The 72,089-nt window shown below is 46.9% G+C and overlaps 1 long non-coding RNA gene across 1 annotated transcript; it reads right to left on the bottom strand.

Annotated features, from left to right (window-relative positions):
- Positions 1–41,404: 41,404 nt before the first annotated feature.
- LOC142764940 (uncharacterized) lies at positions 41,405–62,800 on the bottom strand. Its single transcript, XR_012883974.1, has 3 exons — positions 62,546–62,800; positions 44,754–44,792; positions 41,405–41,555 (listed from the first exon to the last, which is right to left on the bottom strand). It is a non-coding gene; the product is annotated as an uncharacterized LOC142764940 (long non-coding RNA).
- Positions 62,801–72,089: the final 9,289 nt, after the last annotated feature.

The raw sequence follows: 72,089 nt of genomic DNA, 5'->3' as shown, positions 1-72,089 counted from the left end.
GCCTGGTCACCTCCGTGACTTTATGTGGCGTCTTGGATGGAGAGTACTCCTAACACGGGACCGACTGGAGAGGTGGGGCATGGTCCCATCTTCCACTTGTCCTAACTGCTCGTTACAGGAGTCTAACCAGCATATGCTGCAGCAATGTGTCATTGCAAAGGTGTTTTGGAAGTCAGTTAACACTAGTTTTCGCGGCCTAGGTGTTAATCGCTTTGTATCATCTGGCACGCCTTCTAAGAGCTGCGGGAGCTTTTTGTTTATGGCGTAATAGGTGCGAAGCTGTTGCGGCAGATCATCGTCGTCGTGCTCTTTTTCCAATACTGGAACGCCTCTACTCTGAACTCATATCGTTTCTGTCGGAGGAATTGTTCTTCCTTGGGGAGGAGAGAGAGAGAGAAAAAACTTTATTAAAAGGTCAGTCAATTGCTCAGGCATGGCCCGTTGCCCCTAGCTGTCGGCTGGAATCCCTTGGGACGCGGCAGCAGCAAGGGCTTGACTGATGATGTCGCGCTGGACGTTGGGATCTGGGCTGCAGAGCAGGGCCTCCCAGGATTCTACAGTGCGAGAACCATCGTTTTGACTTGGACATGTCCACACCATTTTGGGGAGGAAGAATTTCTGCGACAATGGTCGTGCCGCTTTCTGTCCGTAGTTGACAGACGTGTTCAATTAGTTTTCCACCTGGCCTGGTTCCTATAGCCAGGTCACCTGTCAATGTCTGATTGGTGCATGTAATTACTATGTGCTTACTAGTTTTGTGTTTGTGTGTGTTCAATATAAGTGTGAGCTCTCCTATATATGCACTTCATTCTAACGCTGTAAGTTATGTAACCTTTATGAATATTGATACCTGTTGTACATATTTTCTAACATCTTCACCAAGTCTTGTAAATTCTGTACATATATCATCATGTACATTGTCCATATTGTGATTAGTCCATTTACGTAGTATATGTACAGTTATTAGTACAACGGACTATGGACATCCTACGGACTTGGACACTTTAGTTTAAATGTGTAGTGTATGTTGTGCTTTGTCTTTTGTTTGTTATTGTGCCTGTTATACAGACGCTTGTCTCTTAGGTTTGTTGCGTCCCATGAAAGAATAAACTTTCTCTAAACAGGAGCTTCACCCCTAAAATGTCTCTTGGACGCCTCGCCGACCTAAAGGACACGAACCTTATATCAGGGCTCATCAACGGCCTCCCTGCGCATAAGGAGATGGCGCTTGCTGGGATTACCTCATCTACACCAGCGGCATGGCTTACAGCTGCACTTCGTGTAGATTCAACCATGCAGAGAGTGAAGTTACATCGCTTTCCACCAGCTCGGAATACACAGATTAACGTAACAAGCGACAGAACCAGTCAGCGTCTACGTAATACCCCGGTACGAACACCCGTGCGCGAGTGCAAACAATGCGCGATGGATGGCTTACCCCGACAGATGCACTGGCATAATGAATGCCCACGACGCGCAAGCATTTCTGCCCTCTCCACCAACCAGGGAAACGAGGAGGGCGACCCAGAGTTCTTGTAATTCAGTTTGATGCCCTGATTAACGGGTACCCTTTTAGCGCTACTCTTGATACCGGAGCTACTATTACCTGTATCAGCGAAGCAGTGCTGAAGGCACTTCACCTGCAAATAATGAGGAATTCGTGCATCTCAGTTCAACAAGTCATATCATGTACCAAAACTTTGGGTCGCGTTAATCTAAAGGTATAGATAGGAAAAGTGACAAGAGAAATTCAGGCTCATGTTCTACAAGGCATGAAGAGCAACTTACTTCTTGGCTTGGATAGTGCTTGTTTATTAAACTTGTCGCTGGACCTTTACACCAGGACTCTACGCCAAGGAAAAGACACCTTCATTCTCGTACACAAAACCACACAACGGCTAACATGGGCGCCTCTTTGCAAGGTGTTGAAGTTTGCGATGTACTACATCTAAATAAAACTCAACAGTTGGCATTGAAGCAGCTTATCCAAGTGTAGGATGACATTTTTTCCAAGTCACAGACAGACATTGGGTGACACAGGGGCGAAATGCATCGCATTCATCTCACCAACAATGTTCCCATTCGTAGAGCTCCCTATCGATGTTCATAAACCGACAGCGTTGAAATGGACAGACAGATCAACGAGCTTCTCAAGCAAGGTGTCATACAACTGTCTACCTCCCCATACGCTGCGCCAGCACTTCTGGCAGAGAAAAAAGGAGAAGTACGCACGCGCTTCTGCATCGACTACCGCAAGCTGAACGAATTAACGGTGCCTGATTATCAGCCCATCCCTCGCATCGATGACGTTCTCGATTCTCTGGGGAAATCTACGTACTTCTCGACGTTAGACATAACGTAAGGTTACTGGCACGTCAAGATCACCCTGATGACATCCCGAAAACGGCATTTGTCACAAGTACCGGTCACTACGAGCATTCCAAAGACCAAAAAACACTCGACGCTTTATATAAATAAATAAATATATATATATATATATATATATATATATATATATATATATATATATATATATATATATATATATATATTTCTTGAAAGTCTTCCTGGATTCCGGTCGAGGCCCCGCCGCGGTGGTCTAGTGGCTAAGGTACCCGGCTGCTGACCCGCAGGGCGCGGGTTCGAATCCCGGCTGCGGCGGCTGCATTTCCGATGGAGGCGGAAATGCTGTAGGCCCGTGTACTCAGATTTGGGTGCACGTTAAAGAACCCCAGGTGGTCTAAATTTCCGGAGCCCTCCACTACGGCGTATCTCATAATCATATAGTGGTTTTCGGACGTTAAACCCCACATATCAATCAATCATTCCAGTCGAGTTATAAGTCACCAGAAGAAGCGAACGAGCAAACGAAAAACGATGCTTTATTGCCAACGTTACGGCCGGGGACCGGCCTTCGTCAGGGCATACGTGCATATTACACTAACACGCACTTCTTAAAGACATAGCATGGGGGCCCCCAATTGTGAATCATCACTCTTAGCAATATTGACATACATGTTAACAAAAAGATATTCAGACATGTGCAGCATTTTGTTGATAGCGGAGAAGCAGCACGCTATACAGAATATGGTAGAGCAAGGTGACTTGAAAGCATAGATACAAATAATATGATGGACACTTGTGATATCGCAACATTTGTGAATGAACAAAAAAGGCAATGCCATGGTAAGTTACGTTCGTTGTCAATGAAATATACATGAGCATAATACCACCATTGATGTCACAAATGTGGTAACAGAGTGTGCATGCATTCTGGTCAACTAACTAATGTGTCAACAACGACACCGCAACGTAATCACGGCAGTGGACAAACGTGTATGTGGGCTACGGCGGTTGGTTCATCTGATTTGCTGGTAAAAACGTAAGGCTCCCTGGGTTTTCGTTTATTCCAGACGCTATGGCGTTAAATTTATGAATGAGAAAAGATTCACGAACTTCCCTTTCGTAGTGCGATTTGAAACCAGATTCGAGTATTGTGGCAGTAATGTTGTCGAAAGAGTGGCCCGGGGTAGCGAGGTGTTTCGACAGGGGAAGGCTAGGCAGGCACCTGACGTGTGACCTGTGATTATTAAAGCGCAACCGGAAAGCTGTCTCTGTTTGACCAATATATTGGAGGTCACACAATGAGCATTGGAGCAAGTAGATTGCATTGCTCGTGTCACAGTCGAAATTGCCTTTTATCCAGAGTGAAGTTCGACGCAGAGCTCTTAACAATACGCGACGTGGTCATGTGGGGGCACACTTTGCAGCGTGCCTTGTTGCATGGGTGACACCCCACTGGGGCTGGCGTTGATAGTTTGGATGACGTAAGTATGTCTCGTAGGTTTCTCGATCGGCAGTAAACTGCTCGTGGAGGCTCCGGGAAGACGTCTTTGAGACGATTGCTCTGCATTAGTTTTTTTGTTCATTCAGAAATGTTGCGATATCACAAGTGTCCATCATATTATTTGTATCTATGCTTTCAAGTCACCTTGCCCTACCATATTCTGTATAGCGCGCTGCTTCTCCGTTATCAACAAAATGCTGCGCATGTCTGAATACCTTTTTGTTAACATGTATGTCAATATTGCTAAGAGTGATGAGTCACAATTGGGGGCCCCCATGCTATGTCTTTAAGAAGTGCGTGTTAGTGTAATATGCACGTATGCCCTGACGAAGGCCGGTCCCCGGCCGTAACGTTGGCAATAAAGCATCGTTTTTCGTTTGCTCGTTCGCTTCTTCTGGTGACATATATATTGTAACGCACTCTTCAATAGACTCTTTTAATACGCTAACGTACACTGGGCGAACTTGTGCCCGAGAATAATAGCACAGCTAGATTGTCTCGAGGATTCCCTTCTGCCTCTTCTTCTACGTTCGTCTTTTTCCCCAACACGGTTCGCGCGCAGCTGGGTCCCACAGGCTCGTGCGTCGCAAATCATCTAGAAGGCACAAGTATTTGCTAGCGTGCGTAATTTGAAGTCACCTTGTGTCATTGCCCCCCTTTCCAGAGTGCATCGTCCCGATGCTTGTGTCAAACTGGTCCCATGGCAGTCATTCACAAACCCTCGTTGGGGATGTCGTTAACGTCAAAGAACGTTGTATCTTCAGCGTTTCATTGCCTGTCGTGATATGGTTTCATCCTGACGACATGCACAGTTTCCGTGCGATGCCGCCGTCGGGATTGAATATCCTGTCCCTCTGGTATAACTTCGTAGTTGAGCGAGCCGACGCGACGGAGCACTCTGTACGGACTGAAAAAGCGGCGAAGGAGTTTTTCTGACAGGCCACGTACTCGTACAGGAATCCACACCCATACTCTGTCTCCTGGTGCGTACTGGACGTCTCTTCTTCGCAGATTGTATCGATGCGTGTCGGTTTTCTGCTGTTGGAGAATGCGATATCGTGCCAGCTGTCTGGCTTCTTCTGCTCTTTGTATGTAGTCGTGAACGTCATAGTAATTCTCGGGCGTCTCTTCAATAGGTAACATTGCATCTAAAGGTGTCGTTACCGTCCGGTCAAAAACAAGTTGGAATGGCGTCATCTGTGTTGTCTCTTGCATCACAGTGTTATAGGCGAATGTTGCATAGGGTAATATTTTATCCCAAGTACGGTGTTCTATATCAACGTACATTGACAACAGATCAGCCAGCGTTCTGTTCAGTCGTTCCGTAAGACCATTTGCTTGAGGATGATATGCCGTCGTTTTTCTATGACTGGTGTGCGTCAATTTCATGATACATTTCATCAGGTCGGCCGTAAATGCAGTCCCTCGGTCCGTGATCAACGCTTTTGGAGCTCCGTGCCGCAGTACTATGTTGGAGACGAAGAATTCGGCTACTTCAACGGCTGATCCTTTAACAAGAGTAGCTGTCTCGGCATATCTGGTTAAATAGTCGGTGGCAACTATTATCCACCGTTTTCCCGATGACGACGTAGGAAATGGGCCCAGTAAGTCCATTCCCACTTGAGTGAATGGGGCTTCTGGTGGTTCTATCGGATGAAGGAGACCTGCTGGTTTTAGCGGTGGCGTCTTACGTCTTTGGCAGTCCCGGCAGGTTCTGACATAGTGTCGTACAGAGCTAAGCAACTTCGGCCAGTAGTATTTAGTGCGGATGCGTGCTAACGTTCTGCTTACTCCTAAGTGTCCAGCTGATGGATCGTCGTGGCAAGCCTCCAAAATCTCTGGTCGCAGAGGTGAAGGGACGACAAGCAGGAATGTCGCTGTATTGTTGTCAAAGTTCCTTTCATACAGGATGTTGTTTCGTAGGACAAACGCTGACAAGCCGCGGACAAAAGGTCGTGGGACATCGACAGACTGTCCTTGTAGGTACTTGATCAAGAGGAGTATCTCAGGGTCGGATCGCTGCTGAAGTGCCATCTCTGATGGTGTCACAGCTCCCAAGAAAATAAAATCTTCACCATCCTCGGTGGAAGCAGAAGCAGCAGGTTGAATCGGAGCACGTGACAAGCAGTCCGCATCACTGTGCTTGCGACCTGACTTGTACACAAGCGTGATATCATACTCCTGTAATCGCAAGCTCCATCGTGCAAGCCGTCCACATGGGTCCTTGAGATTAGCCAGCCAGCATAGCGAATGATGGTCGCTTATAGCCCGAAAAGGCCTACCATATAAATATGGTCGAAACTTGCTGATAGCCCATACCACGGCAAGGCATTCTTTCTTGGTCGCTGAGTAGTTCACCTCAGCTTTCGAAAGAGTGCGACTGGCATACGCAATGACTCGTTCTTGTCTGTTTTGCCATTGGATGAGCACGGCCCCAAGACCTAAATTGCTTGCATCTGTGTGGATATCCGTTTCCGCTTCCTCGTCAAAATGCGCCAGAACAGGATGGCTTTGAAGGCACTTTCGTAGTTCATTGAAGGCATCCTCTTGTTCGGCAAGCCATTCGAAAGGCATTTCCTCTTTTGTCAGCCGTGTCAGTGGTTCAGCAATTCGTGAAAAATTTTTAACGAACCGTCGATAATAGGCGCAGAGACCTAAAAATCGCCTAACAGCCTTTTTGTCTGTTGGCTTCGGTTGGCTTCGGAAATCTTGCTACGGCCTCAGTTTTTGCAGGGTCTGGGCGGACGCCTTCTGCACTGATGACATGGCCGAGAAAAAGGAGCTCACGGAAGCCGAAATGACATTTCTGCGGTTTTATCGTCAAGTCCGCTGATTTGATCGCAGTGAGCACGGCCCGGAGCCTTTCCAAATGTTGCTCAAAGGTAGCAGAGAAAACTACAACATCGTCGAGATAAACCAGACATGACTGCCATTTAAGACCACAGAGCACTGAGTCCATCATCCGTTGGAATGTGGCGGGTGCTGAACAAAGGCCAAAAGGGAGTACCTTGAACTCGTATAAACCGTCAGGTGTCACAAACGCGGTCTTTTCGCGATCTCTTTCGTCAACTTCTATCTGCCAATTCCCACTTTCAAGATCCAATGAGGAAAAATACCTGGCATTTCGCAGCCTATCCAGAGTGTCATCAATTCTTGGCAGAGGATAAACATCCCGTTTGGTGACGGCATTCAGCTTCCGATAACCAACACAGAAACGTAAGGTTTGGTCTTTTTTCTTCACAAGAACAACAGGTGACGCCCATGGACTTGATGAAGGCTGGACTACATCGTCTTTGAGCATTTCTTTAACCTGATTACCAATAGCTTCTCTTTCTCTTGGTGACACACGGTAGGGATGCTGGTGTATTGGCCTCACTGACTCGTCGACAATGATGCGATGTTTGGCGACAGGAGTGCGTCGAACCTTAGATGACAACGAGAAACATTCGGCGAAGGCCCTTAAAAGACCCTCTATTTGCTCTTTTTCGCTCGGTAGCAGGCCTGGCTCGATGTCGATGGCTGCAAGGACAGACTCCACGTCTTCGAAATCAGAATCATTGGTTTCAAAAGTTCGCAGCTTCGTAACCTGGACGAAATCATTCAGACTGGCGATAACGGTTCCTTTTGCAACATGCTGCACCTCATTTCCAAAGTTTGTGAGTAGAACGTTTGCACATCCGTCACGTAACTTAATAAGGCCTCGTGCCATGCAGATCCCTGTTTGGAGTAGTAAGGCAGTGTTGTTGTCAGCAGATCCTTCGAATTCACTGACTGCTTTGTTGTTTACTGCGACAGATATGCTCGATCTTGGCGGCACCATGACGCCATCATCTGCAATACAAAGGTCATAAACGTTTTCTTCCGTTTCAAAGGTAGCAATCGCGTGCCTAGTCGAGAATGAGACGGAATATTCTCGCAAGTTAAAATTGCAGCGCCATTAGCTCGTAAGAAATCCATGCCGATAATCAAGTCTCTTGAGCATTCCGGCAGCACAATAAAACTGGCGACGTACGTGAAACCCCGTATTCCCATTCTTGCTGTGCATATTCCAGTAGGGTCGATGACGTGCCCTCCTGCTGTGCGAACTTGTGGTCCCTTCCAAGGAGTCAGTACTTTCTTTAGTATTTTAGAAAGCCCGCTACTCATCACTGAATAATCTGCGCCGGTATCTACCAGTCCGATGACTTCATAGCCATCAACGAACACACGTAAATTGGAAGTAACGTCACTATCGAAGCACCGGTTTCTGAATCGGTCGTCGTTGATAGTCAGCACTGGAGGTTTTTCTGCATTAGCGTCAACAGCGGCCTTGCCTCCACAGGTCGCTGACTCTAGTTTTCCCGACGTGGGCTTGAGGAACGAGATCTTGGGGAGCTTGCTGAAGGTCGGGGGCTAGGCGATCTGTACCTTCCCGTTGTCGTTGCCCGAGGTCGGTGTCGTTGGAAGCCACTTGAGGTTTGACGACCTGACAGGTATTCTTCAATTTCGAAGGGGCGTTCACCATTTCGTGGTCGAGGTGCATTAACAGGAAAACCACGTAGTCCTGCCTGGCGGTAGTGGCACGTTCGGTAGAGATGACCAGGCTCCCCACAGTGGTAACACAGCGGTATCCTGTCGGGGGTGCGCCAGACATCGCTCTTCCTTAGTCTCCTCTCTGGCGTTGGCTGCAGGGTGCTCGGCGGCATCGGGTACTGCATAGGTGTAGCCGCCGCGACGTCCGCACGTCCTGGAGGTCCTCGTAGTAGCACATCAGCATACGTCATTCTCGTGTTCTGTTGTAGTGGCAGCCCTGGCTGTGCGTTGCTCGAAGGTTCGCGTACCACCTGCCTGACCTCCTCACGGATAACATCGGCCAGAGACGAAAGCATTGGAGTGTTCTGGTCCAGACGCTGCCTCTGCAGCTCTTCTCGCACAACAGACCGCACCAGCTCGCGTAGTGCTTCCATGCCGTTACCGAAGGCTGGTGGCAGCATGTCCAAGGAAGTGACGATCGCATCCCGGTTGTATAACCTTGCTCGCTGTTGTAGCATCCTTTCCATTGTAGTAGCCTCGGAACAAAACTCGGCGACGGTGCGCGGCGGGCTTCGAATTAGTCCGGCAAAGAGTTCTTGCTTCACGCCTCGCATCAGATGGCGCAGCTTCCTGTCTTCGCTCATATTTGGATCCGCTCGGTGGAATAAGCGAGACATGTCTTCCACATACATGGCGACAGTTTCGTTATTGCGCTGATTTCTTGTCTGGAGCGCAGCTTCAGCTCTCTCTTTGCGGTCTGTGTTCGGGAAAGCAGCGAGCAGCTCCCGTCGAAAATCATTCCATGACCGGAAGGTGGCTTCGTGGTTTTCATACCACGTTCGTGCGCTATCTTCCAGTGCGAAGTAAACACTTCCAAGTTTGCGCTCTTCCCCATATCCGTTAGCCTTTGCGACGCGTTCAAAGTGCTCAAGCCAGTCCTTTGCGTCCTCGTAGCTTTCGCCGTGGAAAGGCTTTGGTAGCATTGGCTGGTTTACTACAATGTTGGATGGAGTGACCTGAGCTGTCATGTCAGTTGCGTACCCGTTCACAGCCGTTGATGTTCCAAGTGAAGTCGATAAAGCTGAAAATTCAGGACCCTCACCACGTAGGCGTCGACTGCAGCGCTGATGAACAGGCGTCAGCTCGTTGGGTCGAAATCGCTGTGGTTCTGGACTGTGCTCCGTCACTCGAGAGGGGCTTGGCATCACACCCAGCACTTCCACCAGATTTGTAACGCACTCTTCAATAAACTCTTTTAATACGCTAACGTACACTGCGCGAACTTGTGCCCGAGAAAAATAGCACAGCTAGATTGTCTCGAGGATTCCCTTCTGCCTCTTCTTCTACGTTCGTCTTTTTCCCCAACACGGTTCGCGCGCAGCTGGGTCCCACAGACTCGTGCGTCGCAAATCACCTAGAAGGCACAAGTATTTGCTAGCGTGCGTAATTTGAAGTCACCTTGTGTCAATATATATATATATATATATACACAATTTCACAAGCAGTCTTCAAGCTTATGAACGCACAGCGTGAATCGACCACTGCCACAACACAAAGTGGAACATGAGTACACTCACAGGCGATCAAGCGTATTTCGGGAAAACTACAACCATTGCGCGGGCCTCCGTTTTACACGCAAGACGGCACTTGTATATATATATATATATAGGTATGTGTATATATATATGTAGTCTGGTGGATGCGATGGGCATTGATAACGGTAATAAGGGTGTAGCGAAGCCACCGAACTCGGAAATGGGTCGAGCTCTTAAGTACCTTCTAGTGGGGCTACCCAACAAGGACGCCGCTCGCGCTGAGAGCCCGTGCTTGGCTGTGACTGTCGCCATTGTATATTCTCGCTCGTTGCCGGCTAATAAACGCCTTAACAATTCGGTGGAGAGTGCTGCGATCCCTGTCTATGCCTTTGGAGCTACGATCACGTACCCTTCCATCTACTATGTACAACGACGCTTCTCAGCAAACGCCTCCTCCAATGCCACCCCCTTGTCCCGGTGTCCCGAGAATCCGCGATCCACCCATCTTCACTGGCGCTGATGGCACTGACGTGGAGGACTGGCTGGCCATTTACGAGCGCGTGAGCGTCCCCAACAAATAGGACGAGGACGGCAAGCTGACCAACTTGGTATTCTACCTTACGGGTGTTGCCAGTTTGTGGTACAACAACCACGCGTCCGATTTTACCACCTGGTCCGATTTTAAGACCGCAATCATCAACGTCTTCGGCCGCCCTGCTGTTCGCAAGCTGCAAGCCGAGCAGCGCTTACGTGAACGTGCTCAGGAGGCTGGTGAGTCATTCACCAGCTATATTGAAGACGTCCTGGACCTATGCAACAAATCTAATCCCACCATGTCTGAGTATGACAAGATCCGAAACATCATGAAAGGCATTGACGATGATGCCTTCACGATGCTGCTCGCCAAAAACCCCGGCACAGTGGCTGAGGTCATCACACTGTGCCAGAGCTACGAGGAGCTCCGCCGGCAGCGTTCGATGACCCGACGCTTCCCACCACGACCTGCAACGCTTACTGGCTTGGAGGCCAGTTGTGACCAAGTGGCGTTAATGGCAGACCTAAAGTCCTTCATCCGCGAGGAAATCGCGCGTCAGTTCTTGCTCCTGCCCTTTGCCCACCAACCGACTGTTCAACAATCGCCTACTGCCCTTCTTCCTCCCATCCATCGAGCGATTGAACAGGAAATAGTGGAGGTAATGGAGTGGAGGTAATGGAGTGGAGGTAGTGGAGGTAGTGGAGGTAATGCCTGCGTACCACCCTCCACAGCCTCCGGCTCCTGCGCCCCTGAGTTACGCGCAAGTGGTCGCCAGGCCGATCAAGTCGTTCGAGCAACCGTCCCTTTGACTTACGCCGAAGCTGCCGCTTGACCTCCGTCCTTTGCAGTGGGTATGCTCGCTACGTATGTTGACGTAACCCCTCAGCCTCAGCTTCAGTCCACCATGCAGCCACCGTTCCGTCCATCAGCCCTTGCGACATGGGTGAGACCTACCCCGGTGAACAGATGGCGCACACCCGACAACCGGCCCATCTGCTTTGCCTGCGGTTACGCCGGTCACGTGGCCCGTTATTGCCATCGCGTACAGCCGGCTCCAATTTCTTCACCTGTTGCTGGCCAACTCAGCCGTCCTTATTGCGAAGAACCGCCATCTATGCCACCTCGATCTCGCTCAGGTCCATCTCGAAGATCGCCGTCTCCACGACGCCGTTCCCTGTCTCCTATGCGGCCAAGTGCGGCAGCTCATGAGCGGGAAAACTAGACGTCGCAGTCCCCGAGGCAAGGACTGCGACGCTATCGCAATGTGAAAGCCCTCAGAGCAGCCCCTCGAATGTCATTGACGTGCTTGTGGACGGTGTTTGTGCATCGGCTCTTATTGACACTGGAGCTGCCGTATCAGTTATGGACGAAAACCTCTGCCGCTTACTTCGAAAAGTGACGACGCCACTTTCTGGGTTATGCCTCTGTACTGCAAGTTTGCACCGCATTCAACCCACACCCCCAACGGAGGTGCACACGGACGCCAGCGGTGTAGGCCTCGGCGCTGTCCTGGCACAGCGAAAACCCGGATTCCCTGAATATGTCGTAGCATATGCAAGCCGTACGCTCACAAAAGCCGAGAAAAACTACACCGTCACGGAGAAAGAGTGTCTGGTGATCGTCTGGGCTCTTACAAAGTTTCGACCTTATTTGTATGGTCGCCCATTCGATGTCGTCACCGACCATCATGCACTATGCTGGCTTTCATCATTGAAGGATCCCTCAGGCCGTCTCGCCCGTTGGGCTCTTCGCTTACAAGACTACGACATCCGCGTGCTGTACCGCAACGGACGGCAGCATGCTGACGCCGACGCCCTCTCGCGCTCCCCTCTGCCTGAAGGTGATGTGCTCTGCTCAGTATCCTCGGCTGCTGTTTCTGCCATTGATGTTGACATCATCGCTACTGAACAGCGAAAGGATAATTGGATTGGCCCGCTCATCGACATGCTTTCTGATCTATCCGCAACGCCATCCACGCGTACCTTGCGTCGTCAAGCTCGCCATTTCGCCATCCGTAATGGTCTTCTACACCAACGCAATTACGACGCCGACGGCCGGCAGTGGTTACTCGTGTTACCCCGCAGTCTGCGGTCAGAGATATGTGAATTCTTCCATTCTGATCTGCAATGCGCGCACTCTGGGGTATTCAAAACCTACCATCGCATTCGACAACGCTACTTCTGGCGCGGGATGTACCGCTATGTGCAGCAGTTCATTCGCTCTTGCCTCACTTGCCAACGCCGTAAACCGTCAGCCCACATGTCGCATGTCGGTCTGCAACCATTACCTTGCCCTGACCGTCCCTTTGGGCGCGTAGGTATCGATTTGTATGGACCACTTCCTCTGACGTCGGCTGGTAACCGCTGGGCCATCGTTGCCAATGAACATTTAACACGATACGCCGAAACCGCCGCTCTCCCTGCGGATACTGCGCGCGATGTTGCTTCCTTCCTGCTGCATCAATTTATACTGCGCCACGGACCACCCCAAGAGCTTCTCAGAGATCAAGGCCGTGTCTTCTTGTCGGAAGTCGTCGAAGCCATTCTGACGGAGTGCCATTCTGTCCACCGCAAAACTACTGCTTACCACCCACAGACGAATGGCCTCACCGAACGCTTTAACCGCACCCTCGGCGACATGCTTTCTATGTACGTCGCTGCCAACCACGCTAATTGGAATAATATACTGCCCTTCGTCACCTACGCCTACAACACCGCCCCTCAGAGCACGACTGGTTTTTCACCTTTCTACTTGCTGTACGGAAGGCACCCGTCACACACTATGGACACGATACTCCCGTACACGCCGGATCCATCTGAGTGTACACATATTTCCGAGACAGCCGGGCTTGCTGAAGAGTGTCGCGAGCTTGCCAAGATTGTTACGACGCAAGAGCAAGAGCGGCAGAAGAGTATTCGTGATGGCTTCACCACTTCTGAGCCCACGTTTCTTCCTGGTGCGCTTGTATGGCTCTCGATCCCGACCTCTGCAGCTGGCCTCTCTTCCAAACTACGTCCCAAATACGAAGGCCCCTACCGTGTCATCGAGCGCACCTCACCCGTCAACTATTTGATCGAACCCGTTGAACCATCTTCCGACATGCGCCGCCGTGGGCGAGACATCGTCAACATGGAGCGCCTGAAGGCTTATTATGACCAACTCATAGTAACAAGCTGTTAGGTCGCCAGGCGGCTTTCTCTTCGACCCCGGGGTAATTGTAGCGAAGCCTCCGAACTCGGAAATGGGTCGAGCTCTTAAGTACCTTCTAGTGGGGCTACACAACAAGGACGCCGCTCGCGCTGAGAGCACGTGCTTGGCTGTGACTGTCGCCATTGTATATTCTCGCTCGTTGCCGGCTAATAAACGCCTTTACAATATATATATGTATATATATATAATATTATGATTCAAAAAAGAAATTCTGTGGGTCCGGTGCAAATATAATTAGGAATAAAAGAGCACACCTACGAAAATTTGATAGTTGTTTACTCTACGTTTCGTCCGTGGCACGGCCTTCGTCAGGATTAACAGAAATACGAGTATGTGGTCGCTTTTAAGGGCAGGAATGAACACGTTAGTACAAAACACGTGCGATCAGCATGTGAGTGTCACAAAAATTCTTTGGAACAGTCGTGACTACACTAGAAAACCATTAAAAAATTTAATACAATAGACAAGTTTGTGGGCATGTAAAAGGCATTTGTAACATTCACCATTGACGACGTGGCTCACGCATGAAAAAATTATTAATAAATAAATAAACATGTGATAACCTTTAGGAATTATAGAATACGTTAGGAATGCTTCTTTAAATATTTCTCAAAATTGCGGACGTCGGGGCATCGTGGAAAGGCATGACACATTGCCTACGCATTCGTTAATGCCGAATAACAGAGTGTTGAACTTGTGAATCAAGAACGATTCTCGAACTTCGTGATCATGGTGCGATTTAAAGCCCGATTCTAATAGTGTCACCATAATCTTGTCAAACGAATGACCTGGTAGATGAAAATGCTTGGACAATGGAAGAGGTGGCAAAGTGCTTACGTGTGATTTGTGGTTGTTGAAACGGAGGCGAAAAGATGTCTCGGTTTGACCGATGTATTGCATGCGGTAGATTGAGCATTCAAGTAAGTAAATGATGTTGCTCCTATCGCAGTTTAAGTCCCCTTTATTCCTAAGTGAAAAGTTAGATTCCGTGCTTTTAGCAACAGTCGCAGTGGTCATGTGCGCACAAACTTTACATCGCGTTTTTTACAGGGGTGACAACCAGCTGGAGCAATGGATCTAGTCTTGGAAGAAGTTACTCTGTCGCGCAAGTTCCTTGATCTCCGATATACAACCCGCGGTGATTCAGTGAAGATGTCCTTAAGCCCATCGCTCTGTGTCAGTAAGTTGTAATGTTTTCTGAGTATATGCGACACGTTAGGAATAGATGCAGAATGCGTTAGAACGAGGTTGGTTCGGGAAGGTGGCGCTAATCGCTTCTCCTGACTGATGAGCTCTTTCCGATCGAGGCATTTGGCCCGTTGGAGAGCGTCGTCAATTATTTGTGAAGGATATTGTTGTTCGGTTAATGCTTTACGGAGCTGGTCACAGTTGCAAGTGAAATCCCTGTTGTCCGAACAAATTCTTTTAAAACAGATAGCTTGGCTATAGGGGATACTTGTTTTGCAGTGTTTGACATGGCTACTTTAAAAATGAAGATATCTTTGTCAGTCAGTGGGCTTCCTTTATAGGTTTGTCATTAGTTTACCATTGCTTAAAGCTACATTGACGTCAAGGAAGTTTATGGTGACTGTTGAATAAGAGTGGGAAAAGGAGATGGATGGTTCTACTTTGTTGAAGTCTGCAATGAAAGAATGTAATGCCACTTCACCACGGTGCCAAATTAAGAAAATGTCGTCAATGAAGCGTTTGTAATAAAGTGGTTTAAGGTCACGAGTGGTGAGAAAGTTATTTTCTAGAATGCCCATGAAGTTGTTCGCATAATTGGGACCTATTTTCGTGCCCATCGAGGGGCCGCTGGTTTGAACAAGATGTTCACCGTTAAATTCAAAGTTGTTAAGCTCAAGTATCAGAGATAAAATAGTGCCCAAGGGAGAACCGTCAATGGGTTTGTCATTTACCGAGTCATTGTATGCTTGGAGTACAGAACGAATCCCGTCCGCATGCGGTATATTTGTGTACAATGACACCACATCTAGTGTGACCAGAAGAGCCTCACTCGGAACACGCATATTTTTAATGTCACGCAGAAAGTGATTAGTGTCCTTGATATATGAAGAAAAGTTAGGAATAATTGAACTAATGAAGCTGTCTGCATATCGAGACAGGCTTTGTGTGATGGTTCCTATTCCAGAAATTGGTCGACCTGGATTATCTTGTTTATGAATTTTAGGAAGCAGATAAATCTACCAGCTACCGGACTCAGGGGGACTAAGGATTTAAGCGCAGTTTCTGGAATTTTATTTTTTCTTACAAGCTCTTTTAAAGTTTCTTTTACTTTGGTCTTGAATTCCTCGGTTGGGTCGTAGCTCAAATGTCTGTAAATTGTGCGGTCATTTAATTGCCTGTGGACCTCACGAAGGTAATCAGCCTTATTCATTATTACGATGGCTCCCCCTTTATCGGCTGGTTTGATGACGATGTCGTCTCGGCAGGTATACGCTGCAACCTGCATGCTTCCACCTTAAAATGTATATTGCTACATCAACAGTACCTAAAGGTTTAAGCCTTAACTTAAGGCCTGCTAGGTCTGAAATGACTAGCAATAATCTATCCAGGTGAGATAACACACTTAAACAAGCGTCTCCGGAACTCACGCGCATTGTCACTAACCATTATGAGTCATCCGGAAAACAGCTAAGGAACAAAGAGAACCAACTATTTGCTACGCGGAATTTCACTGCCTATGAAAGAGCGTCGCTTGATAACTACAGGCAAGAAAACATTCGCGAGCTCGGCGACAAAAAATATAAAAAGTTGATGCGCGATAACACTTGCACAAGCGTCAGCACTCCTGATGACGCAACGTCTTCGGTGCATTCGTCCTCCGCAGAAGCTGTAACTATAGTAAATATCTCTAGTGCCACGTTATCGGCTGAAGAATTGAGGGTTCTTTCCCGTGGTTTGAACGTTTGTCCTGCCACTGGAGGATACAATGAATTCCAACTAATCAGTGACTTACACAATTTTGAAAGAAGCATGCGTTTACGCGAATGCTTTCACAATCGGCGTCCATCTATCAAAACAGCATTTTTTTTCTACTAAGCACGGGACTCCCCCTTCGCAGAGAGATAAATGTCTCGATATTTACATCCGAGCAGTGCAGCGAGATGTACTCGAAGCATACAAGAAGCAACCGCCATTTCACCGCAACCTAAGCGACAAAGAAAAACAAGCGATCCAGACCCTGGCTTGCCGAGACGACATTGTCATCAAATCGGCCAATCAAGGGGGAGCAATCGTAATAATGAATAAGGCTGATTACCTTCGTGAGGCCCACAGGCAATTAAATAACCACACATTTTACAGACATTTGAGCTACGACTCAACCGAGGAATTCAAGACCAAAGTAAAAGAAACTTTAAAAGAGCTTGTAAGAAAAAATAAAATTCCAGAAACTGCGCTTAAATCCTTAGTCCCCCTGAGTCCGGTAGCTGGTAGATTTTATCTGCTTCCTAAAATTCATAAACAAGATAATCCAGGTCGGCCAATAATTTCAGGATTAGGAACCATCACAGAAAGCCTGTCTCGATATGGAGACAGCCTAATTAGTTCAATTCCTCCTATAACTTTTCTACATATATCAAGGACACTAATCACTTTCTGCGTGTAATTGTAAATATGCGTGTTTTGAGTGAGGCTCTTCTGGTCACACTAGATGTGGTGTCACTGTACACAAATATACCCCACGTGGACGGGATTCGTTCTGTACTCCAAGCATACAATGACTCGGTAAATGACGAATCCATCGACGGTTCCACCTTGGGCACTATTTTATCTCTGACACTTGAGCTTAACAACTTTGAATTTAACGGGGAACATTATGTTCAAACCAGCGGCACCTCGATGGGCACAAAAATAGGTCCCAATTATGCGAACATCTTCATGGACATTCTATAAAATAACTTTCTCGCCACTCGTGACCTTTAACCACTTTATTAAAAACGCTTTATTGACGACATTTTCTTAATTTGGCACCATGGTGAAGCGGCATTACATTCTTTCATTGCAGACTTCAACAAAGTAGAACCATCCATCTCCTTTTCCCACTCTTATTCACCAGTCACCATAAACTTCCTTGACGTCAATGTAGCTTTAAGCAATGGTAAACTAACGACAAACCTATACAGGAAGCCCACTGACCAACAAAGATATCTTCATTTTAAAAGTAGCCATGTCAAACACTGCAAAACAAGTATCCCCTATAGCCAAGCTATTCGTTTTAAAAGAATTTGTTCGCACAACACGGATTTCATTCGCAACTGTGTCCAGCTCCGTAAAGCATTAACCAAGCAACAATATCCTTCACAAATAATTGACGACGCTCTCCAACGGACCAAATCCCTCGATCAGAAAGAGCTCATCAGTAAGGACAAGCGATTAGCACCACCTTCCCGAACCAACCTCGTTCTAACGCATTCTGCATCTATTCCTAACGTGTCGCATATACTCAGAAAACATTACAACTTACTGACACAAAGCGATCGGCTTAAGGACATCTTCACTGAATCACCGCGGGTCGTATATCGGAGATCAAGGAACTTGCGCGCCATGGTAACTTCTTCCAAGACTAGATTCATTGCTCCAGTTGGTTGTCACCCCTGTAAAAAAACGCGATGTAAAGTTTGTGCGCACATGACCACTGCGACTGTTGCTAAAAGCACGGCATCTAACTTTTCACTTAGGATTAAAGGGGACTTAAACTGCGAGAGCAGCAACATCATTTACTTACTTGAATGCTCAATCTACCGCATGCAATACATCGGTCAAACCGAGACATCTTTTCGCCTCCGTTTCAACAACCACAAATCACACGTAAACAGTTTGCCACATCTTCCATTGTCCAAGCATTTTCATCTACCAGGTCATTCGTTTGACAAGATTATGGTGACACTATTAGAATGGGGCTTTAAATCACACCATGATCGCGAAATTCGAGAATCGTTCTTGATTCACAAGTTCAACAGTCCGTTATCCGGCATTAACGAATGCGTAGGCAAACTGTCATGCCTTTCCACAATGCCCTGACGTCCGCAATTTTGAGAAATATTTAAAGAAGCATCCCTAACGTATTCTATACTTCCTAAAGGTTATCACATATTTATTTGTTTATTTATTAATATTTTTTTCATGCGTGAGCCACGTCGTCAATGGTGAATGTTACTAATACCTTTTACATGCCCACAATCTTGTCTATTGTATTTATTTTTTTAATGGTTCTTTAGTGTAGTCACGACTGTTTCAAAGAATTTTTGTGACACTCATATGCTGATCGCACGTGTTTTGTACTGACGTGTTCATTCCTGCCCATAAAAGCGGCCACATAGTCGTATTTCTGTTAATCCTCACGAAGGCCGTGCCACGGCCGAAACGTAGAGTAAACAACTATCAAATTTTCGTAGGTGTGCTCCTTTATTCTTAACTATATATATATATATGCATATATATATATATATATATATATATATATATATATATATATATATATATATATATATATATATATATATATATATTTATATAAAGGTAAAGCAGTGTATACTTAAGGGCTTCGTGTTCCGTGTTTTGGCACAGTATAATGAATTCTAACAGACAGTAATGCCGAGGAAAATATTGGGGAAGTTACTAGTCCACATTGTAAGGTAAATGTAGAGAAAGAAAAGTGGGTGAAAAGATAACTTGCCATGGGCAGGAACCAAACCTGCGACCTTTGAATAACGTGTTCGATGCTCTACCACTAAGCTACCAGGGCGGCTATCCTCCCAGCCACTTTATTGAGTATATGTGTGAATTTAAACGTGGGAATATCAGTCAGCGCCATCTGTACCCATGGCGGCCAGTGTGGCACACTCTTTTTTATGAGCTTGTGTGGCGTCACGTAGCACGTGAACTTATTACCAGCTGACGGCTGACCAATAGTACTTCGTATACGACCTAAGGCACCAAGTCTGCTAGTACGAGACCCTCGTTAATGAATAAAGGAAAAAAGTGTATACTTATGGGCTCGTTTTCCCGTGTTTTGACACAGTATAATGAAAGCTAACAGACAATAATGCCAAGGAAAGTATAGGGGAGGTTATTATGCTGCATTGTAAGGTAAACGTGAAGAAATAATAGTGGCTGAAAAGATAACTTGTTGTGGGCAAATATATAAATATATATATATATATATATATATATATATATATATATATATATATATATATTGCTCAGTTTACAATGTCGTGAAGTAGATGAGCAATATATGTTATTTTAAAGTCGGTCTGAAGTTAGTTCACTTTGTAGAAGGTACCCCTCAAGATATTCGTGGCCGAACTTGAGCTTACGTAAATGGTTCGTTGCATTCTTGTTCTCCCATTGTTACGCCGAAGTCTAATGGACTTCATGATTGCGGGTGTACTATACCATAGCTATATATTTCAGCCCTACTACTGCACAAAATAGCAAAAGTGAACACGCATTTCATGGTTCTGGAAAGGACAACTTCATTGAGGCATGCGTTCTTCCGGGTGCATACGAAACTAACCCAGCCGTAGTATGCAGATCACCTCACACTCGATGGCTGATGTAAATCCGTTGCAGTTTCCGTTATATCCACATGGAAGGCACTGATTGGTCCTGCCATTGTAGTGAAAATAATTTCGAAAAGGCCATCCGAAACGAAGTCTCCGGTTGCATCGGCAGGATGCCATGTAAAACTATTCTAGAAAAAAAACTTTTTTTACAAGACTGCGCCTAAACGCGTTGGCAACACAATCAGGAAAGAGAAATGACGACACATCGGCATAATGACCACATCCCAACTGTTATCAACTGGCCACTGTAATCTCCTTCTCAAAAAGAAACCAATCTTTTTTTGTCATTTCCACTAATTTTGCTGTTCTTAATGGTCAGTCCTTGAACTCTGAAAACACTGACCAAAATTACACCATGTAAAACTGCTGCGTATGGCTCATGTAGATCAACAGAACAGGTGGTTTTTATTCGGAGTAATGCCAATATTTATTGGGAACTCGTACACGACAATGCACGAATATTTTCGTTATGCTCGTGTGCCCAGTCGCATAAAACTGAGCTGCATAAATTCCAATGAATATTAGATTAGCGTAGTGTGCATGCAAATTCTAATGATGATCTCAGTACCTGCATGAAATTCCTAGGAGCGCGGCCTCTGTTTCAGTTCATGAACGAAGAGATTGGTCACCCCTGTTCTAGCCTCAGTGGCTACTTTTGTATTTTATTTTTTATCCTCCAGCTTGCTCTTCAGGTGTAAGAAAATCTGTCATTGACCTAATTTATGGACATTTGCGTGCAAATACCATTAACGTTTTTATTACCGTTTTTCTGAAAAAACTTTGTGAGCGCAAAAATTCGGTGCTAGTGGTGTATAACTATCAAAACACATGAAGCGAAACAGTATATATGTATTTTTAAATATTCGTACTTCGTAATTTATGAAGTGTTAAATCTGGGTTAAAAGTTGCTGCGTAGACACTACAATAATCTACGAACTCAAGCACGTTGCACACTAGCATCATAGACGGCGCCCTTGGTTGTCGTGTGCAGGAGTGAAAAGGAAAATATGTAAAAAAATGACTGCTAAACTACCCCTTGCCGAAGCATAGAATCCTATTTCCTACCTTAGTGGATGCTTCATGCAAAATTGGTCGTGAGCTGATGTCACACAGGTCCCGTTAATTCGGGAGGCGATCGCCGGGCTAATTCCAAGGGCCGAATTATCGGCCCCCGAACCACACCACGAAAGCGTGGACAATTTAGAAGTGGTCCTTTTTGGCGCACCAGCGGACGCCGGCTGTGGCCCAAAGAACAAGTCAGAGACGAGAGTTGATTAACAAAACAGAATTATATTCTCAATAATGGCAGATCAAAAACAATACACAAGTATTCACACTCCACAATAGTTGAATACAATATGTCACCCACCAAACAACGTACTGCACAGTACAATCAGCCACACTCGAAACAATGGACACAGACAACAATACGCACTTCAATTCAGTCGAATGCATTGAACAACACAGACACTTAAAGACTAAAGAGATAGAAAACCTATTCAGTCCAAAGTTCTTGGAACAAAAGTCTAGATGATACTCTTCCGAGAATCACTCACTCAAAGTCCAGCGTTGTTGTCGTTCCGCTGCCCTCGAAGTTTCTCTTCCAGGAAACCTCGCTGAAGTTTCTCTTCCAGGAAACCTCGCGTCTTCAATTGGCCACTCTCCCAGCTTCAAACTTCTTCGCCAAAAACACGTCGGCTTCACACAAGCAGCTGTTGCCACGCGTCTTCGCTCGATAGCGGTAAACACACACTCTTGCCTGTAGCTCGAGTCGTCACCCCTCAGGTGGAAATCATCTTTTTCTCCTGCTTTGTCTCCACGGACAAAACCTTCGCCGACTACACGGCGGAATCCCTACGCGTTCTGGGGCTAACTTCCGTCTTCTCCTGATCTTTCGTCTCGGCTGCTCGATTAAATACCTTCCGCGCGAGATTCTAGAAAGTTCTCATCATTTCGTCGGCGCGATGCGCAGCGAAGGCTGGGGGAAAGGTCGAGAGGATACGAGGGCCGTCCGCGTCGGATGACTCAACCCGGCATTACCACGCCTCTTTCCTTCTAGAAATTTCGAGTGCTTGCTCGGCCGCCGATGGGGGTGAGGAGGTTCGTCGGCGAGCCCACGCTTCCGAGGGAGAGAGTCGCGCGCCCGGGAGTCTTTGAATGTTTGTTTTCTTTTCTTTTTTTTTATTGTTGACCTAGCGGCGTCACTCCGGCGTTTCGTCGCGAGGAGTTGGCGGCGTGCTGTTTTTGAGCGCTCGTTCTGTGACACTGCCCCCCACTTTAAGAATATTATCTCATAGTATTCGAAACCAGACAAACGAGCGTGAACAGTCACCACACACTCTCAAAGACTGTAACACAAACCGTCGCTCATGACACTTCACATTCACAATGGATCACTCAATACAACTGTACATTGCAATTCCATCTCACAACACATAAAATATAGCCACCGGTACATGAATACAATACTCCGTCACATATTCCAAACAATACAAATATACAAAGTTCTCCACAATTGTACAATACTATACATCACGTCACAGCACAAACACTTCGACACTTGTGACACAGGATAACACAATAACAACACAGCTAAACGCAATCCGATTTGACCTCAGCACCTATCCTGTGTATTTCGACCGGCGCTTGCGCCCTTTCTTGCGGTGCTCGCTCGATCTCTTCCTATTGCTTTTGCTCGTTTTGTTCCGGCGAGCCCCTTCCAACGACGGTATCTGAGGCGGCGTCTCAGCCATCGTTGTCACTTCCGACACTGCTAACGGGTCATGACGCTCAATCGATCCTGCTCGGTTATTCACCCGCTTGTTCACGTCCCGACATTTGGCCTGGCTGGCCAACTCCATTACCTTTACACTGTCGGTCGGTTGAGGTCGTGCCGACGTAAGTCCAGCTGCCCGGCCCGTGAACTCATTCAACACGATCATCTTCTCATTCACTGTCTCTTGCGCCGCGGCTTCACCTTGGGCTCTAGTGAGATCCGTCATGGGCTGCTCCTCCACTGTATCTCGCGGTCGCTGGGTTGGCGAGGGCTCTATCTTAGGGTCTTTTCCCAAACATTCCGGATCATTCGGTCCTCGCGCCCCGTCGATGTTTCCGATGACAAGGTCGTACGGGGGGGTCGTCACGCATAAAGCAGTAACCTTCCCGCTGAAGTATGGGGTTTCAACCTCAATTTCCGTTTCGGGAAGCATCCGAACCGCACGGTCAATTAGGCAACCCGTTTCGTTTTGCCTGTTAACTCACTTTCCCGTACGAAATTTCTCCGCACGATAACCGTGGAGCTACCAGTGTCTCTTAACACCGTAACCTTTCTGCCCGCAACTTTTCCAGGCAGCGTTGGCATTCCCTCCGTAACACCGGTTGGCTGTTTTGTCATTACAGCACCCACAATAGGGATTTTCTCCCTATTTGTCAACTCTACAAATCCGTCGGTGACGGCATTATCATCGGATTTCGGTGCTGCTAGCACACAGGTTACCTGGTGAGTTTGACTCGCTCCGTTTCGACATGCGTCTGCTTTCTGCCCAGTCTGTCCACACTTAAAACGTTTTACTACCGTAGGGCTCGTAAAGTTAGTACGGCAGTGGCTCGCGCGATGACCCTCTCGATTACACAGGAAACATCGCGGAACACTTTCCGGTGCACACTTCTTTTGTTCGGGTGCCGAATTTTTCGAGTCTTCCGGGCACTCCTTCTTGACCTTGGCCAAATTAGTTCCACCTTGCGCTTCCAAGAATTGATCAGCCAATTCAAGCATTCATTCGAGTGACTCAGCCTTCCTCTCTTTCAAGTACAGCGACAGGCTTGGTTGGCAACTAGTAAGAAATTGTTCTCTAATTAGGAGCTCTCTAAGCTCATCGTACTCCTGCGCTGTCCCTGAAAGTTCAATCCATCTGTCGAAATAATGGCAAAGTCGGACGGCATATTGCGTAGCTGTCTCACCATCAGCTGGCTTTCCTGTCTGAAATATGTCCCGGGATCCTTCTACAGTAAATCTCAATCACTTCAGTAAATCAGTTTTCACCTTTGCATAGTTGGCTGCATCAGTCGGCGTCAGCCTACCGTACACACTGAGCACTTCACCACTCAAGCAAGTACTCAACGCAGTTGCCCATTGATGTTCCGGCCAATTCTGGCTCTTCGCAATCGTCTCGAATCGGTGAAGGTACGCGTCAAGGTCGTCCTTCCTTTCATCAAACGCTACGAGCAGCTTGCTTGGGTTCAAGCGGAAGCCATGGTCCTCTCGTTCGCTGCTTTCAACTCTAGCTTGGACCGGAGTTTCACTTCGCTGTTGCAAACGGAACCGCTCGAGTTCTATCTCGTGCTGTCGCTGTCGTTCCCTTTCCTCTCTTTCTTCTTTCGCCCTCTCAGCTGCCAGTCTTTCTCTCTCCAACTCCAACTTCAATTGCTGCTCTCTTTCTTCTCTCAGCTGTCGCTCCCTTGCCTCTTTCTTCTCTCAGCTGTTGCTCTTTTGCCTCTCTTTCTTCTCTCGCCCTTTCGGCTGCCAAATTCTCTCTCTCCAGCTCCAACTTCAATTGCTGCTCTCTTTCTTCTTTCGCTCTCTCAGCTGCCAGTCTCTCTCGTTCCAACTCAGCTGCTTTTTCTTCCTTGGCTCTTTCAGCTGCCAACCTCTCTCTCTCCACCGCCTCTTTCTCCTTCTGGCTTACCCACTTCCGTAGTTCGGCGACAGAAAGACCCATCTTCTCACCAAGAGCTACTAACTTTTCGAGATCCATTGTGTATCGCATATAAAACCTTGCCGCGTATAAAAAGTATCTGCCTAAATCAGTCTATCGGAACACTCTCTTGCACTCGTTAACGAGAACACTGAACAAATCACAAAATCGTTCCGATAGCACTATCAACAACTCGAGGCTCTTACTCACTACTTTGGACACACTGTGCACCAAAAGGTCCTGTCGCGGGTGCCAGATTAATTGTCACACAGGTCCCGTTAATTCGGGAGGCAATCGCCGGGGTGATTCCAAGGGCCGAATTATCGGCCCCCCGAACCGCACCACGAAAGCGTGGACAATTTAGAAGTGGTCCTTTTTGGCCCGCCAGCGGACGCCGGCTGTGGCCCAAAGAACAAGTCAGAGCTGAGAGTTGATAAACAAAACAGAATAATATTCTCAATAATGGCAGATCAAAAACAATACACAAGTATGCACACTCCACAATAGTTGAATACAATATGTCACCCACCAAACAACGTACTACACAGTACGATCAGCCACACTCGAAACAACGGACACAGACAACAATACGCACTACAATGCAGTCGAATGCATTGAACAACCAACACACTTAAAGACTAAAGAGATAGAAAACCTATTCAGTCCAAAGTTCTTGGAACAAAAGTCTAGATGATACTCTTCCGAGAATCACTCACTCAAAGTCCAGCGTTGTTGTCGTTCCGTGGCCCTCGAAGTTTCTCTTCCAGGAAACCTCGCGTCTTCAATTGGCCACTCTCCCAGCTTCAAACTTTTTCGCCGAAAACACGTCGGCTTCACACACGCAGCTGTTGCCACGCGTCTTCGTTCGATAGCGGTAAACACACACTCTTGCCTGTAGCTCGAGTCGTCACCCCTCAGGTGGAAATCATCTTTTTCTCCTGCTTTGTCTCCACGGACAAAACCTTCGCCGACTACACGGCGGAATCCCTACGCGCTCTGGCGCTAACTTCCGTCTTCTCCTGATCTTTCGTCTCGGCTGCTCGATTAAATACCTTCCGCGCGAGATTCCAGAAGGTTCTCATCATTTCGTCGGCGCGATGCGCAGCGAAGGCTGGGGGAAAGATTGAGAGGATACGAGGGCCGTCCGCGTCGGATGACTCAACCCGGCATTACCACGCCTCATACCTTCTAGAAATTTCGAGTACTTGCTCGGCAGCCGATGTGGGGTGAGGAGGTTCGTCGGCGAGCCCACGCTTCCGAGCGAGAGAGCCGCGCGCCCGGGAGTCTTTGAATGTTTGTTTTCTTTTCTCTTTTTTTATTGTTGACCTCGCGGCGTCACTCCGGCGTTTCGTCGCGAGGAGTTGGCGGCGCGCTCTTTTTGAGCGCTCGTTCTGTGGCAGCTTATCTTCTAAAGTATTTTCATATTGTATGTGCAAACAAGCTGATTGGTATTGATATTGTTTTTGTTGCTCCACGATGAATGCTGAACGGAAAAAAAGTGGATTTGTTTATTTTTTGTGTGTCCGTATATTTTGTTAGTTGTTAGACGTTGATGCCTAAAAAACGTGGTCACCTCTGTGATCCCCTGCTGCAAAAAAACGTACGTAAAGACACTTCGAAATGTTTGAATACGGTGTGCCATCAATTTCTGAGGCTGCAAAAACTTGTTTTGTGTTTTTTTTTGTATGCAAAAACACTCCACATGTAGAGTAGGGCGCAGCAAAAGTTTAAAATATATTTTATTTCAATTTCAATGAGTACCTGAATGCTCATTCTCCCGAACTAGACCAATCGGTAGCGAATCCAACACTGACGTAGCTCAAGAGGAATTGCAGTGAAAGTTGTAGTGACGTCACAGCAGATCCGTATAGTGATGTCAAGTACCTCCAGAACTTCGCAACTTACGCACCTGCAAGGCATCGGTTGCTACGCCGCTCGCAGCGGCTGTAGTTGTAGCCATGACAACTTTGTTTAGCTGGCGCTTGTGTTATGTTTTGCTGGTGCTCATGTGGCACGCCGCATGGTGTGTGCGAAAGCAGACGCTACACAGCACGACGTGCGTCGCAGCCTTGTGGGGTCACGGAACAAAGCCACCTAAAATGTACGTAACTGCCCAGCTCGGCGCCCAGTAACGAAAACTGAGTGTTTCTTGCATAAAGAGGTTGATATTAAAATATTTAGTGTGAATACTAGAATCATGGTGCGTCTATCATATATTCCTGGAGCTATAAAAAACTTTTGCACCAAACGTACAAATTTAGTGGCACCACCTCTTCGAAGCGATACATTTTAACCTTCTGCAGAATATTCTCTATAAGGAAGCCTCACTATTCTCTGAAAATGGGTGTTCTGCAACAAGCTAGGATAAAAAATAAGTGTGCCCAATGGCGGAACAAGCAGAGGCAAGTAACGGAAATACCAAACAAGTGCGTACCTTCGGGATAATTAGTACGCACGCCATGCCTTCTGCTGTACTCTGTAAAGGAATTTACTGTTATTTAGCTAGTTAGTCACTCGTTCATTGATTTTTAGGGGCGAAGCTTCTTACGGCGTGGCTTGTGCGTCCCTCGTAGTACGTAATCACCATTGGCATATACCCGAAATAGCGGTCCTTACGATTTTGACCTCCTAGGTGGTTCCGGTGAGAGATTTCTTCTGTGCGTTGTTCAACAATAAAAGATAGTGCTCAATGCACATGTTAATGGCTGCTAAGGGGGAATGAGAGACAGGAGCATTCGGCTTTTAGGTAACGCGCACGCTGCGATCCCCATTAGCAGCTATTGGCATGTACATTGAGCACAATCTGACAAGAAAGGGTTGCTACGTTATACTCGCTGGGTGTAACCTGCTTGGCTTTAGGCCGCGTTCACACTGAGCATTCCGGCCGCCGAAAGTGCTCTGAATCCGGTTCGGCGGCAGCGAGATCCGCCGAAAGGGCCCTCTCCGCGCCGATCGCTCTCGGACCGATTTTTGCGGCGTCTGCCGCCGAATCGGTCACCGCGGACCAATAGGAGCGCTAGTCAAGGATTTTTGAAAAATGGCGGCCAAGCCCTACTCACTTGTTATGCCGCAGTGCACGTAACTGAATGTTGAAACCAACGGAAGTTTAACCTACTCTGTGCCTACTTCACCTCCGTATTTCGTGAAAGAGGTGACCGAGCTTGCTGTTGGCGTGACCGAGCTTGTTGCGGTCTTGCAGAGCAAAACGAACCCACCAACGCCGCTGGCGTCGGTGGTTTTTCTGCTCTTCGTGCATTACAAGACAGCCAATTGTCAGCAAAGTAAGCAGTACTGTTTGTTGTAAGCAGTCTTGCTTGTTGCGTACGAGAATCGTCGTAGTATACACTGCCGGATAGCGTAGTAGCGTTTGCGAGCCGCGACAACAACCGGGTGACAGCGCATCCATCCCGCGTTCGCCCCGTGGTTGTGGCATATTCGGCGGCGCGGGGCGCGTCCAGTACGAACGACGCTGCGTTTCGGCGGCAGGGGAATTTCGGTCGCTGTAAAAAGCGGATGTTTCAGTGTGAACTAGGCATTAGAAAGGTTTAACGAGCGTTGGGCCGCATAGCCATGAATACAGTGAACTAGTATATACCATGAACTCGAGGTGGTTAAAGATGGGAAGTAAACCCGAAGCGCAAGCCGTAAGAAAGTGTGCATGTGCCACCTCCCGTTTAGTCCTTGAAATGTCCGCTGGATGGCGGTGCTTCTATATAGAGAATATATGATGAAAAGATGCGAGATGGTGGTACTTGGAGTGCTGAATAGATGGACGAACGGACGCACAGACAGATGCATGGATGGACGCATGAACGGACGCAGGCGCGGATGCATGGACGAACGCAGGGACGGATGCACGAACAGACGCACGCACGGACGGGTGGATGGACGCATGGACGGTTACACAGACGTACGCAGGTACGGACGGAAGCAAGAACTAATGGACGGACGAATGCTTCGCCCCACTCTCCATCATTCACTCCGTGGATATGCTGCCATTTTTTTTATTTCATTAACTTCAATGCTTGAAGGCCTTCCAGAATATTAGATGTTAGAAACTCGGATGATCACTGATGATAAAAACACAGATGATAAGATATGATAAAGAGCGACAGCTAGTGGATAATACGTGCACTAATATTTCTCAACATGGGACTTGTACGCAGATTTATATAGATCTACTTAGAGTACTGTTGTTGGAGGTAGGCAGGCGGTTCCACTTGTTTTTTTTTTTTTGCTCTATACTACATAAATTAAGGACTAATACGTTAGCGTGACATCTTATAAAATAACTTCACCGTTGTGTCGTTGATTAAAATGACGTGCTTACTAGATAGCTCACAAACACTTTAACCTTCCAGCTGGGCAATTAGAAAAATATCGGGGAAAAGCAATAGACAAGCCATTTTCGCTACACAAACAGTATATGCACTTTGAAAAGTGAGTTTATTCGATCATGCACTCTAAAAGATGGATTATTTCAACAGAATTCGCACTTTGGTATCATGTGTTTCTAGTCAGTGAATGGGCTGGTAACTTTTGAGCCTCGGGATGGAATCCCGGCTGCGGCAGCTGCATTTCCGATGGAGGCGGAAATATTGTAGGCCCATGTGCTCAGATTTGAGAGAGAGATAAAGATGCAAGGAAAGGCAGGGAGGTTAACCAGACGCGCATCCGGTTTGCTACCCTGCACTGGGGAAGGGATAAAGGGGAGAAAAGTGGTTGCAGAGAGATGAGAAGGTACACACAATCACGAGCACACTCGGGGAGCACACACAGTCTTCAGGCGGTCACTCAGGTTTGTTGACTTTAGATAAAGAAGCAGTGCTTTAGTTGCTTTCTGCGCAACTGAGGCAGATGCCCAAGGTCCTAGTATCTTCTGCACACAAAATGGTCCGGGGTCAAGTTGATTCAAAACCATCCGGAGCTGGCATCGCTGTGTGTCGTAGCAAGCGCAGCTGCACAGGACGTGTTCGATGGTCTCTTCAGCTCCGCAGAAGTCACATGTAAAGATGTCTGCCATACCAATGCGAAAGGAGTACACCTTTGTAATTGCAACACCCAACCAAAGGCGGCATAATAGTGTCGCATCGGAGCGGGAAAGTTGTGATGGTAGCTTTAGCTTGAGGGAAGGATCCAGTTCATAAAATTGACACCTTTGGAAGCTGGTAGACGACGTGAACGTACGTGTGAGATCTCGAGCCAGCACGTAAAGTTGTCTTGCTGCATCATTCCTTGATAGAGGAATCGGGACCACATGGGTTCCTTCATGGGCTGAGCGGGCTGCATCATCGGCTAATTGATTTCCGGTAATACCGATATGTCCAGGCAGCCATTGATATATAATATCATGCCCTCGTGCTAGAGCTTCATGATGGCAATGTCTTATTTCTTGTACCAATTGGTCATGACTCCTCCTACGCATGGCAGACTGCAAACTCTGAAGCGCTGCCTTCGAATCACAGAAAATGACCCATTTTCCTGGACGTTCTTGAACGAGATATTGTAAAGCAGCCCTTATATCAGCAAGCTCTGATGCCGTAGATGTAGTCATATGCGACAACTTAAACTTGATTGTCATTGCCGCAGCCGGAATTACAGCGGCACCTGATGAGCTTCTGGACGAGACGGACCCATCAGTGTATATCTGCTTTCGGTGTAAGTACAACTCATGTAAAAATAGCAGTGTTGCTTGCTTCAATGCTACTCTGGAGTGATTGCTTTTCTTTTTGATTCCCGGAATTTCTAGACGTACTTGCGGCTGGTCGAGGCACCACAAAGGACATGCCATTCTCACAGCTGGCGTATAACCTGATGGAATGGTGTTTAGGTGCTTGGCTATGACGTCTGAAAACGTAGCTCGTGGTCTTCCGGAGGGTAGAAGGGCCAAGTGGTGGTCGGGAACACGGCTAGCATGTCGAATTTGCGCTCTGAGGCAATCCACAACTCTATATGTCCTGACCGGATGGTCTTTGGCAAGCATGATTGTGGCATAAGTAGAAGCGCATCGGGGCAGTCCTAGGCAGATACGCAGTGCCTGACCCTGCAAACTCTCCAATGAATGAGTATTGGATTTGCAAGTGTTAGTCAGTACCGGCAAAGTGCAGCGCAATAGACCCAGAAATAGGGCCCTGTACCGCTGTAGCATGGAGGCCACAGAAGTTCCCCATGCTTTCCCGCACATGAATTTCATTATATGCACAATAGATAGCAGTCTCTTCTTTAAGTACGCACAATGTGGGCTCCACGAAAGACTTCTGTCGATTATTATGCCCAGAAAACGATGCGTCCGTGCATATTTGACACTCTGCCCATTGATGTAAACAGGGTATGGCGTCATTGGTTTGCGTGTAAACGCCATCAACGCGCACTTCACAGTTGATATAGTTAGGCCTTGTTTCTGAAGGTAGGCTGTTGTAAGGGTTGCTGCCCGCTGTATTCGTGCACGCCCCTGAGGGCGAGTAACTGCAGCACTCCAGAGGCAAATATCATCGGCGTATATGGATAGGCACACCGACTTTGGCAGAACCTTCACCAGACCAATGAGGGCCACATTGAACAATGTGGGGCTTCAAACACCCCCCTGAGGTACTCCGCAGTAAGTGTAATGTTCAGCAGTTGTACCCTCATATGTTTGCACAAAGAAACCCCTGCCAGTTATATAATCTTTTATCCATTGAAACATTCGTCCACCAATGCCCATTTCTGCGAGAGAAGTGAGGATGGCATCGTGAGCTACATTATCATATGCACCCTTCACGTCAAGAAAGAGTGCCACTGATATGCGCTTATGACTTTTTTCTTGTTGCACAAATGTCGATAAGTCAAGGACACAGTCGATGGCGGAGCAGCCCCGACGAAAGCCTGCCATGCAAGAAGGGTATTTGTTGTATCGTTCCAAGTACCACTCGAGACGAAATAGAGCCATCCTTTCCATCACTTTTCCGAGGCAGCTTGCGAGGGCAATAGGGCGATATGCTGTCAAGTCAGATTTGGGTGCACGTTAAAGAACCCCAGGTGGTCGAAATTTTTAGAGCCCTCCACTACGGCGTCTCACACAATCATATGGTGCTTTTGGGGCGTTAATCACCACAGATCAATCATTGCTTTTGAGCCTCAAAGCTTATGCGTATTTGAGGTGAAGCCACAGTGTTGCTTTCTGTAATGTTGACTCAAAGGAACTCAGGAATGGCAAGAACCAGTGATTATACCCAGGTATAAATTCAAATGCGACGCACGGTAGAGACACCTTGAAGTGCTCTTTTCAAGTGGACCATAGTTTACGCCAAAAAGCATGGATTCTTCGGTTTACAAAAGTTATCTTCGTAATAAACATGCATGCACGCGTTTTCTCCTTCTTTTTGCTCTTCGTTTTCTTTTTGTTTTCATTTCCCGCTTCGTGCTCAGTAGATCTGGTAAGACTTGACCGGTGCTTGTTAAAGGGTTGTATAACGAGTTCAGTGAAAAAGAAGGAGAAATAAAATTGACAGATCCCACGTAAAGCGGGAATCGATTATGTGTGAAACGCGAATGAGGGAGTTTGATATGTCAATTTAAAAATAAGCAAGACGTTAGAAGGCTGACGTAAAATATGGCTTACATGACTTCCATGTCTTGATTATCATGTTTCGACGTGTCATTTACATACATCATCTATTAACATCACCTGATACCAAATTTGATGTGTCTGGAGCTAGCGAAACGGCCGCGAGCACGCTATGATCGTCGCATGTAATCATGTTTTACGTTACATGCATGTCATGATTATCATGATCGGCGTGTAGTTTACCTTCATCGTCTATTCGCGTCACGTGATACCGAATTTCGTACATGTGCAGCTAGCGAAGCGGCTGCGAACGAATCATGAGCGGGACATGTTGTCGTGTTCTTATATGACACGCATCTCATGATTATCGTGTTTGCACCAGTCATACACGTTCATCATCGATTCCCGTCTCGTAATAATAAATTTGGTATATGTAAAGCTAGCGAAACGACCGCTAGCGCACCATGAGCGTGGCGTGTGGTCAAGACTTACATCACGTGCATGCCATGATTCCGACGTTAGGGTCTGTCGATTATGTTCGCCATGCAGTCATGTCATACCATACCAGTTTTGCAATATGTCATGTGAAAAAAACCACCGCAAGAACACCAAGGCCATGAAATTTAAATAATGGCATTCATGGGATGCATGCCACGATTCTGATGTTATGACTAATCAGTTATTTGTCCTTTGCATAGAGTCACGTGGGTGGGTGGATGGATGGATGGATGGATGGATGGATGGATGGATGGATGGATGGATGGATGGATGGATGGATGGATGGATGGATGGATGGATGGACGGACGGGCGGACGGACGGACAGACGGATGTGCTCAATATCGCCAAAGTTTTCTAAGAAAAGCTTCGCGTATAAAAACACCAGCGGTCACTTTAGCTCTCATGGATTATAAAATAACGGCAGACGCCACTTTGGAAATTCTTTTCTCTATAAAAACTCCCTCATCCTTTTGTCTGGAGCAGCTAGCATACAAGTGCTTATTTACTGCAAACTACCCCAATTGTTCTTTTATTTTCCCTGCCTTTCTTACAATTTTTTCTTTTCTATTTTTCTTTCGATCTTTCCACCGTAAATAGCCGAACAAATGGGAATTGCATATGACCGAATCGAATCATAATCGAGCGACACGAGGCTGGGGCTAAAAATAGAAGCAGCGAGTAACATAGCATGAACCATCGTTATTTATAACGTAAATGTTTGAGCGACACCCCCCCCCCCCTCACTTTCCAATGTATACGTCTTGCCGCTTTTAGGATGAAATAGGAATAGATTAGGAACGGCACCTCGTACTATATTTATAAGCAGCCTAATTAATGAGCGTACGTGACACATTAAAGATTATTTACCGATGCGTCTCACCCTCAAGCTTATGGGCAAAAACTGGTGAGCGACGTATCATAGAAACTCATGTTCGTAAATGGCACACTTTAATTGTTCACCGATCATCAGGTGAACAATTGTTATTCTTTGTTATAATTGTTATTGTTTTCCTATCATGAAAGGAGCCGACAGCAATCGTTCACCTAGTAAATTTCTTTCTTTCTTCCACATCTTTTAATGCTGAGGCTCCCTGAACAGGTAGTAAAATAGCGGGCAGCAACACCAACAGGAGCGCATCAGCTGAAGCAGTTTCTTTCATTTCTGTTTCGCTAGCAGACGCGGGCGCAGGATTAATTGCACCGCTGATGCTACACCTTGAATTTCCGCATATAGCGATTGGCAGGCGTGTTACTTTATCTCCTAGTATGCGATCCGTCACCTCATTGCGGACACTATATATGGTAAGTTAATCTTGAGTAGTTACGCTTGTTTAGTGTTCTTAAACGTTGACACTTATGATTGACGAGAGCTTTTGGTATTCTCATTACTTTTATTTTAAAGCAACAGATTGAAACTGTCATTTCTGGAATATCAAGACTGGATAAACGCAGTATGTGCCAAGTAGCTCCTACGATGGCATATTCGTGCATATTACCCCAAATTTTATAGCAAGCCATTGGTAAAAGGAAGCGAGCGTGAGCATGACTGAGTTGAGAGCGAAAACAAAGAAAAGCAGGATCGTAGTGCGCAAAAGATGGCCTAACCTGGATTAGTATAGTCCATAGCAAGGGGATAGATATAGAAAATAATGGTGAGCAGAATGTTTGGAATGGTAAGAAGGAGATAGGGAGAGGGTAGAAGAAAGTGAAGAAAAATTATGTGAAGGTTTGGGGAAGCGAAAGGAAGAGGAAAATGTGGCAAACAATTTAAGATAAAGCTTAGCGTGGAAGAGAAAAATTGAGAGAAATAAAAGTGGTAAAGTAGTTTGAATGATATAAGGATGCATAGGGCCAAATAGAACAAAGAAAGGGAAAGTGTGAAAGAGAAATACGTGCAAGGGAAAGACAGATATTAAAGTAAAGGCAAAAGAAACACTTTAAAAACGCGAGGATGAGAAAAATGAAAAGGGCGAGAAGGAAGAAAAACAAAGAGGAAGGAAGCCACAAAGATCTGCATTTGGTGTCTCTAGTTAGGAGCTGCCTCAATTTTAGGGGTGACGTTTTTTGGTGCCTAACCTTGCCGTCGTCATCCGCGTCCGTCACGCCACACAAACGCGAGAATGAAGCTGAACATTTGCGCAACAAAAGACGAAAACCCCTGCGTAAAAACCCGACCTCATGTGTACATCAATCAGGTATGCGACAGCACAATACATGAACACCTGAGCCGTTCATCTGTCCGTCCGTCTGTTCACTTGTCCATCCATGCGTTCATCCACCTATGCTTACGGCTTCGGCAAGTTAGTTCATGCTATAAAAGAGGGAAAAAAATGGCAGCATATCCACGGAGTGAATGATGGAGACTGGGGCGAAGCATCCGTCCGTCCATTCGTTCTGGCTTCCGTCCATCCATGCGTCCGTCTGTGTGACCGTCCGTGCGTGCGTCTGTTCGTGCATCCGCTCGTCCATCTGTGCGTCCGTCCCTGCGTTCGTCCATGCATCCGCCCCTGCATTCCCCCTGCATCCGTCCGTACGTGCAGCCATCCATGCCTCCGTCCATGCATCTCTCTGTGTGTCCGTTCGTCCATCTATTAAACACTCCAAGTACTACCATCTCGCATCTTTCCATTATATATTCCCCACATACAATCACCGCCATCCAGCGGACATTCCAAGTACTAAACGAGAGGTGGAAACGCACACTTTCTTACGGCTTGCGCTTCGTGTCTCTTTCCCGTCTTTAACCACCTCTAGTTCATGGTATATACTGGTTCACTGTATCCATGGCACTGCGGCCCAACGCTCGCTAAACCTTTCTAAAACCATGGAGGTTACGTCCAGCGAGTATAACATAGCAACCCTTTCCTGTCAGATAGTGCTCAATGTACATGCCAATGTCTGCTAATGGGGAATGAGAGACAGGAGAATTCGGCTTTTAGTTTTTTACGGCTTGCGCTTGGTATCTACTTCCCACCTTCAACCACCTCGAGTTCATGGTATAGACTAGTTCACTGTAGTCATGGCACGGCGGCTCAACGCTCGCTAAACCTTTCTAAAACCAAGGAGCTTTCGCCCAGCGAGTATAACGTAGCAACGCTTTCTTGTCAGATAGTGCTCAATTTACATGCCAGTGGCTGTTGATAGGGAATGAGAGACAGGAGAATTCGGCTTTTCGTTAGCGCGCATGCTGCGAGTTTTTCATTGTTCAAAAACGCACAGGAGAAATCTCCCACCGCCACCCCCTTGCAGGTCAAAACGTAAGACTCGTTACACACTATGACTACGACTACGACTACGACTACTACGAGGAACGAACGAGTGCCGCTTTAAGGAGCTTCGCCTCTAAAACAGCGCGAAATTTAAACAAACACAAGACGAAGAAGACACGACACGAGCGCTGTGTCGTGCCTTTTTCGACTTCTGTATATATTTTGCACTATTTTTTTTATGCATTCACCTTTCCGTCCGTGCGTTCGTCCATGCATCCTTGCATCTGTCCATCTGTCCATGCATCCGTACATTCGTACGGGCGCCGTCCATCTGTCTATGCCCACTCCGCTTCATTCACTTCTTGAGATGTGTAATTTTTTTTTGTTCGCAGTTCTATAAGAACAGTGTTTTTGTATTTGTAATTTCTTGTGCGTAAGCTAAGAGTGTACTTAAAAAAAGCATACAGTCAAGACACCAAATTCGTTTTCTGTTTTTTTGAAGTACGTAGCAACGACGCCTCAATATTTACGAGATGATTGAACTGATTTTTTTCGTCATCAAAACACTCAAATGCCCAATATACACCACTACTAACAAAGGAGTACTTAAGTCGCATTCTTATGAAGTAAATTGTGATGCCCAGCGCATCTGGCTTTTTGTTGTGAAGTATTGGAAAAATAGATTCTCACCGCATCTGAATTTGCAGTTGTGGTCTCTAAAACAGGCCTGTATCAAACGCGAATCTGTATGTTCGGTAAACACTGTAATTACCCTCGCACCTTCTGTTTTATTAACACATAGTGCCTTTATATTTCCGCATACTCTCCTTTTTCTCCCTTTTTTATGTTACAGCTGCGTGTTACCTTGCACAAACCACACCGAATGATCATGAAATCACCGCCCAAGCACTCCGTACAAATGGTGAACCAACGAACACTAAAGCGTGTGGCACCCGTGATTTAGCAGTGAGTTCAACGTGACGCTAGGTTGAAGCCTTTCGCTATTAGTGGATACATGTACGGGTGTCCTGTTGAGGTTAAACACACGTTTGGCTTGAGTTTACCACAGTGTTCATTGCACATGCCACACATTGTGCCTTGCATGCTCATGATCATGGAGGCGTGTAATGAGTCCTTAGATGCGTTTTGCAATGCGTTAATTACAGTGGTTGCTTTCGAACCACGGGCAGTCACAGACATCGCCGCCAAAGCCAAAGTGCCGCGGGACAAACTCCCGCCTAAAGAGGGCGTTCGTCTCGACGAACTCTCTCCCGCAATAACCACGTGACACTGTCATACCCACAACGACGCTTGTTCGGCGCGGCGTTGTTTTAAGCGTTTGACATTGTGAGTTAACTGGGCCACGTGGTTCGCAGGATTCACCCACCACTAGCACTGGCATTCTCGTTCACAATTTAGCGCGGCTTGTAAAGCTGCAGGATTAACGGCACACGGCTGCTGCCAGAACTCGGCCTCCCGGCCTGTTTTTGTGCCCGGACTGCACCATCTGCTCGGCGAATGCGCTCTCTTTCACGTTTCCGCTGTGGCCGCTTTTTAGAAATGCCCATGGCTTACGCGTGTGAAAAGTTTCAGAAGAAAGTGATACGTGCGTGCTCGGCGCCCACTCTGCGACGGGATGGATAGTGTCACACTCAACGCAGCCAATGGCGCGTGAGATGCTTGGGTGCGACGCTGAGAACGACGCAACTGATAGCACAGCCAATTGAGACCCCTCGTGACACCACTGCCAAACGTTTTTTGTTTGTTTGTTTATCGTAGCCATATACAAGTATCGCTGTAAAACCACATTCGGGTTAGATTTGCGCCCAACGCGAACATAAGTTCCCTATAGATCTTACCTGGCAGTTAGCAATAACGCTGGAATACTCGCTGACACTTGATAAACGCCGACTTGTTTCACAGCTTGCCAGTTTTCTCGACGGCCAACGCTCTGCTCGCTGTTAACAGCGTACAGCCGTGGCCGCGTCTGTGTAGAGCACGCGAACAGCCGTTTTTAAAGACGATAGTCTTTTTTGGGGACCTTCGACGCAAAGCCTTTGGTCTGTCTGTCTGTCGGTCTGTCGGTCTGTCTGTTTGTCTGTCTGTCTGTCTGTCTGTCTGTCTGTCTGTCTGTCTGTCTGTCTGTCTGTCTGTCTGTCCATTGTTAATGACATCAGGTACTTGAAACGGCCGACCCCATCAGCAGCACCCTCCTATGTTGCTCAAGATTCAGTGTTCATACTTGTGCAATCGTCAATTAAAAAGCAATTATTGCGCATGTCTGGGGCACCATAACAACACGTATATAATCTGCATGTGCATATTTTACTAGAAAAGGCATGCATAAGTAATTTTAAAGACCGCAGCACTTATCACGCTGCGCTGACTATGACCACTTGCACGAAAAAGCGAGTGTTTCTAACGCTTTGCTAAGACGAGACGGTGGTGGCACCTACATGTTGCCTTGCGTTCTACACCTTATCACCCCTGAGACGGACGCGCACACCCGTCTGAGAGCCACGCGCTTCGTTTTAAAGAAAACTCCCAGATGGCGCTCATGTTTCACGTATGACGTGACTTGATGCGCTCGTTCACCTCAGTTGCACGCTCGAGGCACTCAAATGCAGTGCCTCCAGAGTACCATTCACTGATTTTCTTCCGCAGAACATCAAATAAATGTTTTTTTCACTCTCTTCACACGCATGACATCGTCTTTCGACGACATTTGCAAATTAACATGCAGATACACGCCCAATTTGTTTTTGCTTTGTGGGGCGAAACCTTGGGGCAGTATCAGGCTCTGACGTGGTCTGCTTGACTACTAGGTCATGCATGCTCCTGATACACCACTTCAGAGCCCGAAACTGTCTGAAGGTTCTGACCCGCAGAGCGAAAACCGGCTGCTCGAGCGCCCTGCACAGACGTGGCCGTGGCTGTACGTACAGAGTGCATTGCTCGCTTCAACTTCGTTTCCTGGCCACAAGTTCAGTCAAACAAAAAGTTGCGTATTTACGAGTTGTACTTCAGTCATCTGCACTGTCACGACTACGCAACATTGTCACGTGTGTCAATGAGTTTTGAGCCATTTTTTTAAAGAAGTCTTTAAAGCATCTTATAAGACGTCATATATCTCTACTTTGGCGAGACAATGACAGAGAATGACGGCACCTTCGCGATGCCTTAGTGCATACAAAGCAGTAAAACAATAGCAACAAGGTGGCTTAAATGACTTGTATTAAAGTTCTAAGAGACGTTTTGCACACTGTATGTTGCAACTTCATTATTGTAAATCTGTGCGCTTGCTTTGATCAGGATCTTTTTGAGATGGCTGTTGATATATGTGTGTTCAGTTTCATACTTTGTTGTACGTCAACTTTCAGAAGAAATTTCTCAATGTGGATTTGCCGTATCCTTCAATATGAAACATGCACACAATCTGGCGTGTTGCACTGATAGTACCCTATAGGCACCGTTCAATCGTGTTTTCCCGTTTGACTGAAGTGAAATGAACTTTATTTGGTCCTGGAGAACTGGTCAGATACTCCCCTAAGAGGTGTCCGCCTCGGTTGTTGGCCACGTCCACGCCGGGACTGGAAGACCATGGACCTCCGCCCGTTCGCAGGCCTCCTGGACTGCCGAGTATTGGACTGAGAGTTCGGGGCTTTTAAGAGCCCTCTCCCAGTCTTATTCTGTGCTGTAACGCTATGTAACGCCGGGCACTGCCAGAGCATGTGAGCGAGTGTGCAGTTATGTGCCTGACAACTTGGGCATCCTGGAGTTATGCCATCAGCAAAGTGGCTGAATGTGCTACGAGATGGGAATGAACCTGCCTGTAGCATCCGAAGAACCAGTGACTGTGGCCGACTGAGCTTGGAATGCGGAAGCGGGTACCTCTGCCTAGACAACTGATAATGGGACGTCACATCGTTAAAGGTGCCAAGTGGATCTTTAAAGTTATCCGCGAACCCATCTCCGTACGCACCCGGACCGCCATGGCACGTGATTTCTCGCGCACGGTTATGGGCTGCAGCGCCACAATACTTAGCCTAGCGTATAATAAAAGCAACCTTCAGACGGCGTTGGTGAAAACTGGAATGCAACGCACGCGTCTACCACCCTGCATCTGTCCGCGGATTGTGGCCCAGATCAGATACATGGGGGAGGTGCGCACGCGTCTACTTTCTGCTTGCTCCTAACGGCGAAAGCCAAATACTAAAAGACGGAGCAGTGTGAGCAACGCAGCGTGCGGTGTCCATATGTTACCTCGCCACGAGAGTGTCGTACACCGCGGCTGCTTGGCAAAAGAGCCAAGCGACATGGAGTTCCCTAATATACGCTGAAGGGAACTCTATGGGAGCTACATCGCACGGCGCTTCAGCGAGCATGGCAATGATGGGTAGTACACACAATTATCTAATCTTCGAACTTCTGGCAGGGTTTTGGCTCCGTGTGCGTTCGTGTGGCTTGGAGCTATTTTCTCATGAAACAAAAATCAGCAAATGTTCAGTGCTTGCACTTCAACACATTATTATTTTAGACTTACCTTTCAAAATCAGGTCATGAAGTTCAGAATGGTTGAATCGTTTTTTTAAACAAAACCGAAACACAGCAATAAACGAAGTCACAAGTACGATTCGCCGCCCGCAAGTACGAAGACTAGGCAAATGTGCGTACTATACCTATTGTTTCTATGGTCGCTTAATGATCGCAGCGACAGAGTCCCCTCTCGTTAATTTCAGGGAACTCTTTGCCTAGCGACGAGAGGACGTGCGGAGTAATGAAACGAGATGTTGCTTACTGCAGAGTGTGTTCAGGGTGTTTCTTGCATCGCGTTTTGCGGGCGGATAGTTTGCGGTAATTGGCCGATGCAGAGGGGTGTTATGCGGATAACGTTATGTACGTGGTCATGACTCGTTGGCTACAGAATCCAAAAGGCACCAGATAGAGAAGATGTTGCTCTGTCTTGCGGCACTATAGTGCGTAACACAAATACGCTGCTTAGTTTACAAAGCGCTAGGGTTCGCCGTGGCACAAGTTTTCCTTACAACAACGTTATACCCACATTTCATCTAGTGCGCTGCACCTTTGATAAGGTAATTTGCTTCAGCTGTTTTCCGCCGCTGAAAGAAGGAGACTGGCGCAGGCAATACTTGGATTCACTAATAACAACTTTATTACCGTGTGTGATTCCGTACGTGTGAACCTACTCTCTTAACGCTCCGCACGTGAGCACCTCACCAGGCACCCCAACATAGTTGTGAAACTGTTGCAATTGCCGCTGTTCCCGCCAGGCAGACACCGGTTCACCCTGCCATTATAGTGGTACAGGTTCCGAGCACGTCGTCCAAAGCGAAGCCTGGGGTTGCAGCTGCAGGCTTCCAATAAAAAAGGAAAAATAATTCATATAGACAAGGTAACGGTAAGATGAAACAGCATTACTATATTACTATTTTCGATAAAAATCACTCCGATCACCCACATGGCAGCAATACATTTTATGTGAAGCAGTCAGCTAGTAGCAGTTACGCCAGCTTTTTGCTTGGAGTCAAGCGTTAACAGCTGGCTGAACAACTTCGTTTAAAGGCCCCTAAACCACTTTGAGTTCAATGGCAAGAGAGTAGTTTCCTGCTCGCCTTTGCAACCCTTCCTGCAAGTGCTATCTCCTCCTCGTCACTTATATCTTTATAAAGCATGTGGCATGTCCACACTAATTGTTGAGACAATCAAGATTTCGCACTTTTCGACAAAGTCCTGCTCTTTCTGCTTGCGCAGTCGCAAACGCAGAACGCGATAGGAAATCAGTTTATTGAGCACGATAGTCGTGTAATACAACTAGTAGTAGTAAACATTTATTTAGAAAAAAACAGAGGTTGCTAGGCTACAAGGCGGAACGGACGCGCGACTTCATTGCAAAGTAGAGTATGAAAGATTTCACAAAAGGTGCCTTGTATAATCACCAATCGAGAGCTTACGTCATGCTGACGCCGTGTCGTCAAACTGCCTACATCACGAAGTGTGCCGCAAGAACACGTAACGCCGGAAAAAAATGAAACGCCGTTCTTTTAAATGCGAAGCATTTCTTAGCGAACTTCGGCGACTTTGAGCATATCTATCTATCTATCTATCTATCTATCTATCTATCTATCTATCTATCTATCTATCTATCTATCTATCTATCTATCTATCTATCTATCTATCTATCTATCTATCTATCTATCTATGACTTTTAGCTGTCTTGGCCGTTCTGAAAATGGTATCAATGCCAAACTTGGTATGGCGTAACATGACTGTATGAGTAACACATTTACCTTGTCATAACATGAAAATCAGGACATCTATGTCATAAATGTCATGATTTACATTTCTTGGTCCTGACATTCTTGCAGTGGTTTCCGTCACTTGGCATGTTGAAAAAGTGGTATGGTATAGCATTATTGCATGGCGAACAAAAGTGTCAGACCCTAACATGAAAATCATGATATGCGTGTCATGTAACAGCATGACTACATTCTACGCTCATGATGCGCTCGCAGCTGTTTCGCTTGTGTCACATACAAAATTTGGTATTACAGAAGATGAACGAATGACAAAGTTATGTGACTGGTGCAAACATGATAATTATGAGATGCGTGTCATGTAACAACATGACTACATGCTACGCTCATGATGCGGTCATGGCCGTTTCGCTAGCTTCACATGTACCAAACTCGGTAATACGTGACGCGAACGGACGGCATAGGTAAATGGCACATCCAAACATAATCACGACATGCGTGTCATGAAACAACGTGACAACATGCCTCATTGATGATGCGCTCGTGTCCATTTCGCAAGCTTCACATGCACCAAACCCGGTATTACCTGGCGCGAACGGACGACATAAGTAAATGACGCATCCGAAAATGATAATCACGGCATGCATGTCATGAAACAACATGACTACATGCCTCACTGATGATGCGCTCGTGGCCATTTCGCGAGCTTCACATGTACCAAACTCGGTATTACGTGACGCTAACGGACGACATAGGTAATGGACCCATCCAAAAATGATAATCACGACATGCGTATCATGAAACAACACGACTACATGCCTCACTGATGAAGCGCTCGTGCCCGTTTCGCTAGCTTCACATATGCCAAATTTGGTATTACGTGACGCCAATGGATGACGAAGGCATGCGACGGGCGCAAACACAATAATCATAAGATGTGCTTCATATGAAAACATGACTACATGCCACAGTCAAAGCGCCAGTACATTTCGACGTGACGCGATGCGCGTGCTCGCCGGCGTTCATTGCGTCGTGTCACGCCAGCTTTGCCACGACAGGCGCCGGTCCTGCCATATACTCGCAGGGGCACACCACGCTGCCTTGCTTTGACGCATGCGCGTTTCAGTGCATTCCTCCGTCACAAAAAAAGGGAAATGCAGTGTTGTCTGGGTAACGCATCGGCGCGAAATGCAGCATGTCGCATTTCGCACCGGTTGCCGTCGGACCGCGCCAACGGATGCTAGTTGCGCCTGGCGTCAGACTATTAGAGTGCTCGCGTTTCGCTAACATAGCGTCACTGTGCCCAGCGTTCTCGTGTGTCAACGTTATGTTGGACTATAGTGGGCCCTTCATGATGCGCTCGCGGCTGTTTTGCTAGCTCAACATATACCAAATTTGGTGTTACGTGACGTCAATGGATAACGAAAATGTATGACTGGTGCAAACATGATAATCCTGACACGCATCTCATGTAAGAACATGACAACATACCTTGCTCATAGCGCGCTCTCGGCCGTTTCGCTAGCTCCACATATACTAGTGTTTTGTATCTTGTGACGTGAATAGATTACGAAGGTCATTGACACATCCCTACATGATAGTCAAGACACGGAAGTCATGTACGGCATCAGTTACCTCCACCTCGTAACGATGTGCTGGTTTCAAAAGACATATCAACATTTATCATTCGTGCTTGCCATGCCGTCGATTGCCACTGAACGTGGGATCTGCCTTTTTTTTTTTCACGAAGCAACAATCAGCAACAGTTTATTAGTTGCGCTTCACCACGTTAGTCTTTTAGGCTCACCAATTCAAATCAGGTCTCATAGCTTAAAATGGTCTGTACTTTTAGTGGAAACAAAAGCGAAACACACCAATAAACGAAGCCACAACTACGTTCGAAGCCCGAAAGTATGAAGACTAGGCAATTCCATATACTAAGCATCATTCCCATAATCACCGAACATTCGCTGCGCCAGAGTAACCTCTCGTTAATTTTAGAAACTATATCGTTCGTCTCACATGTGAACGTTTTTCCTTTCTGTGTTAGCCCCCCCCCCTTGCATTTTATAAGTTATGTCCTAATTTACCTATATAGCGTGCACAAGATAGAAGATAGTATGGCGCTGCGATTCTTTTTCAATAACTATAATGACTTTCACGTGTCCTTATTTGATCCATTGATCCACAGCATATTTACCTAAATTTACGGCACCACACCGCACGTGCAGGCTACACGTGAGATTTGTTCAATGCCCAACGAGTCATGAGTACATTGAATGTGAAATAAGTGCCTACCTGTAGGATAACGACATGCGCCTTGTCTTTTGTCACACTCTGAAAAAAAAAATCACAGCATATCCACTGAATGAATGGTGATGAATGGGGTGAAGTGCTGGAAGGTTTCATTGCTATGTCATGAACCATCCGCGAAGATCACCCACTACATCATAAAGACGTGACAAACACTGTATATACTTGTACAAGAAATAATAAGATACGTAAGAGGTACCTATACGTCACTTCCATTCCACCTTCAGTATAACGGATTTATGGCCAGTAAAGTGGTGAATTGGTGACGGGGTGTTGTGGGATGTTTGCAGGCACAAAGTAGAGAGAGGGCAGTTTTCAAAGGTGGCACTATAGGTGGTCACGTACAAATAAGGAATGGACTGAATCTGACAATCTACGGTTCTTTGACGTGCACGTGGATACAAGTACACAACCATCTTGCATTTCAATTTGGCTACCTCCAACAGTATTGTCTTTATTGTCGGTCAAGTGGTAGATCAGTGATAGGAGGTAGTGGGATGTTTGCAAGGACAAAGTAGTGTGGGCAGTTGGCAAAGGAGGGACTATAGGTGGTCTCATACATACATACATACATACATACATACATACATACATACATACATACATACATACATACATACATACATACATACATACATACATACATACATACATACATACATACATACATACATACATACATACATACATACATACATACATACATACATACATACATACATATAGGCATACATGCATACATGCATGCATGTATGCATACATACAAGGGATGGACAGAACCACACCTTTAGAAGCTTCGCCCCTAAAAGCTCACCCTTCGTAGTGTTTGTAGTTGCAATAATTATTCGGAAAAGATCGTAGTTTGAAGACGAAGGAGTGTGTTTTGAATAAGTGCTACCTCTGCTAACTCCGGCGTATTTCTGTGGCAATTTAAGTCTTTTGATCGGTTTTCGCTGCTCCCTTGGAAAGGATGGATGTAGACCAACCTGGGCGCCCGCCGGTATCAGTGGCGTCGGCGGCGGCCGCCTCCAGGAAGCGGATTGGACAGGCGAGCGACAGCGACAGTGAAGATATTCATGCCTACTGTCTCAGCAGTGATTACTTTTCAGATGACGGTTTCCAATCTGTGCGGAGTCGCAACGCAAAGAGAAAGAATATGAGGACATCCTCATCTTCAAGAGTCAAACTGTAAGTGAAACACCAAAGTCGAACACTTATACCATCCTGTTTCTGCCTGCACTTCCTACCGACACACCTCCCACATGCTCCCTTTGCAACCATCTTTATTGCAATTTCGAAAACATGCTCTGGCTATGCCCTACCCACAGCGCAGCACAACTGAATACCAAAGAGGCTTGGCAGGAAGCCCTTAAGAGCAATGAATACAGGCAGCAACTACAGGCGGTCCAGAGGGCCCGGGACATCGCTACAAGCCTTCGGCTGCCAGCGCCATCCTGAGCAGAGCCTCCAGGTTTAATTAAGGGTCGGAATGGCCCTTTCTCAGCCTCCTCAGAATATGTTTTAAATAAAGTCAATCTCTCTCTTTTTCTACCGTCAGCATGAAACGCCTTAACAGACAGTCCGCGTCGAGCTCTCGGGAAGCGCTTGTGCCAAATGAGATTAGAGACATAAGAGTGAACGCCAGAAAAAATATATTGGCTGTTGACATTTTGCACGCAAGTGCTTTGGGCGTTTCGCGCAATGTAACTGACTTAGACGGCAATCAGGTGCGCTCTCATGTTCCCTTGGTATCTGATATAGTGACCAGCGTCACCTACGACAAAGATGTGGCCATTTCAAATGACGACTAACAACTTCTTGTCAAGCCTAAAAAATAATATCACGGAAGCGATGCAAGCGTCCAAATATAAATTATCATTCTCGACTAAAATAACACAGTTGTACATTGAACTGGAAAGATTAAGAGCTATACAAAGGCGTGTTCAACGACGATACAGACGCACAAAGTTTATTTATGACATAAGGGAAGCAAAACAGCTCCAGAAAAATATTCAACGACGCATTAAAAAGCTGGATAGCGAACGCTGGAAAGCATTCTGTGAATCTCTCGACCCTCATAAACCGCTGTCATATTTCTAAAGAACAGTTCATGGTCTTCGCTCCTCTCCATAACAACGGCACCCTTTTAACGCTTTGGCACTCCATCATGAAAAAACAGAACTCAAAGTGGCTGAAACATTTCTCAGGAGAGTTGCCAGGAATATTATGAACGAGAGCATCGATGCCATGATCGTTCCTGAGACTCGATTACCAGAAACGGACTTTCCATTCACCATGAGAAAACTGGAAGGTGCGTTAGTCGCTTCTAAGCGCACGTCATCGCCAGGGCCTGATGGTATTGCTCATAGTGAGTTGAGGCATCTTGGACAAAAAGCTAGAAGTGAACTTTTAACATGCTTCAATAACTCCTGGCTCAGCGGCAGTGTTCAACGAGAATGAAAAATAAGTCGAATAATACCACTTCTGAAATCGGGGAAATCACCATTGGGCTTGACAGCGTATCGCCCTATTGCCCTCGCAAGCTGCCTCGGAAAATTGATGGAAAGAATGGTTCTATTTCGTCTCGAGTGGTACTTGGAACGATACACCAACTACCCTTCCTGCATAACAGGCTCCCGTCGGGGCCGCTCGTCTATCGGCTGGGTCCTTGACTTATCGAAATTTGTTCAGCAAGAAAAAAGTCGAGAGCGTATATCAGTGGCATTCTTTCTTTACGTGAAGGGTGCATATGATAATGTAGCTCACGATGCCATCCTCGCTTCTCTCGAAGCAATGGGCATTGGTGGACGAATGTTCCAATGTATAAAAGACCATATACCAGGCCGAAATTTTTGTGTGCACACAGATTAGGGTAAAACTACTGAACATTGCACCTACTACGGAGTACCTCAGGGAGGTGTTTTAGGCCCCACCTTGTTCAATGTGGCCCTCATTGGTCTGGCGGAGTTTCTGCCAAAGTCGGTGTGCATATCCATATACGCTGGTGATATTTGCCACTGGAGTGCTGCAGTTACTCGCGCTCAGGTGCGTGCAAGAATAAAGCGGGCAGCAACCCTCACAACAGCCTACCTTCATGAAGAAGGCCTGACTATATCAACTGTGAAGTGCGCATTGATTGCATTTACACGCAAACCAAGACGCCACACCCTGTTTACATCAATGGGCAAAGTGTCAAATATGCATGGGCGCAACGTTTCCTAGGAGTAATTATCTACAGAAGTCTTTCGTGGAGCCTGCATTGTGCGTATTTGAAGAAGAGACTGCTATCTATTGTGCATATAATAAAATTAATGTGCGGGAAAGCATGTCGAACTTCTGTGGCTTCCTTGCTACAATTTTATAGGGTGCTATTTCTGGGTCTATTGCACTGAAGCTTGCCGGTACTGACGGACACTTGCAAATCCAATCCTTATTCATTGGAGAGTTTGCAGAGTCAGACGCTGCGTATATATCTAGGACTGCCATGATTTTCTTCTACCTATGCCACAATCGTGCTTGCCAAGGACCATCCGGTCAGGACATATAGAGTTGTGAACTGCTTCAGAGCGCACATTCGACATCCTAGCCGTGTCCCCGACCACTACTTGTCCCTTCTACCCTCCGAAAGACCACGTGCTACGTTTTCAGACGTCATAACCAAACATCTAAACAGTATTCTAACAGAATGTACGCCACCTACTAGAATTGCCCGTCCATTGTGGTATCTTGACCAGCCGCAGGTACGTCTATAAATTCCGGGTATGAAAAGGAATAGCAATCATTCCAATGTAGCATTGGAGCAAGCAACACTGCTATTATTATTTGAGTTATACTTGGACCGAATGCAGGTGTACACTGTTCAGTTCGTTTCATCTAGCAGCTCATTAGGTGCTGCTGTAATTCCGGCTGCAGTGATGACAAACAAATTTAAGTTGTCACGTACGACCACGTCCACGGCATCAGAATTTGCTGCTATAAAAGCCGCTTTACAGTATCTTATTCAAGAGCGTCCAGGAAAATGGGCCATATTCTGTGATTCGAAGGCAGCACTTCAGAGTTTGCAGTTTGTCATGCGTAAGAGTAATCGTGACCATTTGGTACATGAAATAAGACATTGCCACCGTCAAGCTCTAGCACGAGGGCATGATGTTATATATCAATGGCTGCCTGGACACGTCGGTGTTACTGCAAATCGTTTTGCACATGATGCAGGCCGCTCAGCCCATGAAGGAACACGTGTGGTCCCAATTCCTCTATCAAGTACTGATGCAGCAAGACAACTTTTCTTGCTAGCTCGAGATCTTACACGCATGCTCTGGTCGTCTACAAGCTTCCAAAAGTGTCACTTATATGAACTGAATCCTTTGCTGAAGATACAGCTACCATCACAACTTTCCCGCTCCGATGCAACACTGTTATGCCACCTTTGGTTGGGTGTTGCATTCACAAAGGTGTACTCCTTTCGCATCACTATGGCAGACACCTCTACATGCGACTCCTGCGGAACTGAAGAGACCATCGAACACGTCCTGTGCAGCCGCGCTTGCTAAGACGCACAGCTATGCAAGCTCCGGATGGTTTTGAACCAACTACACCTTAGACCATTCTCTGTGCAGAAGATTTTGGGAACTTGGGCGTCTGCCTCAACTGCGCAGAAGGCGGCTAGAGCACTCCTACATTACTTGAAGACAAGAAACCTGAGCGACAGCCTGTAAATTGTGTGTGCTCCCCTGAATGTGCTCGTGATTGTGTGTACCTTTCTTGTCTCTCTGCAACCTCTTTTCTTCATTATTTCCGTACATGGTGCAGGGTAGCAAAACAGGTGTGTCTGGTTAACCTCCCTTTCTTTCCTTGCATCGTTATCTTTCTCTCTTGAAGTAATTTTACAAGCAGTATAATGCTATCTGAAATGCTCTAAATGCAAATTTACCTTTCCCACAGGGATGCGGAAAATCCACCAGCCCTTTTAGTGATTAGCGAAAACTGTTGTCGTTCTCCTTCCACAAGAGTCTTGTAACTATGCTTCACCACCTTTATTTTTAGTCTAATAATTGTTCGGGATAACAAGCACTTACAATGAGATGTGGCATTATACACCTTCACTCTATTTGTTCCACGTTGTCTGCGCCTGCACCTAAAGTTGATTGATTTGATTTGTGGGGTTTAACGTCCCAAAACCACCATATGATTATGGTTTGTGGGGATTAACGTCCCAAAACCACCACCATTGCCAGTACTTACCTACAGTTTCTGCTCCGTAGGTAAGTATTCGCAAGACGCAGCTGTTATATACCTTCTTCTTGATGGATAGTGGCAATCTACCAGTTATGATTTGAGAGTGCTTGCCAAATGTGCTCCCCCCCATTCTTATTCTTCTAGTTACTTCCATCTCGTGGTTCAACTTCGTGGTTATTACCTGTCCTAAGTAAACATACTCCTTTACAAATTCCAGCGCCTCTCCACGTATCAACAAAATGCTGTTTTCGGCCAAGATTGTTGCACATAGTTTTTGTGCATATTACTTTTCATACCTACTTTTCTAATTTCAGTGTCTAATTCAGTAATCGTGAACTGTAATTCGTCCCCCAAGTCACTCATCAAGGCAATCTCATCACGAAATCGCAGGTTACTAATGTACTTTCCATTAACTCTTACCCGTAACCTTTCCCAGTCTAGGGTCCTGTATGCGGCCTGTAAACATGCGGTGAATAGTATTGGAGAGATCTTGTCTCCCTGCCTTACACTCTTCCTCATTGGGATTCTGTCGCTTTCATTATGGAGTACTGCGGTGGCATTGGATCCTCTGTAGGTTTCTTCCAGTGTGTTTATGTAGGGCTATTCGATGCCCTGATGCCGTAGTGCCTGCATCACTGCTGATGTCTCGACTGAGTCAAATGCCTTCTCGTCATCTATGAAACCTATGCATAGGGGTTGGTTGTATTCAGCGCATTTCTCTATTACCTGATCGATAGTAGGAATATGGTCTACTGTGGAGTAGCCGGCACAAAATTCTGCTTGATCCTGTGGCTGTGTAAACTCTAATATTGTCTTACAACTATTAGCTAATCTTTTGTAAATAGTTTGTAGAGAACGAAGAGTAAGCTGCTCGGCCTGAAAATTTGCAAGTTTTTGACGTCTCCTTTCTTATAGATTAAGATGATGTTGGCGTTCTTCCGAAATTCTGCTACTCTTCCCGTCAAGACACACTTTGTATATAAGGTGGCTAATTTTTCTTACACAATTTTCCCGCCATCTTTCAGGACATCCGCTGTTACTTTATCCTCACCAGAGGCTTTATTATCCTCTTTGCTTTCTTTTTAGGGTTTTCCTTACTTCCCCTGTTGTCACTGGTAAAATGTCGAATTCTCCTGGACTATTAGAGTTTCTCACAATACCATCGTGCTTCTTTTGACTTCTGTACAGCTCTCTGTAGAACTCCTCTACCATCTCGACTATCCAATTCATATTGGTTGTGACATTGCCTTTATTGTTTCTCAATGCATACATCCAATTTCTGCTGATGCACAAATCTACTTTACTCCTATTGCTGTCGGCTACTTTACGCCTATTGATTAACTGCACCGTACCAGAAGAGGATGAACCCATTAGCGCAGTGGCTCCACTGGGACAACGCGAGTGAGAAGGGGCAGAAAAAAGGGTTCCTAATAGCCCATCAACAGGCCCTGACGGCATCCCAATTATGCTAATAAAGAAACTAGAGCCAAGCTATAAGCAAACATTAAGAGAGGCAGCGAGCAAAGCAATAAAATATGGTGCATCTCCCAATGGGTGTAAACTAAGCAGGATCAGCATGATCTATAAAGGAAAGGGGGCAAAGCTGATATAAACAACTACCATTCTATAACAGTGACATCAGTAGTTTACAGGCTGGTGATGCAGATAGTAAAGGAAAGACTACAGACATGGGTGGAGAATGAGGAGGTGCTGGGAGAACTACAATATGGGTTCCGTAAACGAAGGAGGTTGAAGAACAATCTGTTTTCATTGATGCAGTGTATTGAAATAGCGAGAAAAAAACAGGCCCCTGCGGCTGGCATTTGTAGATATCAAGGGAGCTTACGATAGTGTGATTCAAAAAGACTAGTGGGGATTACTCGACATACTAGATGTGGAGATGCAATAACTCATCTTCTAAAGAATATCTGAAAAGTATCACGGTAGTTATTCTATGAAAAGAAGAGGTATTTGAACCTATAAAAATGCAACGCGGGCTTCGACAGGGATGTCCCTTGTCACCTTTGGCATTTATGTTGTATCTGCAGGAACTAGAAGACAAGTTAGAGGGATGTCGACTCGGCTTCAGTAGATCTTTTGCCAAGCAAGTAAAACACACAAAGCAGTCATTATCAGCATTTATGTATGCAGATAAAGTAGTAATAATAGTCGACAACAAGGAAGATCTGCATGGATTTATAGACATCTGTGGTAATGAGGGAGATAGCTTAAATAAGAAATTCAGCAGAGAAAAACAGGCAATCATGATTTTTTCTTGATAACAAAGGTAGTGAGCATAACATACAGGAAGTCACGCTAGAAATAGTGGGTAAATACAAATATTTGGGCGTATGGATAAATAACGGTGTGGAGTACCTAAGGAAGCACGAAAGATGCGTAATGACTAAGGGCACCAGCAATGCAACCATAATGAAAAATAGGGCACTGGAAGTAAAATAGGTATGCTATTGTGAGAGCGATTTGGAAAGGTGTCATGGTCTCGGGCTTGACGTTCGGCAATGTGGTTTTGTGCATGAAATCAGAAGTTCAAGCAAGATTGCAATATAAACAACGTGGCATGGGTAGACTTGCTTTGGGAGCACACGAGAATACCCCAAACAAGAGGGTGCAAGGTTACATCAGATGGTCATCGTTTGAGTGCAGGGAAGCTAGCAGCAAGATTGAATTTAAGGAGCTATTGAGAAAAATAGGAGAGGAGCGTTGGACTAGGAAAGTTTTCAGCTACTTGTACAAGAAAAATGTTGATACTAAATGAAAAAAGCAAACTACGAAATCGCCAAGCAAGTGTTTATACAACAGCAGAATACCAAGCCAAAAGGAAACATCGGTTTAGAAGAAGGCGAAGGAAGCAGAGAGGTACAAGTGGAAGATTGCAATGCTTACGGAATCGCCACTGAGGACCTTCCGAACTTTCAAGCAGTAAATCGCAAAAGAAAATGTCTACGATAATTTTCGTGGTACAGGAGTATTGCGGACAATTATAATGTTGTGTAAAGGGCTCCACCCTATACTCCAAGGTAATGTCACGGAATTTTTCAAAGCACTGGTGTTTAGGGACAGTGAAGACAAAATAGATTTTCGACGGGTAGAAATAACTAGGAGGAGGCTAACTGACTGGTGGCTATTATCAAGGTGCGAGTGAAATGCAATCCTTTAACTCATAGTGATAATACTTGATTTTATGGCTAGGTGGCGTGAGCCACCACAAGATATAAAGGGCCCAGCCGGATACACCCATCCATCCATCCATCCATCCATCGATCCAGATAAAACCCCTGAATTTCTAGCGACGTGTAGAGAAGACCTGCTTTTAAGTGTGAATACACTTTATAAGCGACCCCAAACCATCCACCGCCGTCAGCGGCGTCCACAGTCTTCTCTATATCTTTAAAGGAAAGAGGACTTGGCGGGCCGCAGCGTGACACTCTACCGAATAAGCCACGGACGCGACGCTGATATCGGTGTCAGTAACGCGCTTTTTACCCCCTCCCCCTTCGCTCGCTCCTCCGTTCTTTTCGCTCGCTGCAGCTGCGCGCGCACCCCTCTCTTTCGCGCGCCCGCCTTCTCTCTGAGTCTCCCGTCGAGAGCGGGTCGTGCGATGGATGTCCCGGAGGCAACGCTACCATCAACAACGAATGCAGTACAACCGAATGCCAGAACTGCACCTGTCGTTGGAGGTGACGGTACCGCGGTGGTTTCGCCGACGTTGGAAGACGAGGCGGTGCTGCGAAGGGCTCGTGAGACCGAACGTAAGCGGGCGAAGCGTGCAGCGGATGCCGAACTGCGTGCTCGCGAGGCCGAGTGCAAGCAGGCGAAGCGTGCAGCGGATGCCAAACTGCGCGCTCGCGAGGCCAAGGACAAGCGGGCGAAGCGTGCAGAGGATGCCGAACTTCGCTCTCGCGAGGCCGAGGACAAGCGGGCGAAGCGTGCAGCGGATGGTGAACTGCGCGCTCGCGAGGCCGAGATGAGGCGTCAGCATCGAGCCGCGAACGCGGCCCAAGAAGCGGAACGACAACGCAAGCGTCAGGCGGAGAAGGGCGATGAAGGCCGGCGTCAAGACGCCGCTCGCAATCGTCAACGGCGAATGGACGTTCCCGAAGCCGTTCCAGCCAGTGAACGTGCGGCGCGGGAGAGGGTGCGAGCCCTGGACTTTTCTCGTCCGGACGCGTCGTGAAGTGTAAACAAATAATACTTCGTATATAATGTATCTGTTTACAAATGCTTCATGACAAACAACACTTAAATTCATTATTTACACTTTATTCATCATCATCAGTATTAAAACTCCCAAGCATTTCCCCAAGGGTGAACATGGTTAAGTGCGAGTGCACGGGGTGATGCTATGAGGGGGAGTAAAGTTAAAATCCGTTGGCATTCACCAGTGAGTTAACGTAAACTCCCCCGTGTGATCAAATTACGATTTCCAGGAACCATTACACCAGAAAGGCACCATAGTGTGATTAATAAATATAATAGTGCGAATTAATAAATACCCCTCATAACATCACCCCGTGCATTCACACTTAACCATGTTCACCCTCGGGGAAAAGCTTGGGGATTTTTTCGCTCATAGCGTCGCATTGTTACTGCAGTGTGATGAACACTTCGCTTTTCATAATTACGTGTCTATGCATTTTCTCGATAAAGATACACACTGACCAACACCAGCGTATTGAAGGTGCGCCTCAAGTATGCGTCATATTTGATTTTTGATTGACCCAGATCTCAAGTATGAATGCAGCCGCAAAATCAAGATGGATGGGCGTTGAGCAAGGGGTTAAACATTTGGCGGGTGCCTGAATCGTTGGACAGAGGCCAACAAACAAACAGAGGAACTGACTGAGCAATTTTTTTTCGCGTTCAAGTGTCAGAATAAAGACTTAAAAAGTCTCTTCGTCACGAGAAGGGTGGGGATGATGTTGGTCGTGGAAGCATCGCTGCATCTTAGCATCTCTCCAGGGCTCCGGCTTTCCCCTTTCCTATCGTTACGGATGTCATAAACGTATACGGGGCCATTGTCCTTAGTGAGTGGTTATTCCTTGCAGGTGTGTGCTAAAAAATGGAGGACCCTTGCCCCCGTATTCAGAAATGCTCCTGGAGTGGAACTTGACTTCAATGCAGCACGAACTCGCGTGCTGTCTTTAGGCGGTGCTAGGGCAGCACAAACGCACAGACGCGTTTTAAACATGCTGCTTTGAAGGCGGTTTCAAGTCAAATTCAAGTCCAGAAACGTTTCTGAATACGGGAGTTAGGCTTCACCTTTAAGAGTTGAACGGGATAGTGAAATCCGGCCCCTCGTGCGCCCTTCAACCGCTAAGTACATACTCATTAATATTGTCACGAGGGTGAGAGAATGAATGAAATGAATATATTTACAAAATATGCAGGGAGAGTCAAAGACAGCTGCAGCCAAGATGGAGGCCCAACAGCAACAACAACACGAGTACGGTCACTTTCATCGTCTTCATCGTCTATGATGCTCTTTCGTTGCCGATGTCGCGTAACATATCACACCCCGCCGCTGCTAGCACCGTCTCGGCGCCTAAAGGAGAGTAGGATCATATGCGGATATGTAGGGTTTGAGGCGGGTCACGTGGATGACATCAGTAGCGGGTGCGGACAACGACGACTGACTGTCCAATGGAGCAATCTCGTATGTGATCTCGGTAAGCCGGCGTGAAACCTTGTAAGGCCGTGAGTAGCGAGACAGGAGCTTTGAAGAGAGGTTAACGTGGCGGCATAGTGTCCAGAGGAGGACCAATGAACCTGGAGAGTAAGAAACTACTCTGTGATGGCTATCGTAGCGGGCCTTCTGAGAGAGCTGCGAGCCAAGAAGACGTTCCCGTGTGATTTGGCGGGCCACTCGAGCCCGAGAAGTGGCATCCCTGGCGTACTCTGCAACCGTTTGCGTAGTTGATCGGAGAAGAGTCTCGAAGGGTAACGCTGGATGGCGGCCGAACAATAAATAGAAGGGAGAGAAGCCAGCGGTGTCGTGGCGTGACGACTTTTACGCGAATGTCACATGAGGCAAAGTACTATCCCAATCAAGGTGATCTTCGGAAACGTACACGGAGAGCATTGTGGTCAATGTTTCATTTAGGCGCTCAGTAAGACCATTTGGTTGTGGGTGATAGGCCGTAGTGAACTTGTGACGCGTCGAACACGAGCGAAGGATGTCACTTACTACTTTTGAAAGAAATGAGTGACCACGATCAGTCAGCAGCTGTCGAGGAGCGCCATGGTGAAGAATAACGTCGTGAAGCAAGAAGTCCGCGACGTCAGTGGCACAGCTTGTCAGTAGCGCTCTTGTGATAGCGTATCTTGTGGCGTAATCAGTCGCTACGGCTATCCACTTGTTTCCAATGAGAGAAGTAAGAAATGGTCCAACGAGATCAAGACCGACGCAGTAGAAGGGAACGGTGGGTATGCCTATTCGTTGTAGCGCACCAGCTGGTGGCAAGGTGGAATGTTTGGAGCGCTGGCAGCACTCACATGCAGCAGCAACGTATCGGCGCACAGAACGGTAAAGGCCTGGCCAGAAGAATCTACGCCGCACGCGATCGTACGTGCGCGTGACCCCGAGATGTCCCACGGTTGGGGCGTCGTGAAGCTGTTCAAGCACAGCGGAACAGAGTGTCACAGGAACTACGAGTAGTAGCTCTGGTCCCTCGGCGCTGGTGTTGCGTCGGTGAAGAATGCTATCGCGTAGAACGAACAAGTGTAGCGACGGGTCTACGTGGGGCAAACATAGACTCTGCATGATAGACCACAAGTAGACATCGCTGAGCTGTTCCTTGCGTATGTTGGTGAAAGCCGGCTTGGCGAAGACACAAGGGTCAGAATCATGTGCTGAAAGGTCAGGTGAGTCCACGGGGTGACGGGATAGACAGTCGGCATCCTGGTGCATTAGTCCAGATTTGTATGCCGCGTCAATCTGTATTCTTGTAGTTTCAAGGCCCAACGGCTAAGTCGTCCAGTTGAATCTTTGAGGGAAGACAACCAGCACAAGGCATGGTGATCTGTAATTACCGAAAAGGTGCTGCCAAACAAGTACGGTCGAAATTTTCCGACTGACCAGAATAGTGCGAGGCACTCACGCTCTGTAATGCGAAACTTGCTCTCCGAAGGAGAAATGAGGCGACTGGCATAAGCAATGACGCCATCCTGTCCTCGTTGCCACTGGGCGAAAACAGCACCAATTCTATGTTCGCTGGCATCGGTAGGAACTTAAGTATGGGCCGACGGGTCGAAATGGGCCAAGATGTGTGGGGAAGTAAGTATTGTTGTAAGGTTGCTGAAGGCCGCTGCATGGTCAGTACCCCAATAAAAAGGCATGTCCTTCTTCATTAGCTCCGTAAGTGGTCGGGAAATGTCAGTGAAATTCTTCACGAAACGTCGAAAGTAAAAACAAAGGCCGATAAAACTCCGTACATATTTTGCGAAATCTGGTATAGGAAAATCTTTGACAACTCGAATTCTGTCCAGATTAGGTTGCACGCCTGAGCACTGACAAGGTGGCCCAGCACAGTTATTTCGCGACGGCCAAAGCGACATTTGGAAGAGTTGAGCTGAAGTCCTGCTGTCCGGAAAACCTGAAGAACAGCCGTTAGGCGGCTACGGTAGCTTTCGAATGTAGGTGAAAATACGATGACGTTATCGAGATAGCACAGGCACGTGGTCCATTCGTATCCACGCAGGAAAGAGTCCATCATCCTTTTAAGTGTAGCTGGCGCATTACACAATTCGAATTGCATAACCTTGAACTGAAAAAGTCCATCCGGTGTGATGAATGCGGTTTTCTCACGGTCTCGATGATCACCAGAAATGTACCAATATCCTGATCGCAAGTAAATAGATGAAAAGTAGGCATACCCATGTAGGCAGTGGAGAGCTTAGTCAATCCGCGGCAGTGGATACACGTCCTTACGTTGACAGTAGTGTACGCAGAATGGCCAGCTGCCATCCTTCTTCTTGACTAGCACGACCGGCGATTCCCATGGACTGCAGGAAAGTTCGATGACGTCTTTTGTGAGCATTTCTTCGATTTCGTGCTGGATAACTTGTTGGTCAGCATTAGACACGCGATAAGGACGTCATCGGATGGGGCTGGCGTCTCCCGTGTTAATTCTATGAGTTACAAAGGCTGTCTGACCCAAAGGGCGGTCATCAAAATCAAAGATGTCGCGGTAAGATTTCAGCAGGTGCCGTATGTCAGCTGTCTGTGCTAGAAGAAGGTCCGGAGCAATCATCTTGTCGATGGTGGCATCCACTGCGCTCTTCGAGGGTGAGAACGGAGCAGAGGACGAAGAAGATTCGGCAACAAACGCTGATATGGCAGCATCTATAGAAGAAACTTTTGCCAAAGTCATACCATCTGGGATAACTTGAGCACACCAGCTGAAGTTGAGGATCAGAAAAGATGCGGTATTTCCCGTGACTGTCAAAAGTGGGTGAGGCATGGCAACATTTTTGGCCAGCAGAACGTCATCAATAGGTGTCAACATGTAGTCACCATCGGGAACGGGAGGGACAGATTTCAGGTTCACGTAAGTAACGGCTTGAGGTGCTAGGCGTACGTGATCTGCAGAACACAGACGGGGTTGAGCTGGTGTTGGGTCGTCATGGTAACACGGTAAATCAAGTTTAAGCATGCCGGTTCCACAATCAATAAGGGCAGAGTGGGCGGATAAAAAGTCTATGCTGAGGATAAGTTCATGGGAACATTTCTCGAGCACAGCATATAGCACTGTCGTGGAGTGATCAGCCACACTTATACGCGCGGAGCACATTCCAAGCACTGGAAACGTGCTGCCGTCGGCGACCTAGATGAGTAACACAGTGGGTGGTGTTAAAGCTTTCCTAAGGCGGCAACGAAGTTCTGAATTCATGACTGATATGTGAGCCCCAGTGTCCACAAGTGCAACAATGGGTGTGTCATCTACTTCAACGTCAATAAGGTTGCGTCGAGTCGGCAGCATGGTCAGAGGATTTGGCGGGCAAGTGGTCGATGCAGCATCACCTCCGGGAGCTCCATAATCTAGTTTTTCCGCGGCAGGTGGTCTGTCGGTGACGTTGGTCAGCTAAATTGGGGCGACGGAAGAGCAGTGAACGGGACGAGCATGCGGAGATGGAGAGCCACGACGATATGGCGGCATAGAAAGAACGTCTTCACTGGTGGACCGAGGTGGCTCCCGGAAAGTTTGAAAGCGTTCATGATTCCTCTCTGGCCGTTGGGTGTACCCATAGGATGCCTGATGCCAATATCACCGAGTGTTAGAATGGCGGGCCACTTGTCCGATACGGTGGCAGCTGAAACAAGTCGGGCGATCGTCAGCAGTCCTCCACTCGGCTGGATTGTGAGGGCGCGCCGGAAGGTTTTGGCTTTGGGCATACGAAACAGGGAGTCGACGATGGTCGATCGGCTAAGAGGGAGCTGTGGTGCGCTTGGAGGCTAGTCCAGCATTGGAAAGCTTTTGTCGCACAATGGCATGTACCAGTGGCACCATCTGAGGGCTCGAGTCACAGGCATGGGAGCACGTGGACGCCGGAAACAGAGCTTCAAGTTCACGTCTGATGATCTTGGTCACGTGCTCTGCAGTTAATGGCGTCTGTAGTGCAGGCCCGTCTTCGCACGACCAAGTTGCTGCGGTGTTTGGTAGTCGAGTGAAATTATGGATGATACGTCGACTTTTCGCGGCCACAAAACGCTGGCACTCCTTGATGATGGCATCGACTGTGTTGCAGTCCTTGCATATAAGAAGGTTGAGTGCATCATCTGCAATGCCTTTTAATATGTGAGCTACTTTTTCGGTTTCTTCCATACTGTTGTCTGCTTTCCGGCAAAGGGCAAGCAGGTCCTGTATGTAAGTCACGTAAGACTCTGATGACGTTTGCGCACGAGATGCCAACTCCTTCTTGACCGCTGCCCTTCTACCCACAGACTTGCCGAAAAGGGCGCGCATCTTTTCTTCGCATGCATCCCAGCTTCCAATTTCATCCATATGGCTCTCGTAACACACTTTTGCTGTTTCTTTAAAGTAGAACAGGATATTGGCTAACATAAGATTTTCATCCCAGCTGTAAATCTTACTTGTACGTTCGTACAACAGTAACCATTCTTCGATGTCGACATCATCCATGCCACAGAACGTGCCACGATCTTTTAGCTGCGGAAGGACAACAGTTGTTGTTGTAGTCGCCTCGGCGGCAGCGGGTCCCTGGTTTGCCATGGTGGTAAAATCCAATCGTCGGCCACTGCGGAGCTCCATTATATCGTGTTGTACCCCGCACCACCACCAAATGGCACAGGGGTGAGAGCATTTATGAAATAAATATATTTACAAAATATGCAGGGAGAGTCAGAGACAGCTGCAGCCAAGACGGAAGCCCAACAGCAACAACAACACGAGCACGGTCGCTTTCATCGTCTTCGTCGTCTACAATGCTCTTTCGTTGCCGATGTCGTGTAACAATATGTTTTGTCACACACACACACACACGCACACACACGCACACACACGCACACACACGCGCGTGCGCACGCGCGCGCGCGCGTTCTGTTGCGGTGGTTTAGTGGCGAAGGTACTCGGCTGCTGACCCGCAGGATGCGGGATCAAATCCCGGCTGCGGCGGCGGCATTTCCGATGGAGGCGGAAATGTTGTAGGCCCGTGTGCTCAGATTTGGGTGCACGTTAAAGAACCCAAGGTGGTCGAAATTTCCGGAGTCCTCCACTACGGCGTCTCTCATAATCATATGGTGGTTTTGGGACGCTAAATCCACATATCGATCAGTCAACACACGCATGCAGGCACGCACTCACACGCACACACACGCACGCACGCACACACACGCACGCGCGCGCGTGCACGCGAATGGTACATACAGTTTTTTTTATCTAAGGGAAGAGTCGCATGGCCTTCAAGATATGCGCCGTGCGCTCACCGTTTCGGATGCCATAAAGAGCCTAACAATGTCTCACAGATGGCAGCACAATATCCAGCGTTTGCTCTTTGCTTGATCAACGACTCTGGAAAGGCATGGTATGTTTTCGCTAGATGGACATACTTGTCCATTTTTAGAGTTGTTTGAAGGTTCCTGTCTGTTTTTATCGGCGATGGCTGCATTATCCCGGCCTTTTTCGACGTGGTTTGATGGCCTCCCAAATGCGCCTGCAGATCACCGAATGGGCTGGTTTTCATCGTGATACGTTCGAACAAAATGTATTAAGGAGACTCCTTTTATTATTGGCCTTTTTGTAGTATTTTGTCCAGAATCAGCTGCAAAGTATATCCTAGCTTTGAAGTAGAGCACCTGCTTGCCTCGTGAACAGCCCGAGTTTCATCCTCAATGGGACCAAAAATTTGATTCTTTGTTTAATTTGCTTAATTCTTTCTCGATTTTTTACTCACGGACGAGTTTTCGCTCACAACCAATGGGGCTGACGCCGACGGCTGGATTTCGGCGTCACGAGATTTCTAATGCTATAGCGTTACTATGCCAATAATCTAGCTCGACCCTCTTTCTCAGATTCCATTTTGTTTCTCGTACAGGAGCGCCTTCAGTGTCGATCATGTGGTCGTGCTTATCATGGTGCTCTGCAAGAGTGCAGCAAGAGTGGGTTCCCTTTGGTATGTCTTTCACAGATGTCTCTACACGGTGTGGTGGTTGTCTATTCGGGAGAAAAACCATTGCACCGAGTTTCGATGGCTCGAACACACGAATTAGCTCTGCGGCGATGATAGCGTTAACGGGAAAGCAAGCGCACTTGTTTTACCGCCACAGGCAGCTCACCCTGTGTGCATCAAACGTAGACCCTGTACGTACCGAACGGAACAGAAAACTGCGCGTACAACGTCTGACGTGTGAGAACGACCTAAACAGATGACCGAAAGCTCCACAATGTAAGTAAATACAATTATTTGTATTCGTACGCGCTGTAGTGTACGTCTTTTAACGGGTATCACGCAAGCGCTGTCCAAAAAGGATTTGGTTGGCACTAAGCTTATTGATCAATACGTTTAGTTCATACGATATATTTATTCTCAAAAAAAGGTTACAATAATTTATTCCAGCTTTTCTGCAAGTACAACGAGCAATGCAAGCACCATTATCTCTCAAGAATAGTACTGCGTCTGCCACATTTCTCACTGCTCAGGACCCAAGGGGTCTCTCTCACACAGCTACAAATAAGCACCTACCTGAACTCCGCGACCCTGCACGCAATATACTACGAATGGTTACCAAGGCTCCGACTGGTTATGCGGACTTCTAACATGTCATCTGAGGCAGCACATCTACAGGCCCCCCATTCTCCAAAGAGGAAAATAGCTAATTAAAGCCCGACACCTCGTTTCTGACATCCGGGCAACTAAAGGGGCCCATGCGAGGACAGTTGGATTTTACCGGACCGTCCCCGAGTGGAGCAAGCCTGCAGGTGACGTTGAGTTTATTCATCACAATAAAAGCGAGTAGAGTTTTTTTCACTCACTCACTTACGCGTCCACATATTTTCTCTACTCACCTAGCTCGTCCCTTCTTTCTTCCACATATCCTGTTGCAAGAGTCCCGTGTAGACAGAGCAAAGTATAGAGCAGCAGCATGATCAGTACTGCATCAGCTGAATGCACTACTGGCATTTATGCTTCAATGAAAGACGTTATGCATCAGCTGAAGCGCGTCTGGTATACTATACACCCACGATGTTTACTTATAACAGCTCTACACATAATCTGCCGAAAGCAGAATGTCTTTTTTTTCTAGGCACTTCGTCATACCCCATCACATGTTCCAAAGTGAGTGCCGTGTGCGAGTGCTCACCTACGGTTTTAGTAGTAGGGACCAATGACTGATGACCGACTTCTGTACCATTGTTATCTTGGTATTTCACGGTGATTGATCGAAACTATATTTCTACCCTGGAAAAAAGATATCGGTGCTAAATAGGGCCAATTCATAATCTCTTTGTCACCGAACTTTCTTCTTAGGTTTCAAACTTAGTGTCTTGTGTGCTTTAGCACATCTTAGTGGAGTTCGCCTATAAGCAAGCAGATGCTAAGAGGTATTTCTGAGAAGTTAATTGAACTTAAAAATTTCTAAGCGTTTGTTCCTGTTTTTAAAGTTAGTTCACCATTATTTTGTGTCGAAGAATAATTGCACACACAACTTTCCGTATCCAAAATTTCAAAACAGTGCAACAATGGCAACAATGTCTAAATCTCAATATGAAGCTACCTTCCATAACCAAAACTTCAAAACAGTGCAACAATGTCTAAATCTTACTATGAAGCTGCAGCAACAGTAATATTGTCTTATTAGACAGGCTTAGAAAAAAATTGACATAATCTTCCCAAAGGTAATTTGATGGGATGTGAAGCAGCCGCGTAGCGCGCAGGTGGCGCCACGAGTTGAACAGTGCTAACACGAGTGCTGCGGTGAGTGCACGAAGAATCGTTTGAAGTGAGGGCTGGTTTAGGTCTTGTGACACATACAGACATGTTTTAAGGCGTTCGTTAGGTGCGCGTCAGGTTTATTGAGCGTGAACCAACGAGTCGGCGGTGTAGCAAGCGATGGTAGTAGCAGCGAAGCGAGCGGTGGTAGAGGCAAGTGTTGCGGGAGAACGAACAAGGAGACCGCTGTGGGCGCTGCGGCGAGCACGCAGCCGGCGGGGAGACAGTGATATCAGCGCACTCTGTTAGGGGAGTGTGACGTCAACGCGCAGCTGCGGCGTCATGCTCCCCTCGCGAAGGTAACGCGTTGTGGCGAACGGAATGCCGATAGTTATCTATAACTATCGTCATGCCATACCAACTAGGCAAGCTGCCACACTTCTAAGAACGGAATACGTGGCGTTCCCCTCGCCGCAGTTGGTGGTCAATGCTACCCAAGGAGGATTAAAGAAAAATTGCTGAAGTGGAAGCTCCCGCACTGCCTTGCCAGCAGAAGTGAAGCCACCTTTTGCCAATGCAAAGATGGCGGAAACGTGCTCTTGCCTGATAGTGCCCACTTGAAGATCAAGTGGCTTTGATATGTGATGTAGATGATACGTAAAATCATTAAAAGATAGTTGTTCCCGACGAAATAACTCACAGAAACGGGTATGGATGACTGAATCTCCAAAAAACTCTGCCTCCGATTAGAGGCTAACAAAAAAAACTAGTACCTGTCAGACGCACTTGGAGCACTATGTGACCCGAAAAAGTTCCCACATTAAACTCATTGGGTGTGCGAGGGAACCGCTCCTTCTCCGTCAGCGTTCGTGTTTAATTGTGTGAGTGCGGCTCTCACCGACGCGTATATCCAGCGTTTCGGTGGAATCCCTTCGGCGCCTCACCTACAGTCAGGATTCCCGGAGCTTCGGCCAATAAGTCACCGACCTCTTGGGCCCTTGGGAGGATGTTGTCGAGGCCAGTATGCACCCCGCCAAAAAAACAACATTGTTTCACGTTTACTGTTCCTGAAGCCTAGATCTACGTCGATGAGATCATCGAGTGTCTCAAAGAGACTACTGGTAGCGAAGGGGTGCTGTTCCTGCAACACCTCGGCGCTTTGATGTTCGTGGTAGCAATAAGCACTGCGCAACATGTCACCAAGCTCATGGTGAATGAAGGTTTTGTCCTTCAGAAAAAAAACTTTCAAGTGAAAGTCGTCGGCCCACCAAGTGTGTTTGTGAGTGTGTACAGGCTGCCGCCGTATGTACCCGATGATGCGGTTGTCTTTGCTATGCAGGCTTTCAGCAAAGTACGTAGTATAGCATATGTTAATCTGCAACGAAGTCAGTCTACATTTACCGCTACACAAGTGGTGAAGATGAAAATGGCAAAGCCCGGAACGAACTTTATTTCAAACTATGGACAACGCGTTATGTTGGAGTATCGTGGCATGCGTCCAGTTTTTGCGCGTTGCCACAATGAAGGCCACATGGCCGTGGCCTGTGCAACACCTTTTTTGTCATAGGTGCAGCGCGTACGGACCCGCTGATGAAGAGTGCACTGAAGCCTGCAAGAAGGTGAGAAGGATCACCCGACCAAAGAGTGTTTGCAGCACAGATCATACGCAGACGCAGCTCAGAAGATGCCGTCACCGAGTGTCCAAAATTTCCCAACACTTGAAGAATCCACTTCATGCTCCTCAAGTGTGGCCAAGCAATCTAGAACCTATCAAGTACTGCGTCCTCAAAGAAAAACGACCACGAGTCAAGAGACCAGACCACTGGGATGAAGAGAGCCTGACCGATGAATTTGTAGACAGTCGGAAGACGCTAGTCCCGTCAAGCCAGCCAGTACGCCAGACGGGGCAACTACAAATGAACATCCCGCTCAGATACAACATGAACGCTCGAATGGGAGTCCCACGGAAACGTCCAGTGATTTTTCTTCACTAGTAGGTAGCAACAAAACTAGACATAACTGAAGCGTACCAATTGCATCCGAGTAGCGCCAAACGCCGGATGACCAGGTACCCATCACAAGAGGCATCGCAGAAAGCACTGCTTTGATTTCCTCTGCCACAAAAGCGAGAGATGCCAGTGACAGCACACGAAACGCTAACCTTCGAATGTCGACGACCTTGAAGAAAATGAACGTTATGCCTTCGACATCGATAAAGCAGCTAAGAAGCCGGCCACCAACGCGGAGCAAACCAGCGGACATCAAGGTTCCTACCAAACCCGCACGATTTGCAGACGCGTCGAGTCCTTCGAATTCACAACGCCGTTCGTAGCCAGGCAGTGGGACCAGCGGCAGCGACTCTACTCAACAGGGAACATTTAAGAAACCTAGCGTGTTATCACCACCATGGCAAACGTCACCAACTGTGAGCGATGACGTTATGTACTTTTAGCATTTGGCTCTCCTCACTGTTACCTTTCTTTCCGTTGAACAACTTCCTCGCTTTTATTTGAACAATGGCATCACTTTCTTTAATGTCGTTCAATGTTCGCGGTTTCTGAAATCCGGTGAAGCAGCAGGCAGTACTTGACCTCGCACGGGCGTACCACATAAATATGCTGTTTTTGCAGGAGACAGACTTTCGTACTGAGCTTGACGTTGCAGAGTTTCAGGAAAGGTTTCATGTAGAGGCCTTCTTCTCACTCACAGATGCACGTGCACGTGGCACAGGAGTTGTTTTCATGAACGCAACGCTGAGGAGGGGTGTTCACTGTCTTGTTGACACTGAAAGCCGCATCTTGACAGTAGATGTGGTACTTAACTGCAAACTAGTCAGATTTGTCAACGTATATGTGCCCGTAGCGACGTCAGAAATGAATGGTTTCTATAAAGGTGTCAGAAATTTTTTGATCGAGCTGATATTATATGTGCTTGTCGGAGATTTCAACTGAGTGCTCGATACTACACGGGACGTCAGAGGTCCCAGCCAGGACGCCAACAATTTTTGCGCCAGAGAACTACAGCAATTAGTTCAAGATCTCAAGCTGTCAGATGGGTGGTGAACTCTACATGGAGTCGGGTTCATCGCAATCCACGCTTGTGGCATTCACTAAAGCCGGATTGATAGAGTTTATGTGCTCGGTGACTTTTTAGCGAAGCTAAAAGCATGTGAGGTGGTTCAGCTTGCGCCAAGCCAGCAGAAACTCAGCGATCACGCTCCGTTACTCCTCCCCTTTAACGTGAGCACAACAACGAGTATCCACAAACCATTGACGATGGACCCAACTATACTTCATGATGACGAAAGCATTTCCGTACTTCAGACAGAGCTGGCGGCCTGACTGGCAGAAGTGAGTTGGGTAACTCCGACTACATGGCACCACTTAAAATCTCGCTGGCGCCTAATAGCTTAACAGGCAGGAAAACACGCCACACTCGCCTCACGGCCAAGCTGAATGAGATTCTCCGACGCATTTAAATTATAGAAAGAGGGGGCTCAACTACATTCTGTATGATCGAATACCTGGAAGCACAAAAATTAAATATCATAATCTATTAAAGCAGAAGCCTCAGTCTACAAGGCTCGCAAGAGAAATGCATTTATCGACAGATGAAATTGAAAACTTGACATATGCGCAAAGAAACCGCGATCGTCGATGCCAGCCCCGCTACATCGATGAGGCACTGAAAGAGAATGGTACCATTGTGAATGACCCGGACGAAGTTCCAGAAGTTTTCCGAGACTATTTTGCAAAACTTTTTTACTGTGGACCATGCCGCACAGGACGACGAGTTTAGTGCCGAACTCTCAGCCTTTTGCGAAGGCTTACCATCGCTAGGCTCGGAAGACGGTTAAGTATTATATACAGAAACTGATAAAGAAGAAGTATGGTACGCCCTAAAATTAATGAATACGTCCACGTCACCAGGCACAGACGGAATACTCCAGAGATCTTATCTACATTTCTTTGATATCTTGGGTGAGATGCAATCACCGATCTCGCGAATATTTTGTTGCGTGATGGCCAAAAAACCGCAGTCCTTCTGCGAAGAAAGGGTGATTCTATTGCTGAGAGAAGGTATGTAGCCATCAGATTCTAGATCTTGGAGGCCGATTACCCTTATAAACACAGACTATAAGTTAGTAGCCACGCTCCTAGAACGGCGTCCGCGGCCTTTCTCTGCAGAGAATGTGTCTCCCTTTCAGTCATGTGCAGTACCAGGACGTTCCGTCTTCGTACCTCTTACAATTATCAAAGACCTCTTCGCATATGCCAAAGAAAAACAGATCTCGGGAGTATGTATTTTTCTTGATCAGGCCAAAGCATTTGATAGAGTTGAACACAGGTATCTTTTCGCTATTTTGCACATCTTTGGCCTCCCAGAGCAGTATGTGCAACTGGTAGAAATACTTTATCAGGATCTATCAAGCTGTCTTTATTTCAACAATGAAGTGCCCAGAAACTTTGCGATTAAAAAAGGGGTGAGGCAAGGCTGTCCATTGTCTCCGGTAATATTCATTTTCTATCTAGAGCCTTTGATTAGAAAGGTTGCAAACTGCGAAGGCATGTTGGGTTTCCCAATGCCAGGCAAGGAAACCTTCAAAATCGTCGCATACGCCGATGATATTTCGGTATTTTTTCGTAACTTGTCTAGCTATGGGGCATTACTTGACACATTTGCTGAGTATTCCTATCTGTCTGGTGCTCTTTTACACACCACCAAATGTAAGGCATTGCGCTTTGGAGGCTTCAGAGAACTATTGCCAGGAGACTTAAAATACGTCCAAGTTGCGAAAGTGTTAGGTGTTTACTTTGAGGAGGGAGATGTCTCAAAAAGCAGCTCGGATGACATGCGTAGGAGATTCACTGATCTCCTAAGCATCCTCTCATTTTAACCTGTCACTAACTGCAAAAGCAACAGTCATCAAAACACAGGCATGTACTTTTGCGTTTTACATAGCACACATCGCCCTTCTACCTCGCCGTGTTACAGGACGCCTCGTCTCAATGGCGTGGACTTTTCTCTAGGGAGGAAAACCAGCAAAGGAACAAAGTATATTTTTACAGATTCCGACAAACCGTTGAGGCTTGAGTCTTCCAGACATACCAACATTCACGAGAGCGCTGACTGCAAAAACAACAAAGACGCTCTTTGATGACAGCAACTACCCCAGGTACAGGCTCTTGATGTACTGGAGCAGTGCACTAAAAGTTACTTTCACAAAAAATCCGTACGTCGGACCACGAGCGAAAATTCCGCTTAAGTTTTATAGAGCTGCCAGTGGCTTAAAACGAACAGTGGAATCAATAGGTTCATGCAGTCTGGAAGATATTTTATCACAGGAAATAAGCGAAATGGTGACAAGTAACATACTGAGCAAAGAGCAAGAAACAGCATCCTTTACGAAAAAATGAAAACGATGGTGTTGCAATCGCGCACCTAACCAGGTGCGCGAATTTGACTGGTTGATAAGATGAAGGGCATTGCCTACGCGTGACCGGTTAGCAAATTGGGAATTTGTTCCAAATGACCACGGCCCAAACTGCGGCAAAACAGAGACGGCCCAACGTGCTCTGTTTCAGTGCTCGGTGGCGAGGGGCGTCTGGAACATGGTACAACGCCTCTTTGGCTTTCGCAAGGCGCGCATTGGAACAGAACGTGAGCTGTTCGCAAGACTGGTCTTTACAGTGACCTTGTACGTACTGTGGAGGCGACGCTGTTAAGCGGAAGAACGGCACAAGCCTCATAGAGGCGCCTATCCCGCACTCCAGAAAATACGGATCATTGTGCGGAATTAGCTAGATCAGCATCTGGAAACGCACGGCGAAGAGGCTTTCCTTCGTCGATGGCACACACATTTCTTCAAAGTAAGAGAGGGACAGCTGAAGTTTCCAGTTGTTCCGTACTGCATGCGCTTATGCATGCACCCACTCTAGTACGCATGCATAAGCCTTATCCTGTGAAATGTGATTAGCTTGATTAATTTCAATTTTTCTTTGACTTGTAACGTTTGGAAACCCAGTGATCAATTAGATTTTGGAGCTCATTTGTATACACTGTCTTTACTTGTTTTTGATGTTTCGTTTGTGTTTGTACAAGTTAAGTGTACAATTAACTTCCCTTTCTGAATCGCTGAACACACCCAGCAGCGCCTTGGGGACGGCATTCAGCTCCCCCTTAGTAGAGTACCGAGTACTCTAAATCGTTAACTACGTTTTCTGAACACACACATCTGTGAATATTTATCATGGCACTAGTAAGATGGCCGCCCCAGCCATTATCTTGCCGGGGAAATGGCTTCACCCTGGGCAATCATTTCCACTCCAGCAATTTTTTTAATCCTCCATGATGCTACCGTAACTACCCAACCGCTCCGAACCTGCGGTGAGGGGAACGCGTTGCGGCACGTTTGTATAGACGCACGTACGTAAGGCGTTACACGCGGGAGTCAAAGAGGTGCTTCGCATCTAAAACTTCAACATCTTGTAAACTCTTAAGTTTGTTCGGTGAAAGGCCGTTCTCATTGAGATGGCACTGGTCAAAATATGAGACGATATAAGACGAGGGCGCACGTTGACAACAATGTCATTACAGTATCAAAGCGCGACTGCTCCTACGTTCACCACGAGAGGCGTCCGTTGGCCCGCCCCAGGGGGCTACCTGACACCGAGTTAGGGCACGGATATATAGATGGACGGACGTGAACGTGAAACATTAACGGCTTTCGCCTTAAAGGGGCGGTGACCCCGAATTTCGATGCTATCCCAAACATGTTGTGAGTTTCCTATATATGCAAAGGAAGAGTCGGACACAGCAAACGCGTAGAATATATTTATTTCACTTCTAAAAGTGTAGCTAAATACTCACTCTCGTGATTAGGCTAATCGCTTGCGCAGCCACACTGATGTTTCAGAATACGAAATGCAACGGCAGTTGTCGTGACGTCACACCAGATTTGTAGTGACGTCAGTGACCTCCGCCATCTACGAAACGCATTTTGTCAACAAGGAGAGAAATAGCACGCCTGCGGTTACGAGTGTGATGGCGTCCCTTGCAGAGACACTGATGTGTCCGTCAAGGACTCTGAGTGCTTTCGCAAAGACACTCGACGCGTCTTTCAGAAACGCTGCGCGCGTCCAACAGCAGGGCTGTCTCATCCTCCATCAGCATCTCGGCGCTTATAAAAGGCTGGCGCATCGAGCGTCGGGCGGCTTCCTCATCCACGTTCTTACATACGCGGTATATATAAACGCTTCGTTGTCACATCTGTTTCAGGGCAGGAACGTCAGGACGGCTTCATGCGCTCCCATAGTAGAGTACCAAGTACTCTAAATCGTTAACAACTTCTTCTAAACACACATTAACGCTTCGTTTCCTTCTTGCTGCCTTTTGCCTTGCCCCTGCTTTGATGCTACGGCAGCTGGCCATGGCTACTGTCAGCGCGTTTCTTTTGCAAGCACTTGGTGTGGCACGTGTGCATGAGAGCAGGCGAAACTCAACACGATGTGCGTCACTGCCTTGTGTGATCACGTGACCAAGCCACCTATTTATCGAAGTCACTGCCCGATTTGGCACCGTGAAAGCGAAACTGAATATGGTCCATATAGGTAGAACAATACTAAATTATTTAGCAAAAATTCGCTAATATTGGTGCATGCATGATGCTTCCTGGAGCTGAAGGAAACGCTTACAGCAATAAACACCCATGTCAAAAATTTGGTAGCACCACTCTTACTAAACAAAACGTAAATTTCCTGAAGCAGGCGCACTCGCTTAGAGCATGACCTTGCAGACAAGATTTCCAGGAGATCATCGGTACGACAGCGCTTAGCCGAGCTCATCAGAAAAGCAAAAAAATGGCAGCATATTAATGAAGAAAATGATGGATAGCAGGGCGAAGCATCCGTCCGTCTGTTCGTTCTTGCTTCCGTCCGTCCATGCGCCCGTCTGTGTTACCGTCCGTGCGTCCATTCTCTTGTCCGTGCGTGCGTCTGTTCGTGCGTCCGCACGTCCTTCTGTGCGTCCGTCCCTGCGTTCATTCATGCATCCGCCCCTGCGTTCGTCCATGCATCCATCCATCGGTGCAGCCATCCATGAGTCCGTCCATGCATCTGTCTGTGTGTCCGTTCGTCCACCTATTCAACACTCGAACTACTACCATCTCGCATCTTTTCATCATATATTCCTCATATAGATGACCCGACATCCAGTGGACATTACAAGGAATTAACGAGAGGAGGCACACGCACACATTCTTACGGCTTGCGCTTCGTGCCTACTTACCACCTTTAACCATCACGAGTTCATGGTATATACTAGTTCACTCTATTCATGACACTGGGGTCCAACGCTCGCTAAACCTTTCTAAAACCAAGGAGGTCATACCCAGCGAGTATAGCATAGCAACCCTTTCTTGTAAGATAGTGCTCATTGTACATGCCAATGGCTGCTAAAAGGTAATGAGAGACAGGAGAATTCGACTTTTGTTTAACGCACACGCTGCGATTTTTTTATTGTTCAACAATTTACAGAAGAAATCTCCCACCGGCACCACCTTGGAGATAAACAATGGCTGCTACTGGGAATGAGAGACAGCAAAAGTCAGATTTTAACACTTCTACTTCTACTGACGTTTCCTACTAGAACATACCAATGGCTTCTAATGGGGATTGAGAG

This window comes from Rhipicephalus microplus, chromosome 6, assembly GCF_043290135.1.
Source record: "Rhipicephalus microplus isolate Deutch F79 chromosome 6, USDA_Rmic, whole genome shotgun sequence".
NCBI lineage: Eukaryota > Metazoa > Arthropoda > Arachnida > Ixodida > Ixodidae > Rhipicephalus > Rhipicephalus microplus.
The sequence above is the reverse complement of the archived record's forward strand: the minus strand, read 5'-3'. Positions and strand labels throughout refer to the sequence as shown.